Source organism: Leptosomus discolor, chromosome Z (genome assembly GCF_034619465.1).
Source record: "Leptosomus discolor isolate bLepDis1 chromosome Z, bLepDis1.hap2, whole genome shotgun sequence".
NCBI lineage: Eukaryota > Metazoa > Chordata > Aves > Leptosomiformes > Leptosomidae > Leptosomus > Leptosomus discolor.
The window spans coordinates 51,623,000-51,695,088 of NC_141419.1; the positions used below are offsets into that span (position 1 = coordinate 51,623,000).

Below are 72,089 nucleotides of genomic sequence, written 5' to 3' on the forward strand. Positions count from 1 at the left end.
GTTTTCTGGAAGAGTTTAGTTGTCAGGAGAAGCTCTGATCGCAATTATGATAGCTCACAGTCAAGTCCTGAGCTTCCCAGGCTTATGAAACACTTACACTGGTGATTGCAAGTCCTTCATTGCTCAGCAAACCGGAGGACTGTCAGGAGTGACTATGGAGAGAGCCACAAACTGTAGAAAGAGAGATAAATATTTACCCCATCTTTGCCTCTCCAGAGAATGTCAAGTGTCCCTCAGGCTTTCTGAGCAGCCATTCCCTGTCCCATCATGTGCCACACCACTATTAGTGTGTGTTTGTGCCTTTTCTCACATCTTTTGTTTTATTTTAGTCTTAAAATCTAGGTACTCACTTTGGATAGAACTAAGCCAGGGATTTACAAGCCAGGACAGATAAGGTTTAAGATACCTTTTACAGTCATCAGTGGAGAAGTGTGGTTTAGCACAGTAACTCACTTTCTCAGTGCAATGCCCTCTCTCTCTTTTCTGGTCTCTTGACCAGACAATAGTGTTCTGGCACAGGAGATCTGATGGGAAGCAGGTCCTTACCAGCAGGCCTGTGCTTTTTCTCTGGCAGCAGCTGGTACCATATCTGAGACTCTGGATGTAGCCCAGCCTGCTTCCATGGGGAATCTGGTCTTAACTGGAGACTTCCAGTCACCTGACTGAGAGTGACTACTACCAGCCATGGGAATATGGGACTTCACCATCACTCACAGTGAACTGTGCATTTCTACAGCCCTAAGTATTGCTTTCTATGCTGACTACAACCTCTTCTGAGCTCTCACTCAGAGCTACTAGTGGGAGAGAGGCAGTAAGAGGACATGAAAAATGTTTCTTTTCATTAATTTCTTTTATTACTTATTAATATGTAAAGTCTTAAGAAGTTTTATTCTTTTTCTGTTTTTTTTTTAACAAGCCAAGAATTTGTCTTCATTGCTTTCGCTGAAGGATCCCTGGTCTGGGAAGCCTATGATAATCACAAGTGAGTAAAATACTAGGGTAACTACTGTTAGTTAGAGAACTTCCTGACTAGAAAGAAGAAAAGCTTATGGTGAGATGCTTGATGTTCCGCTTTTGCTAAGGGTTAATTTAACACCCATGTAACATGCACTGAATGCCTCAAGTGAGGCAGGACTGTCTTGTCTCAGAATTTAAGAAAACAAATGAGGGCAGAAAGGAATTTTTTTAGTGGAAAAAACTTGCAGTCTCTGAGAAACAAAAAATAACATTAAGTGAATAACAGCCACTCTATGGTCATCTTTAAGGAAGCTTAGATCAGTTCACGCAGCAAATAAAATAAATCAACAGCAGATAAGTTTTATCCTCGATGAACATTTAATTGTAGTGAACTGACCATGTCTTTCCGATTTGCTAAGCTGCCTATGAAGCACAGTTAGCTGTGTAAGAGGGCAGTCCATGTGCTCCACTTATGTAAGTATAGAGCAGACTTTACAGCAGGTGAACAAATTTCCGTCTGAAAAATAAATGCATTTAAATATTTGACTATCACCTAGGCTGCTCTAACTAATTTTAGTTGGTGTTGTAGCCTACAGAAACATTTGGTAAATCACATCTTTTTCATTTGTTTTGTCTCATCTTTCCCAAGAGTCTTTCTGACATACATTCCTTGGATATTGTAGACATCTGAGTTTCAAGAGTCCTCAGAGAAGGCTGCTTATGTAAAGGACAGTGCATCTCACTGGGACATATCCTTACCCTCACTTCACCAGGTGGGAAAACGAGCTCTGTAGCTCTAGCTTCTTCTCAGGTGAGTGGACTAGTCTCCAATAACTGGGCAGTGTACTCCCTTGTGCTTTGCACGGGGTTGGCTCTCCACAACTTGTTTCTTGTGCACGACTGTAGTGTTCCCATTGAGCTATCTTCATAATCTCATTGAATACGAGAACCTGTGTAGACTGCCTAGGAAATTTCCACTAGAATGTTCTATTTTCATTTTTGTCCTCCTGAATGTAGTGCAGAGCTGTGTTGAGCTGACCTAAAAAGCCCATGAGCAATTGCCATCTGCCAGCCCATGATTTTAACTGTGTAGTGGACATTTTGTTTTTCCTCTCTTTATCATAGCCTATTAAGCTAGTCTGGCTCATCTCCACACAAAAAGTGGCTGCAATCCCTCAGAGGATGAAGAATCTTTTTTTTTTTTTTGCTAAAACCAAAAGATCATTAGGAGCTTCCTAATGCTACACTGTAACACGACACGAAAACCTCCAAATGTCTTGTGTCTCATCCCTATTTAGTATTGTGAAACCAAATTCTTTCTTTAATAGTCTAAATAAGAAGAGCTTTTGTGGGAGGACATTTATGAAATAAGGGACATGTGAACAATCCAGCCTTTCCAGAGAATCTGAGCTGGGATGTACCGGAACTGCTGAAAGCATAAACAACTTCCGGTGCAGGGGGCATGAACATCTTACAGGTGCAGGAGAAGAGACAGCCGCCATTAACGACGCAGTTTTAATTCTTGAAGAAGATGGGTGTGAACATCTGTGAACGTGACTTGAACATGACTCGCAATGTGGCCAATCAGGTTGGACTATGGGCTGTTATTTGCGATGAAGCCAATCAGTATTTATTGGGTGTGGTCGAGGGTTATAAATTGCACTGGAAACACGGAAATAAAGATTCACTTGTTAGATCACATTGATCGTGTCAGTGTCCTCACGCAGCTCCCGCAGGCTTTCAATCTGTAACCTGGTTGTCTGCTAACAGTTGGAAATAGATGTGCTGGCATTTCTTCAAATATAACTTAGAAATAAATAATAGTTGTGGGGTTTGTCCCCAAGTCTCCCAGATGAGTTTCAGTACCAAGATATTTTTTTCAGAGAGTCCATCTCTATTAATCTATTTATTTGTAAAAGCATTCACCTTAAAATATTTATATTGGGTCTGAGATTCGCCATGCTTAGTTTTCACAAAAAGGACAATTCTTTTTGTGGCTGAAGGGTGAATATCTGATGAGCATTTGTTCAGCTGTTGATAAGATAGGGAAACTTGGAAAGGTGTCTCATTTTCAAATGTTTAAAAGCCAGCTGCTAGGTATTGGGTTCATGTATGCACAAAATTCACAGCATATCAGGCTATGAAACTGGAATAGTGAAAAGTCCCATCTCAACCATGCGTGGGCTTCAGGATGATGGCTTACATAACCAAATGTGAAGTACACATAATTTGGTTATTTTCAGCACCAATGAAGTGAAAACTGAAACAGAATATAAAGTCTTAATACCTTAATTCCGTTGCAGTATACATTCTCCTTTCTCATGCAAACTTGCCTTTGCTTGCGTTTGCCGTCTTTGACCAGTAGATAACGAATAGGAAAGACGATGCTCTATTTTGTGTAAATTTTAAAATATTTTTTTATTAAGAATGAAATAGAACTGAACTACATTTTCAGTCAGGCAGTTGTTGCTTGCTATGGTATAAACCTCCCATAGCCCAGCTGAAATTTTTACCATGTAAGTTTTAAAGAAGTCCTTTTCTGACTCAGAAATCAGCTGCTGCCAAACACACTGCTACATCTGAACCACTAGTGTAAAAAATAGGCTTTGGGAAGAAAGCAAATCTCAGATGAAAACATTGTTTCCATCCCACAGCACTAGCAGAATTCTGCTTCCCTCTAAATACTGAAGGCTCAAGAAAGGATGGATGTTTGACATCACATTCTCCAGCCATTTGTCTTTCTCAGTTGTGCTTTCAACATGTATCTCAAATAATTTGTAAAATTACCAGAGACAGGCTGTGGAAGAGCTATCTTCAACAAGAAACATCCCAATGCAGCTGTAACCTTGTTTTTCCTGAAGAGAGGATGGACAGTTGGAAAGGGAGAATTAAAAATCTTGGTTGAGACTTTTTAACTAGGGCTATTGATGCTTGCCACAAACCTCCTGGGATGCCCATACACTGGACAGCATTGTGCTAGCATTGTCCAGTAGCCTTCATTCAAGTCCCATTTTCAAAGAGAGCTTTAAGAGGCCTAGATTGTCCATGGTACTTCAGGAAGAAAATGAAACGCAGCCATTAAAATGGACTTACTCAGGACAACCAATGGTGAGTATCATTGCACCCAGTTTTTCATGTAGAAGTTTAATACTGGCCCCGAGCATGTAGTCTGTGCCTCCATGCTGTCAGTGAAGATTGAGATCTTGCATCAGGGCTAATCATTGCATCCCAGGACCAGTGTCCAAGAATTAGATCACTAATGCATGTCTGTAACTGGAGTGATTTTTTACCAGAACCACTTACCGCTTATAATGTGCCTGCTGATTTCTTTTTGTCTTGTTCTCCTCTGGAGAATGTTTTACCTGACAAAGTGTACTTTTAAAATGGGAAAATGTAGACTGCACAAGCTTAACCAGTGGAATTATCCTTCTTTATCTTTTTAATAAAAAGGCAGAAGTTGGTTCCAAAGAATAATTTACCTCTATTGCAAAATGATGCCTGTCAAAATCACCTCCTTTCCTTCCTTAGTATCTGAATCCTCTCCCTTGACCACACTGATCTGATATGATTATTCTGGTTCCCTTGCGCTGTCTGTTTCTTAGGTGAACCAGTGAAAAATGTTTTCCTGTTACCTTCCTCAAATACCTTGCCTGGGACTCAGAGTAAATGAAGAGCCTGTCTTTGAACTCACAGGCTGCATTAGCATTAGCATATGTTGGTCTTAGCAGTGACAGGCTCAAAGTCTAAGTAGGTGTTATGGGATGTAAATAATATGGGATGATTCTCTGTGACAGTTCTGTGGTTGCTTCTGTTAGTAAAAAAAACCCAACACATTGCCATGCAATGGTCCTAAGGAAGCGCCTTCTTTTTTTCATAAGATGTCAGCATTTCCTATGAGATTGTATGGTTATGACTTTCTTTTTCTAACATAATGCAATGCTTTTATGCTGAACATAACAACTACTGATTTGTCTATGAGCAAGTAAAACAAAGCTTAGCTGTGTGCAACTTGCCGCCCAAAGAGTTTTGTATATGTGACAAATTTTGGTTCTAGAGATATATTTGATGACATTGCAAATCAGCTTTTCACCTTTTTTTTTTAAGATACAAACGTATTCTCACTAAACAATAGTTAGATGCTTGTGTTTCTTTCAAAGGAAAGTTGTTCTCCTCTTCCTAAGAAAAATTAATTCCCAATAGCAAAACTTATTTAAAATTTGATTAATCACATGGCGATGTCATACCTTATTAGTGTTTTTGACAAATGAAAAAATGAACATATCCATTCAAATAATATCTACATTTCTCCTCGATTCTGTTACCATTCTATTTGTATATCAGGATCCATACTTCGATTTCCAAGTGTAGCCTCGTAGGAATTCCACAGGAGAGCATTGCAAAAAAAATGCATGAAATCACTGAGCTTTTTTTATTGTCTGTGATTCCATTTTAAAAGAATACCATATTGTTTACCTGCATCATGCAGGAAAAAGTAGCAGGCAAATAACAAATGAAATTCACATTCACAAAGTATCTACTTTAAATCATCTTCTAGTTGCTTGGAGAGTCCTGCATGCATCTGAAAGAAAGCTGGGGAGCATTTCTACTAGAAAATGCATGGCTAAGTTGAATTTGTGTGTGAAAGAGAATGAGAAAACAAGCAATTTTTTAATGACAGTACTGAAACATTTTACTAACTCAGTGCATGAAGAAACAGTTATCTTGATAACATATATTCAGAACATATACAGACAACTTTCAAATATGTAAGATATTACGTTGAGGTCACAACAGCTAAATTCTAACCATGTTTATTCTAGCACAGTAAGCTTGCCAAAAAGATGTATTCAGCAGCATCCATATATTTTTTCCTGATGAAGGAGAGGGGCTGGGAGAGTCTTAAGCCAACATATGGCACTAGAAACATAGACACAGGAACTCCAATGTGATTTATCATGTGACCTTATATTTTCTTTTATTTCTTTTAAACACAAGAGTAGCATTCATAATTAATATTGCAGTCTGATTTCATATGGCTTTCTCTAAATATAAATGTGAGCTCACAAGGTCAACGGCAAACTAAACCATTTACCCTCCAAATGTGGAGGCCCTTTGACATTTTTTTATTAACCAATAAGGTCTTGGAACTGTGAAGGAAAATGGCTGCAGTGTCTAGCCACCAACTCTTCTGTGTAAATAAAATCTAGTATAAAACCCAAAAAAACTCATTTACCTGAGATTGCACAGATCAGTGGTGCAAATAAAACAACGTCATGGAAAGATAAAGAGATATTCAGAATCCAAGCAATGAACCATGCTTCTCTTTGGTCTTATTTAAGTGCTTCAACACCTGCTTCAATGATGAGGGGGAAAGTGTCTGAGGCAATGCTTCTCACATCCATACATGAGCCAAAGGTGTCTATGTCCCATGTTGCCAGTTCAGAGTGGGAAGGAAAATGGATGGCCAGAAAGGAGGGGAGAGTGCCTGCTCTCAAGTCTGTTCAGCATGGCTTAGGAACTTCAGGGACAGTGGAATGACTTAAGGAGAGGTCCAGAACTCATACAAGGTGCGAAAAGTTATGTGAGGCAAAACCAACCAAAACCCGTTCAGTACCTGTGGTAGATCTTCTGTCATGTTTCTTTATTGGAAGAAAAGGAAAGTTAAAATGTGAACTATGAGCTCACACCTGGCTGAACTCTCTGATGTCCATGGAGGAAGGGCTGTTGCAAGTGTGGAGAGCTGAGGTACAGAAGGGACATGGCTTGGCTGGGAAGCTCCCACAATGAAATAGACTTTACAAATGTTATTTAATAAACAACCTTCCCCTTTCCTCCTGCTCAATGAGCAGGCCTAACAAATTCAGCACAGATTTCTTATGGGCCTCTTCAGGGTTTAGATCCAGATGTCCACACAGCTTACTTACAGGAACTTAGCTCACAAAAGTAGTATTTTTAATGCTTTGAACCCAGGGATAGCACTACCAGCTTACAAAATTTAAGCACAGGCCATATAAGATCCTAACTTAGACCAACCATTCAATAGCACAGCTGCTGAGGCACAGTTAGAAAAAATAATACCAAACACCTTCCCTTCTCTCTCTTCTCCCTTTCTTCTCCTTTTTCCTTATCTTCCATACATATGTGCACACACATGCACATCAAGCTGCCACAGAGACTGTGAAAACAAACAATTGGCAGTACCATTCTGCAGGCAGATCACGAGGCAGAAAATTCTGATTCTATGTCAGGAACAGGATTTGGCTGGATGAGGAAGTGAGTCCATGATGGGGGCTAGGGAAAGGTCAACAAGTAAGTGGTAGAGAAAGGCCAGAGCAAAGCGGAATTAACTCATCTTTTTTATTTGCTTGTTTGTTTGCAGAGTTCTCCAGCACAAGGCCAGGGGAAAATATGAATGGATGTGTTCCTTTCAGCAAGGGCACATTTCTGCTAGTTCTACTTAGGTATTAGAGGACGAAGGCCACAGAGATTAGTCAGAGCATTTCAGAAGTATTGATGTTAGTGTGTCAGTGTGGTCTAGGCTAGAAGATTTTACTACCAATGAGTGGCTGAAACAAAAAGCCACTCTCTGCCTTCTAGGTTTCAGGGGTGTTGGATTTAGTTACCTCTGTGGTAGAGCATCAAAACCAGCTGCTGCCTTTGTGATAGGAGAGTTTTCAGTTCTTTGAGGCTGATTTAAATGGGCTCAAATTACTAGTTGCTGAATTTGCTTGGGGTGAGTAGGGCATTCTCCCTAGAAAACAGTAAATTGCTCAACACTGCTATGCTATACCCAAGTATCGATTCAGAGATAAAGAGTGCTCTGGGTCATTAAAATCTCAGAGGGGAGACACTCATTTTGCTTTAAATGACAGTTAGGGCAAAAAAAACACTGACTTTATCCAAAAGAGCAAAACCTGCCTTCTCTTTCCTCTACGGAAGCCCTTGGCAGCTTATACTTGAATGAACATGTCTTGTTTGTAGATCCAGCCTGAAATAAGTTGCATCTTTATCAGCTGGTTCTGACTTGCAGCTCAGTCAAATTTCCTTAGCCTCTACCCTGGATTCGGTAGAAACTTGTGGTTGAAGTTATTTGTGAAGAAGCAAGGACCTGAACAAGAATTAGGTGAGGAGGGCAAAATAAATATATTTCTTCCCTTTCATAATATTTTTTCCTTATGAGAGACGCTGCCAAAAGGCACAGAGTCTCCAAGTTCATTGCCTTAATCATGGTGCAGACTTCTTCTGCTTACCTGAAAAGATGATGAATATCTTTTAAAGTTTCTTATTCAGGTAAGTACTGAGATGTTTGCCTAAACTCAGTTCCACTGAACTACTGCATCAAAGAAATTCCATTGAAGTAAAATGCTTAATTTAGGTACATAATGAAATGTCTGAGATTGCTTTCCTTTTTGTTGTCAGTAGAAAGTGTGTATTTGCTTCCAATTCTCTTCTGTATACTTAGGAAACATTTGGTGTTCTCATGACAGGGACAAGCAATGCTAATTCTGCTAGAAAAACCCTGATTCTCTTACACGATTATGAGACTGAGATGGCATGATGCTCTCACAGCAGCAACTACAGAGACCTAGCCAAATGTAAAAATTCTAGCATCAGCTCCTCAGATGACAAGCCATATACCTGATCATGAGAGTCTTGTGTTCAAAGTAAGCCTGAGTATGTATGTGAGTCTGTATGTGTACTAGCACGTGAATATCTCCAGTAGAATCTGGCTTATCTTATGCAGTTACTCAATACCTACAGTGCTGTATTGAGAAGCCCTCTGTATCTGTGTCTGGGAAAGGCAACAAAGATAATGGTGAGAAAGAGATTTCCTCACACCCTACTAGCATCAAGGGTTGCCACACGCTATTACAATATTAATCAGCTCCAGCACTGGAGAAGCATCCTCCCTTTTACTGAAACCTACATTTTACAGCTGGAGAAGCTGAGCGAGGCAGAAAAGCAAGCAACCTCCCCAGGGAGTAATTTAGCACAATGCATAGCAGGCATACTCAAGATTTCTGGATCTCCAGGGCCACGGCTAACATTCAGGCCACCACACTCTCCCCCACACTGCAGGAAGGGGTAGGCACGACACAGCTGCAATATATACTGGAAACCAAATGCCTATCCTGCAAGCACTGCTGTGAATGGGACAGTTGAATATGGCATTGGGCAGGAGAAAGGTTAGTTAATCAGAGCAGCCTATGTGCTTGGTCATTGCCTTCAAAGGGGTTGGGGAGGTCCTTTACCAGAGCATCATGTACTCTCCTGTGGTTTCAGCTCTCTGTATGGTAACTGTCTGATCAAATCTGCTCTTTCAAGTTGTGTACAGCTAATTCCCAAAGTAACATGACTCTTGCTTAGATTCTGAGGCATTTAACTTCTTTCTACCAGCATATGAGGGCAGATGACTCACTACTTCCACAGTTCAGAGTGATGTCAGCTGTGTAATTTACACATGATTTACCTTCCAAATGATCTCATAGCTATGCTCATTATGGAATTAAAACAGAAAAGCTCTGCTTCCATGGGAGAACTGAGATATCCCTTCAAAGGGCAGACATGCTCAACAACAAATGGCTAGTATGAGCCAATCAACAAGAACATTAATAATAATGACTAATAATTATTATCAATAACAATAAAAAAGAGAATTAAAGAAAAGTAAAGAGGCCACTATTCACACTTAGTGAACACTTCTTCCTGCTTTGGATGGAAATGCACATGAGGTTGTTCCTTTTCTATGCTTAATGTACAGTTGCCTTATTCAACATACATAGTACTATGGCTTATAATAAAAGTTGTGTAGTCTGCAGCTTTTTAATCTTTACATCCATTAAGAGGCATCTACTGTGACTATGTACAAAAAAGGAATGGATAAGTCTTGGGAGGGAAGGGAAAGAGGCAGTCAGAAGAGAATGGGAAGCAAAGGGACTCCTAGCGAGCAGTACAGGGCAGAAGGGGGGGGGGGGGGGGGGGGGTGTGCAGGCTGTGTCATGGATGGAAAGATTGTAAATCCCCATTGGGCAGAAGAGAAATCCTTTGCAGTACTGTTTATGTCCGTCTAACAGTCTGCATCTATTACTTCTTGAACATGTCCTGCAGGGGCCCTGGTAGGTATTTGATGACTGTGTCTAGAATGCTCTCTTCTTCCTCCTCCTCCTCATCCTCACAGCCAGGAGGGATTGCCTTCTTTGGGCGTGTCAGACTCCCTTCAGCGATAGCTTCCAGTGCGGCCTGTGCCTCTGCTTCCTTTTCTTCCTTCTTCTTTATCCCATACTGCAGGGAAGAAATAATACATTGTCAGTCACCCACTGAACAGGATGAATGATGAAGCCAGCCATCACTCATGGTGCCTTATATTCTGCAGTATGAACAACACTGTTAATATTCTGCTTTTGCTCTTTTACGCAGACATTCAAATTATCCATCCTAACAACTCCTCCCCAAGTACAGCTCAGTGGATGGACAGCTCTCACAAGAGAAGATGGTCAGATGCTCAGACCACTCAGAACCAAGCACGGGACAGAATTTGGGACTATACAGATGTGGGCCTAGTAAAGATAATACAAGGTCTGTGTTAGTAAATTTTTGGGGTGGTATTCTACTGGTGTTGATCCTCCTCTTTTCTGTTGACAAGCCTGATGCTCAAGTCCATCATCCACAATGATTTTGAAATTCTATCACCTGCAGCATTTTATATTAAAGGTTTATAGATGTGGCAAAGCATCAGGAAAAATATAATTATCAACAAAAGAAAGCAAACAGGACAAGACAGACAGACAGACTGCAGTGAAAATGACAGTTTTAGACGTGCTCATGTAGGAGATACCCTACACAACCTCATCACTGTTCTCTTGGTATAAGTGGGACTGGAAGACCTCTTAGCGAAAATAAACCTTCATGAGAAACTACGAGTGTATTTGCACAATGAACTCTGCACTTCTGGGGGTAAAGATGACTCATACTGTCTGAAGAGAAATATCCTTAAGCCTTCAAGTAGAATGCATACCTGAAATTTGCTACTCCCATTAAGAATTAAAGGCACACCACTAAGACTTTATATGAGTAACCAGAATCTCATTTTATGATTTCATATTCAAATTGCTAGAGCTAGTAGGCGAATAAAGATATGCATGAGTGAATCAGACTAGGGAGAGAAGTGCTGTAGTATCTCAGCTCCCACAATGACTAGGACTCTCTTTGCAACTGTTAGTTTGAACGCATGTCCAAGGAAAACAATCTCTGCACCACTAACTCTCATCACTCCTCAGCCTTCATACATTTCAGTAATTCTCAGGTTTTCCATAGTGTTTCCACAGACATTTTGGAGATTATGATGATACATGATAAAAAAAAAAAATCAACTCAAACGGTCACATGCAAATCTACAGCAACAAGTACACCTGCAAGCTACCCTTTCTATTAGAGAATCATAGAGTCATAGAACAGTTTGTGTTGGAAGGGACCTTTAATGTTCTTCTAGTCTAACTGCCCTGCAATGAGCAAGGACACCTTTGACTAGATCAGATTGCTCAGAGACCTGCTGTTTATTTGGACCAATTTAAATTTCCCAGATTGTTTCCATTTTATTTGACATAAATGGAGGTTAAACTTTCTTGGTTTTGTGATCATCAATACAATCTCAGGAGGTGTCCCATTTCTTGCTGCCCAGCTGTGTTTCAAAGAGGCCAGCCACAGGTTTCAAGGATGCTTCTGGTCCTCAGGCTCACAGCTCCCAGGCTGGCAGGAACATTCTTTTGCTCAGTCATTTCACCTTCTAACTATCTGCCTTTACGGCTGCTCACACCAGCCTGCTCCTGCCCTATCAGCTCCTCTGCCACCAGTGACCTCTTATAATTATTTCACTGTAGCTACATTAAGGAGGCATTTGACCTTTGTGAAGAAGACGAAAGGCACATCAGAACCACAATGTAGCTAACTTAAACCCATGCAAAGGTCAGCAAAACATTTTGCATGAATAAGCTTGAAAAGAACCATGAAAGGAAAATCAGATGTGATTTCAAAGACATCAAAGAATTATGTTGGTACAAAGTCCTCAGTATTTTATAGTATCAATAGTATGGTACTGCTGAATGGACATGAAGTAGATGCTCTTTTCATGATTTTCTCTCTCCATCTTTTCCATTAAGAATAGACCAAACTGTAAAGCAAAAATGCATTGCTGCTGTCACGACTTTCTGATTTCAAAGAGCTCTTTGAAATCCTAAACATTTCTGAGCAAAGGCAGTATTTTTGTTTCCCTTCTCCATCATCATTAAGATTTAGATTGACAGCCTGCAAGGTTGAAACCAGTAACTTCAAACCCCCTTAGTTCTCTAAATCGATTCTTTCAAGCCAAAATGTTGATTAAGACCCTTTGTCTTACGACTTTTACACCTAGTGGATGCCAGTCACTCCAGATTTCATGGGAGAGATGTTCAAGACAAATGATGTTTCCATTCACATCTGAGCCAAATGAAGCATTTGATCAACTTGTAGTTACAGGGCTGAACACCACAAAAAAGATCCAACACAGGACCAGCAACCATTGCAGGGGAAATGACATACACTGCTAGGCTGTGGACCATCTGTATGGCTGGCTGATACTCACTGTCCCTCTCAAGTCACAGCTAGATGTCTCTAGCTGATTCCCAGTGTAATTTATCTACAGACTTTACCTTCCTTTGCTAGCTAGAGGAGAAGAGCAGTAGTGGAGACAACACAAATCATACTAACACACAGGTCGTCGGCATGCTTTCAAATCCTCCATCTCAAAACAAGTATCAGCTCATGGTGGGTTGATCCTTTAGCTCATGAACTTGTTGAACAAACATCCAGGCCCTAGGAAACTGTGAATCAAAACCAACCACTCAAGCACTACTGTGTGCTAGGACAGAGGGAGTCTCAAAGGTTACGTGAAGGAATTAGCACTGTACTTGTCAGTCTGTTCTGACACGTTTCCATAGGAAGCCTCTACTTATTGCCCTTAGAGAATTGCACAGTGCTAGACAGACCTTAGCTCTTGAAAGATATGGCCAGTCTTATGGGGCAGCTGCAGAATGGGGCTTGGAAAGATTTTTCCCTATAGAAGGGCACTAAGGAAAAAACAGATTCTATTGTTCCAGCTTACTGGCACAAATGCCAAGTCAGAAATTAATTTTTCTTGGTTCCCACCCATAGTGATGCTACAACATGTAGATACAAGCCATTTCCCTATTACATATGTAACATTCAAATACTAATTATTTTGGACAAAAGTATTCTTCTTCCGGAGAAAGATGACATTGTATCAAAAGCAATTTTTATAAGAATCAGTTTTGAGAATTCAGTATTATAATTTAAACTAGTGGTATTTTGTAATGCTTTACATTAATCAAAATGTAATGCTGTTGTGATTCATAGGTGAATAAAATGGCATTTTTCAGGTTTGAAATTGTGCTAGAGGAAATCAAATTATAGAAAGAAAAGTCTTAATATAAGCAAAATTTTAAAAAAGCATCTTAGTGTCTTCACAAGAAACCTTTTAGGTAAAGACAACAAATAATTTTTAAAAATATAATAAAAATCATTCTGGTGCTCTGGCTTTCCTGAGGATAGGAAATACTGTATTATCTTCAAAAAATTCAAAAAATAAGAACAACTTATTTTTTTCAAGATCCAACCCAACAAAATTTAGTACCAGAGCCTGTATTTGTATCATTACCAGCTTGGCCTTCACTCATGCCACATATAGTTAATAATGTAGAATTATGGACCTAACCCAGCAAGATATTGAGACATTTTAAGTATGTGAACCATCTTGCTGCTCCTAAAGTCATTCCTATGCTGTGGCATGAGGATTGTTTTCACTGGGTCATATGTTAGTGAAATACTGGCAGGCTGGAGTCCTCAGTTATCAGGTGGAAAGAATAGGGAAAAAATACCATGGCACTTGGTTTACCCCATACTCGCTGACTGCATGTCAGGAAAAGACCAGACTAACAACTGCCATCTACTTCCTCCCCATTTCTTTCCTTCCCTATTCCTTATGCTTTCCACAGGAAGCCAAAGTAAGTGCATGAACTAGAAACATGCTGGAAATTCGATCTCACTCTAATGGCAGTAAGGGTGTCAAGCAAGGAACAAGGGGACTGTTGAGCCAAGGTGGACCTACAGCTAAAATGTCAACCCACCACAAATAATAGTTACCATTTCTTATGACAAGCTAACCATTGCTTATGAAAAATGAACACATCTATCCAGCAAATATCTGGGCCACAGAATGAATAAAGCAGTAACATCACAGTTAAGACACTTGCAGAAGTAACTGCTTATCTCTGGGTCAGTTGTGGAACTGACTCTCCAGGAAGACCGCTGCAATGAAGGTGCAATTGAGTGGTTATCTTTGGATCAGTTTTAGAACTGATTCCCTAGAAGCAACACCTCATTTATCTGGAGAAGCTAAGGAAATACAGAAGGAGATTTGTGGGGGATACAAAGACAACTCAAAGACTGCATGGTGGGACCAGCAGAAGATTATCAGTGCAGAGGATCCTGGAGTCTGAGAATAAACTGCTGCTGAGATGAACATCTTTCCCATTGAAATGCCAGGCAGGTTGCCCCTGGGACTCACATACTCTGCATGGGGATTTGAAAGACAAACAGAATCGTCTTGCTGACATTAGCGGGTTGGGTTAACCATAACAGAATAACCATAACATTATTATTTCTAATATTTACCATGACTGTATGCTGCTAAGACTATTCTAGTTAACTCGCCAAGTTTATAGTTTTTCACATGATTGTATCTGCTATTGCCATGGTTGAACTATCATATTTTACAGTCTCTGTAAATCATTAAATATCATTATATATATACTTTGTATAGTCACAGCTTCTGTCATCACTGGATACTTTCACAGAATCACAGAATGTTAGGGGTTGGAAGGGACCTTGAAAGATCATCTAGTCCAACCCCCCTGCCAGAGCAGGACCACCTAGAGTACATCACACAGGAATGCGTCCAGGCAGGTTTTGAACATCTCCAGAGAAGGAGACTCCACAACCTCTCAGGGCAGCCTGTTCCAGTGCTCTGTCACCTTCACAGTGAGAAAGTTTTTCCTTGTGTTCACATGGAACCCCCTATGCTCCAGCTTGCACCCGCTGCCCCTTGTCCTGTCACTGGACATCACCGAGAAAAGCCCAGCTCCATCTTCCTGAAACTCACCCTTTACGTATTTATAAACATTAATGAAGTCACCCCTCAGTCTCCTCTTCTCCAAGCTAAAGAGACCCAGCTCCAATAATATCTATAAAATATATTACAATATAAAATAATGCAATATTTCCTATCCTCAGGAAAGCCAGAGCACCAGAATGATTTTTATTATATTTTTTAAATTATTTGTTGTCTTCATCCAAAAGATTTCATGCCAAGACACTAAGATGCTTTTTTAAAATTTTGCTTATATTAAGACTTTCCTTTCACTCCACACTTTTCTTCCCTCCTAATACCTGGATAAATAGGGAATGAGGACTGCTGCTTTTGGTACTACACACCTGTCAGGCAGCCCAGAGTTGCAGTGTCAGCTTCTGGGAATGTAAAGAAGATAAACAAAGTTATGTTTCAGTCCTTGGAGCAGAGAAAGGACTTGGCTAGCTTGACATGTTCACAAGTTTGACTAACACAAGGTTCAGCTGACTTAGGGTGCGTGTGCAAAGCTTACAGCACGCAGTGGGATGCAAGTAAATGTTGTAATGCTTTGCTAAGACAAACATTCTGGATAGCAGGAATTTTGTAATTGAACAGCATGTCTTAGGTGGCCCTGTCTGGCCAGCACTTTTCCTGGCTAGTGGCAGCTGTCAACTAAGTCTCTTCCACTATGGCTGCATCTGGGTGATTGAAATCTGGAGGTATGCATACAAGAACCCCGCAACACAGCAGTGCACCATCCATGGTGCTAGGAATTGTTCATGGCTGGTTGTATTCACTGTGGAAAACTCTGGAATTACTATTTTATTTACCAGCTGAGCTTTTAAAAGCTGCTGAGAGATTTCAATGCTTGTTCCTTAGCTTTCTTCATATACAAACTAAAGAAGACCTTGTGTTTTCTTACACAGCCCTGTCTATTAAATTTCATTCACATTACAACCCACAACACAATAAAAAAAGAACAAAATTATCAGCCAGACTTGAAAGTATATGGTTAGAAAAGACACTAAGAGGGTAACTTGCTCACTCTTCCACCTTAAGGGTTAACTTGACCTGAACCAGTCTTTTTCTTAGAGACTTGGCTTGGATTTGTGTCTGGCTTTGGTAGTGGGGTAGGGGGCTACAGAGGTGACTCCTGTAAGAGGCTTATAGAAGCTCCTCTGGCTCAAATTCAGACCTGCCTCTGGCCAAGGCCAAGCCAATCAGCACCTCTGTGAATAACCCTATTTAAGAGGGGAAAACATGTTAGACAAACATCTTTGTGAGGTTTTATTTGTGAGTTTTTGTGAGTGGAGGAGAGGAGGGGGATGTGAGAGAAACAACCGTATGGACACACAGGTCAGTGAGGAAGGAGAGGGGGAGGTGTGCCGGAGCAGAGATTCTTCTGCGGCCCGTGGTGAAATGGTGGGCTGATCCCCTGCAGAGCATGGAGATCAACGTGGCCCAGATGTTTGCCTGCAGCCCGTGGAGGACCCCATGCTAGAGCAGGTGACTGCGCCTGAAGAAGGCTGAGACTCTGAGAAAGCCCACTGCTGGAGCAGTCCATCACTGGGAGGACTGTAGCTCGTGGGAGGGATGCATGCTGGAGCAGGGGAGGACTGTGAGGGCCCCCTTCCCTGAGAAGAAAGGAGCAGCAGAGAAAACTTGTGATGAACTGACTGAAACCCCCGTTTCCTGCCCCCCTGCGCTGCAGCAGGGGAGGAGGTAGCAAAGCTGAGCCCAGGAAGAAGGGAGGAGGGGGGGGAGGTGTTTTTTAAGACCTGGTTGTATTTCTTATTATCCTTGGTGCTGGTAGTGTTTAAATTAAATTGATGTTGTTTTCCCCAAGTGGAGTCTGTCTTTTGCCCATGACTATAACTGATGAGTGAGCCCTCCCTGTCCTTTGTCTCGACCCTCGAGCCTTTTGGTAGTATTTTCTCCTCCCCATCCCACCAAGGAGGGGTTAGGGGTGAGTGAGCGGCTGCATGGTGCTTTGTTGCTGGCTGGGTGGGCTCAAACCATGAAGAACTCTCACCTGCTCTGGAACTCAACTACTCTTTACAATTAAAATACTCAAAATGTCCCCTTCCCCCCAAAAATGGCATATGTAGAATATGCTCTTTTGAAGTCAGAGAAGGAAGTATTGAAAACATCATTGACCTTTGAAATAGAAACCTGAGAGAAATTTGGAACATTGGTAGATACCCTCACGACTGAAAAACAAAACCTAAAAACAGAAAACAGGAAACTTAAAATGCTACTGGCCTCATCCCAGAAGTGAAAGAAACAACTGAAGGTAAAATTAGATATCTTATTAAGCCAGATGGCATCCTTGGTCTCAGCTAAACAAATTCTCAAATTAATACACTGTGCTGATCCCGAGATAGGGGATGGGGACATCTGGTATGATGATGACAATGATGAACCAGTGGAAGATTCTGATTGTGATCTTACCCTTAGCAGTGAAGCTGAAATTCAGATATTGGGCCCAATAGCCTGAGCCCTCCGACTGGGTTGTACTTGTTGTAACTATACCACCCCAATCAATGGCACTTAGTCTTATTTGACCAACAATGGCACGCGGTCTAACTTAAGTTGTTCAGAAGTCAGCATACCCTGCTTAAGACATAGTGTGTGGGTTAGCAGTGATGGAACCTGGTCTACTGACTTACCAGTGGGAAGTCATGATGCCAACTCGCTCTGGGACTATTGACACTTTGCCCCCTCTGAAAGAAACAACCTCTTGTACCAACCTTATCAGGATGTATCAAAAGGGACTTGGAAGACTCAGGCCAACACCTGACTATGGGAACTGTGGTAGGATGGGCTCTAGAATCAATTTTTACACCCCAGCTGACAGCATTCCAAAATCGAAAAATGCTGTATAACCTCACTGGACAGATTGAAGCATTGGCTAACGCAACTCATTTTGGACTGAAGGAGTTAAATGTACAATTACAGGCAACCTTGAAGATGGCCTTACAGAATGGGCTGATGTTGGACTTACTATTGCGAAAACAGTGTGTATGGATATTTGAGTCTGACAAATGATACTTGTTGTATCCACATACCAAATGTAACTAGAGATCTTAATGAACAATTGAACCGTATGAAGCGTGTAGCAAAAGCAACTTGAGATCTTAGTTGCAGTATGGAGAATGGATGGCTGAACAAAATTTGCATGGTTTAGGGTTTTCATTAACAGGATGGCTACAAAGTCTATTACAACTTATACTGATAGTAATCACTGTGATCACTATGTTTTGTGTTGGAAACATTGTTGTCTTGTATTAGATCCATGTTATCCCAGATACTGATTCATCTGGCATCTGGTTGGACAGAGTTGGAAGCGTATCTGTGCAATGAGGCAAAGGGCTACATATAAGGGATACTCCCAAGACTGACTCTTTACAAGCATGATTCGTGTTGAGTGACTACAGTCACGGGTTGGATAATGTGCAGAAATGCTAGGCTTGTAAGGTTTGACGCAATCAAAGTAAAGAAACATGTTTATCATGCCCTGGATAGAGCAAAGATGAGAACTGAGCAACTTGCTCATCTGGTAAAAAACAGCAAAAGGATAAGAATGCTGGTATCTGGTTCTCCCTTCTACAAACTTTGCAAGGTGAGACAACAGCCAAGACCTTTGTGAGCCTTGCAGCAGCAAGACAGCTCTGTTTTGGCTAAGCAGAAAAACTGTTTCAGCACAAAACTCTGAAGGCTATGATGCCCAGAGTGAAATCTTTGCTTAATTACCTAGAAAATGAATATTACAGTTAACACCTCTGCTTATGTTAATTAGAATTATAAAGATTATGCTATACACATATGACTATGTTACTCAACTCTCCACCTAAATCATGCTATAGGTAACCCATGGGAGGGGAAACAAAGAATTGGAGAATAAAAAGGTAGGAGAATAAGCAGTAAAAACTGGGAGAAAGGGACTGAAGATCTAGAAGAGATGGTCGACGGGCTGTGCTCCTCTTCCTCCACCCAAGATAGGGACGCCTTCTTGATAAGAATTGCACCTTCGCCCCTGGTGAAGAATACCCGAGAAAACTTGGCCAGCATTACAGTATATTAGTGCTATTGCAGTAAGTGTATTTATCAACAGCAATTCTGTACTTGTTATATCTGTCACCTTAATAAATTACATATATTTGCAACTTTGAGAAACTGTTTCAGTGAAAGTCCTGGAAAGGACTCTGACAGGTCACATCCTTACTCTTAATGCATCATCATGTATAACTTGATTCCTTCTGAAATGCCTTTTTAAAAGAAAAAAATCTGGAAAACTGGAAGGACACAGCTACTGCAAAAAGATTTATCTTTCATTTCTCCTTTTGGGACATTTGTCCATTTGGGACTTCATTTATTATTTGTGTTATGCATTTTTTATGTGTGCTAAGGTATTTTTTTCTCTTCCATTACCAGAGGGAACACCAGCCCAATTAAGATCTTTCCATCATTACTTCATAGAACCTTCTGTCAGGACCGAAACAAGTTGAGAAAAATAGGTAGGGTTTAGCTCTGACCTTTAGCTCCACACCTGTGAGAGTCTGGAGTACAGAAAAAGTCTCCTTGCATATTTCATTTATACAAGCCTGAAGGCTTTTCCCACGATTCATTTGGTCTTTCTCTGAGTGGACAGGCTGCCAAACATATCTTTGGCTTTAAGTTTCAGGTGAAATGAGGCAGTTTTCAGTCAGAGGCTTAGGAAATTATCTGCCATTGTGACAGACTGTGGTCTGGTTTTGTCTTTTTACTGATGCTACATTATTGCTTACAGATCCTCCTGTGGTGAAAGTGCTGCTGTATGTTTACATGGCAATGGAAACAGCGTATTTTTCTTCCCCTATGCCTATTCCCTCCAAACCCCCAAGCTGCAGATGTTGCAGAGTGAGAGAAGGGTTTTCCTACAGGAAATGACAGTGTTGTCTGAAACCCAGAGCCCTGAGTACTCTTCTCAGCACACACAGTCTGCTTTGATGTGGATCTGGCCCAGCTATGTGAACTGGCTCTTCTTCCACCTCAACATTAGAGACCTCTTGATTTCATTTGTATGTGAACTTCGGCTCTTTGTTGTTTGTTTGTTTGCTTTTGTTGGTCTACTTCTCTTTCTGATCAGTTCAATTATCCCTGGCTTGATGTCCAAGTAGTTGCTGTGGAGAAGGGGAGAGGAATAGGCCCCAGAAAACTTCTGAGGAAGCCTTTTAACACATTTAAAAGGAGGATGCTATCTTTGTCCTTCAATTTATTCATTTAAGCTCTGGGTAGAATTACCCAGACTGCCTCAGACAGCTCAGCCATGCTGACCCTGGATAATCTCTGTGCTTTGTGAGGAGTAACAAACAAAGAATCACAGCTTGCTGCATGGGGAACAATGCAACTTTCCCACTGCAGTAGAAAATGAAAGGTAAGAGAGGGAATGCTGGGTGTCTCAGTCCCTGACACTCCTTGGGGAAGTGTGTGTGTGTGTGTGTGTGTGTGTGTGTGTCTGAGTGTTCTTGTCACCACATGCTGCTGCATAGCTCTGCTGACCAGGACCCTGTCACTGTGTTAGTAGGAGAGGGCTGATTAATAAGGGAAAAGAACACCACAAAGTCTGAAAACGGCAGTTCTAAACTACATTGTTCAATTGTGTGTGAGCCAAACAGGAGCACAACTCAGGAGAGAGGTGGCAGACAGAGAGGAAGGAGTAGAATAAAACTACAGAAAGGCAGAGCCATGGATATATGAGCAGTTTCTGCTTCATGTCTCATCTCTTCTTGAACAGACCTGCCCATGTCATCTCCTTGGGGGCCATCAGAGTTTTCAGTTAGCTTTCCTGCAGAGGTTATTTGTAAACATGGCTTCTGTCCTTTGAGTCCTTTATGTCATCCTAGGCTCCATCTCCCCACAAGTTCCCTGTGGCTGCACATGCCTTGCTGCTCTCTGCTAGCTCAGGCTTTCAGCTCTGTCAAAATCTCAGCAGCTCTTCATTCACCACCTGTCTTAGTCCAGGTCTTTCAGTATGCATTTCAGTCTCACCCCCTGTTTCTCTCGGGGGGTTCCCACAGCAGGTATACAGTGGCCTGCAGTTTTCCGCTTGCACCACAAGGACAAATCAGAAGCAGATAGGGATTTCAAAGGTCTCATCTGATCTTCATCTGCCTCCTATCAGCATCTTCTTCTGGTGACACTGGTAGAATCTGACAGTCACTTCCTTCTACCCCATGGCAACATTGCTGCTTGAGGACCACACACCTGTTTCCCATTCTGATTAGCTGCAGGAATGTAACACATTCCTATAAGAACACACATTGCCACCAGCTGGGTACTCAACAAGCCTTGCTACTTTACCTTGATTGGAAGCAACATCACATCTGTCTAATGCTTGCTGTTTCTGTAAGTGAAAAACAGAGCTGCATCTGTTTCCTGGTCGCAGAAGACACTGAGAATTTGCTGCAAGCTCAGATTAAGGGGAATCTTTTCATTGGTCTCAGTGGAGGTGGGACCAGACACACATGGTTAAAAGAGAGAAATGGGAAACATGTTTTGGCTTGATCTGCTATAGATGCTGAATCTATGCTGAAGCAAACTGGTCATTCTGCTCACTGCTCAACACCCTGGACTATGTTACGTTGTTCCAGTCAAAATGCTTCTTTCTTATTACTACATTCAGGTGCTGTGAACTACAATTTGTGAACAAATTTACTCCTCTTTGGGAAGCAAGACTCCATGTGAAAGATCAGGTATAGGTATCACGTATCATGATTTTTTCAGAATACTCAGCAGAAAACGTTTTATTTTTCTCTGTGTTTGCAAACATGTTAATTTGCTTCCTCTTGTGTCTGCAGCATCCACGTTAAAACAATGCTTTTACTGCATAATGGTCAGCCTTAGTGAGATGGAATGAGATTTAGAAAGTTTCAGGAGTGAAGGTAATTAAAATTACTGCGCAATAGCAAAGATGGCTTGTAATCAGAGAAGAAATCTCCAGAGTAAGCAGAGAATATCTGACTCATAAAGAAGAGCATAGGATCAGAGGTTCCAAAATACTGATTTTAGGTACCTGAAGGTTTGACTGAAATCACCATACTGACTCTTAACCACAGGATCCAGGATAAGTACTGCTACACACTGTACTCTTAAGCCTGTTAGGTCCTTTGGAAAATCTCTCCCCCAGACCCTGCCTTGTGGCTTCAGTTAAGAAAATTTGGATCAATACTCTTCATCAAAGCAGCCGAGACAGGATAAGAAAATTTACATATTCAACTAACAATTACAGTTTAATTGCTTAAATGTTACAGTGAAAATTTAGTTTTGCTCCATGATCACTAGGAAGGTGCACATGAGAACACAGGCATTTTCCAATGATGCAGAGCAGGTGTTCTCCTAGCCAAAGTAGGATATGATTTCTTGTGTTTCCAATGTCTGCGTTTACTTTTTTACAAGAAAAGCTTTCCAAAAGCCAATGGCAGGCACCCTGGTAATGCACAAATGCAGTCACTTGTATAAGTTTAGAAGAATTTATGTCACGGCTATGTATCTGACAGCATAAATAAATCTATAGGATATATCTGTGTTTACGTGTGCACTTTGCAAGATCAGAACACGGAGTATAAGTTGCTCCTCCCTCTTCCTGCCTCCTGCAATTTTTTGCTTTGCCAGATGCAAGTCTTCCTTTTAATACAAGGCTGGTAAAATTAATTCTCCAGGATACTGCAGTAATGTAGATTAGAAATAACTATTAATTTTCCATAGCCTCTGTTTACCAGATTTGAAAAGCTCTTTTTTCACCCTTTTTTTTTTTTTTTTTTTTCCCCAATCTTTATTTTTGCATTATTTAATCTCATTTTGAAAGCTCTAGTCCAGTCAGTGTAGGTCTGGGCTTGTGCTTCTACAAGAACCTAATAAAAGTGTTCCAATGATGAGGAGTGGTTCATTGCAGGATGAGTCGTCAGCTATGTCTTATGGTGCAAAGCATGGTGAAGATGCAGATAACTGCTAAAAGAAATATTGTTTGTCCTCTCCAGGTGGACAGAGAACTCACTGACTGTTCATGAAGCTTAGAAATTATTGTCATCTTGCACTGGTAGGTTTGGGCTTGCTAGGGTTCATCATTTCATTGCCTTATTGATCACAAGCACTTTGGCAGACTGGAGGTTGAAGTCAACTGAAATTCAGAGGCTGAACCCTAAATGGCTGATTCATTTAAAGTTCAAATCTTAGTAGATAAACTCTGTGAGCGCTCTGCATCTAAGCTCTTTGCAAATCTCTGAGAGGTCACTAAAAGTAGATTTAAAAAACCCCAATTTCTGAGTGTCAGTTTTGTTTCTGGCACGTTGCATTCATTTCTCTGTGCATGTGTCAGCTCTTGCTCTTATGAACTTTAGGTTGTCCTTGGCATTTTGTGGCACACTAAAAAGTGCTCTTAAATATGCAGGAGTGTGTCACCAGCAAAGAAAGGTGTCAGGTAACAAAGCTCACCAAGGCAGATCAAGACAGAATTTAGATGACTGGAAGTTTTACACGATTGAAAGCTATGCTCCAGATAAATTTATGTTCCCTACTGTACTTCAGCACTGTGAGGGACAGTTGCATTCAACTGTGCTCTTCTATTAGATAGCAAATTTGAGGGAAATGAAAAAGATGAAATTCTTTCTAAACAAAGACAACAGATCATAAACATAGCTTAATTGTTACACAAGCAAAAAAAAAAAAAAAAAAAAATTTCAAAATGTTAGAAGAGAGCTAACTAACAGTCCCAGATATAAAAGGGGCACTCATATCACCACTGCTGAGAATCCTGGGGACTAACATGGAAGTAAAATAGTTCCCTAGAGTGACATTTAGGTATGTCTCTGCATTTTTTTCCCCAGCTTTCTGTGTGACCTGTACAGGAGAGGATGCATTTCTTCCTGGTGGACAGAGAACTTAAGTAAGATTTACCCTTCCAAAGGGGCTGCAGTGACAAAGCCTGCTCTGAAACACAGTCATTGCTTGTAATGATGCCACACTGAAATATAACAAGCTGTTTCCATGCCATCCTCATAAGGTTATTCTGTTCTCGGTAACTCCTCTGGATTGATAGGATGCTTTGACAGAACATTAAGCTCCCTCAAACTTTTCACTAAGATTTTTTTTCCTTCAGTAACTACACCAATGTTTTCAAGGCTGACTTTGCTGACAGCACAAGACAATGTAATTCTGCAATAGTAAGAGCTTAGGAAAGATTATTTAGGTGATTATCTTTAGTCCTTGCTGTGAAACAATTTATTTTTTGTCATCAACCCCTTGGGGATTCTTCTGTGTGGAATAAATCCTGCCATACCCCATTGTGGCTAGGATCTAATCAGCACACTCACTCTGACAGTATATCTGTGGAAATCAAGGCAGTGCCACAAGCTCAGAGGCTAAACTCAGTAAAATCAAAGGTATTTCATCAATTAGTTTCAAACCTTTGACATACATTTCCCTCTGAAGCACAAAAAGTACTTCTCAATCCTGTTTGACAGCAACAGAGAGAAGTCTGACATCAAAATGCTTTAAAAATGGGAACAACACTTCTGACACCCAAAAAGAGCAAGTAAGAAAAGTATTAGTATTTATTCACATGCTGTAGCCCTTCACAGGGACATTACAAAAGGAAGGGCAAGTCACTCATCTTTCTCAAGCCCTTTTTGATCTCAAACATCAGCCTCTCCCATTTCTAATTCAGGGTAGTTTTCTTGCTCCCCAAGAGTCTGTGGAAGTCATATTTGCAGTGAATGAAAGTTGGTAAGGGAGAATATCTGGTGCATCTTAACAATCCAACTGAATAGTATTAATGGTGTTACAGTGCTAGAGGGACCCGCACAGGTCTATAGTGCTGCAAAGTCAGCTATTACAAATTTGGAGAACTGCTGTCTCCTGTGAACAGCCACTGCATAATAAAGCTCCCATCACTGCAACAGTCTGCAAAGGGAAGGCAGTGGATGTGGTCTACCTTGACCTTAGTAAGGCCTTTGACACTGTCTCCCATCACATCCTCATAGGTAAGCTTAGGAGGTGTGGGTTAGATGAGTGGACAGTGAGGTGGGTTGAGAACTGGCTGAAGGAGAGAGCTCAGAGGGTTATGATCAGGGGTGCTGACTCCAGCTGGAGGCTTGTAGCCAGCAGTGTTCCCCAGGGGTCAGTATTAGGGCCTTTCCTATTCAATATATTCATCAATGACCTAGATGAAGGGGTAGAGTGTAACCTCAGCAAATTTGCTGATGATACGATGCTGGGAGGAGTGGCAGGTACAGTGGAAGGCTGGAGAGTTGGGCAGAGAGGAACCTAATGAGGTTCAATAAGTGCAAGTGTAGCATTCTGCAGTTAGGGAAGAATAACCCTGTGCACCAGTACAGGTTGGGGGTTGACCTGCTGGAGAGCAGCTCTGCAGAGAGAGACCTGAGAGTTTTCGTGGATAACGGGATGATTATGAGCCAGCAACGTGCCCCTGTGGCCAAGAAGGCCAATGGCATCCTGGGGTGCATTAAGAAGAGTGTGGCCAGCAGGTCAAGGGGGGTGAGCCTCCCACTCTGCCCTGGTAAGGCCACACCTAGAGTATTGTGCCCAGTTTTGGTCCCCCCAGTTCAAGAGAGACAGGGAGCTACTGGAGAGAGTCCAGTGGAGGGCTATGAAGATGATTAGGGGGCTGGAGCATCTCTCATATGAAGAAAGGCTGAGACCTGGGGCTCTTTAGCCTGCAGAAGAGAAGACTGAGAGGGGGACCTTATCAACACTTATAAATATCTAAAGGACGGGTGTCAAGAGGATGGGGTCAGGCTCTTTTCAGTCAGGCCCGGTGACAGGACAAGGGGCAACGGGCAGAAGCTTGAGCACAGGAAGTTCCGCTTGAACATGAGGAGGAAATTCTTTACTCTGAGGGTTGCAGAGCACTGGAACAGGCTGCCCAGAGACATTGTGGCATCTCCTTCTCTGGAGACATTCAAAACCCATCTGGATGCGTTCCTGTATGACCTCCTCTAGGCTAACCTGCTTTGGTGGGGGAGTTGGACTAGATGATCTCCAGAGGTCCCTTCCAACTCCTACCATTCTGTGATTCTGTAATCGTGGGCTGATAGCTCAAAATCCACACTAGAGCTGAGGTGCATGTTTCACATTTCTTCCAGCTGGAATCAGCTGTCGACCTTTTCTCATCCTTTCTACTGACTGGCCATGGTCAGAGAACAGATGTTTAGCATTGCCTGTGACATGTGAGCAGGGGCATCCATGAAGCTCACAACCACCTCAAGCTAAGAGCTGTACAGCTAAAGGGAGAGACAAACCTTGTATAGAAGAGCTTGCTGACTCTACTACACATTTCCCATAGGCATGCCTTTGTTTTATGGCTACAAGACAAAGGAGTTTCACCTCATTCCTACCAGCTTCTATTTACTAAGATAAGGAAAGAAGCTTTTTCAAGGGAGAACAGTCACTATAATCCTTTTCAAAGGTTCTTGAGCTCTTGGTTGTGACCTTCAGGTTTTTTTGCCCTTTCAGTATATGCAGAACCTCACAGCAATTCAGATGGGAGTGAATGGAACAGCTCAAATGTCAACCGCTTGCTGGGTGGAGGCATTCATCCTCCAGGTAGCGAGTCAGGACAAGCCCATTTTCTTTCACTCTCTTGATCTGATTGGGTACTTTTTTCTGACGCAGAAATGAATGAGATCTTTTGCAGTGGCATGTTGGTTTTTTGTTGCGTCTATTTCAAAGAACAGCATCTCTAAGTACTCACTTATGGGATAAGTGATACCCAGCCACGCTCATGTTATCCTCCTCAAGCTAGGCAAATGAAGGCTGGCTCTCTTTTTTTATATTGTCTGAGCACTTTGACACCATTAATGAGACTTCCAGTACTTGGGGTGGGGGTGGGGTGGGGTGGAGTGGAGGTAAGAGAGAGACCTTACAATCACACTGAAACAGAGCCTTAGATGACGTGAAAAAACAATAGTAATTGAGCCTGCACATGCATGTGACCGCACACATCAAAAACAGGCTCACCTGATCATGCTTTTCTGTGGCCCAAACCACTATTTAGTACCTTCCCATAATTCTTCCTTCATGAAACATCTGTGCATGTCTAACAGAGCCACGAACCAGTGGAAATGCAATCATTTCAGAGATTTCCATCTCCTCAGGTTATTAATCAAAGTTATTCTTCAAATGTAAAATGAATGATTAAGAAGAACAACGAAGAATAACTTCACCAAAACACACACGAGCTTTTGGGTCAGCCAGGTCATGGGGTTTTTTTGGCCAAAGCCTCAGCACTTCAGTAAAGGCCTTAGTTATGCAAATTGCTAAAACCTAGTATTTTTTCAGGTAATAGCTTTTGCTAAGAAGCAAGGAGAAAACCCCTTTCAGATCTCAGTGTTTGCTGCCACAAAGGACAGTGTGAGTAGAAGTGTTGCTTTTAATAATAGTAGACTACTTCAAAAATGACTATCATGCGAGTACACATAGAAGAACCTAGCACAAACGCAGTGAGCAGAAAAGAAACTGATACTGGCAGAAGGAATATTGTTGCCTCTGAGAAGGACTAGAAAGAAAGGGCGCTTTATGTGTAAAACAGTGAAGCCAGGAACCAATTCAGCCCAATGTAGAACCAGGGCAGGACAAGCAAGTGATTATCTTTCAGATCTTGCTGATCAGATGCTGAGGTATATGTTCTGAGTTCTGGCACTAGTTGCTCTTGACCTGATGCGTTTTGAAGGTGGGAATTCCCCATCTTTCTGCCAAAGGGGCTTGTAGAGTGTGGGAGGATAGGAAGTTTGCATGTTGACAAAAGACTTGTGTGCAGATTTTTAAGCTGAGCACAAGCCTCTAATTCTTGAGTTCTTTCAAGGAGAGTGGGAAACATGGTGTGCATTTTCTTGCTGATACGAAATTTCCCTCTTATTTATATATTCATACATTCTGAGCATCCTTGCTGGTAGCAGCATGCCTGTCACTTTCCCAGTGTGGCAGGTTCCTCAGCCGCAGCTCCTGCTCTTGTTTGACTCGGTCATCTCCCCAGAAAGAAATCAGCCCCTCCTACAGCTGTGTCAGAAGAAAAAAGAGGGAGCCTTAGAGATACACAGTCTCTGATTGTCTGAAGACAGAACAACTCAATGACAACATGATTGTAGCCAGCTCTAAAAGCACCTGCTTGCTCTCTAGATTACCAATCAATATTCCATCACACACTTGCTTCCCAGTGCAGCACAGCAAGCCAGAGAACACTGTGTTATTATTCAGTAATGCTGTGTGGAAATGTTACTTGCCTGGCTGTTCAGGCTTGTGTTTGGAAAATGACTTTTTTGGGGTGCTAACTTGTCCCACCTTTATCAGAGTAGGTGTGGGGCTCCCAAGAGAAGGTTCCGGCTTGTGCCGGAGGAGGGACAGCAGTGTTGCATACAATGAAGAATGTAGGAAGCAGGAAGCTGCTTTGTTTCAGTGACATGATATCCCAGCAGGAAAAGCCACAGGGCAAAGTGGGATATCATCTGGAAAGTATATTCAAAACAAAAAGCAAAAACTCCAGAGCAATTCCCCTCTGCACCATGCTTTAAAAATGCAGGACACTTCTACAGCACAAACGACAAAGCCTGGGAAGCCACACTGTATTGGCTTTACATGTCCAGGTGCTGGCAGCAGGAGTCTACAGGGGTGGCCTTTGTGAGGTCAGGGGCTGCCCTATGCTGGACACAGCCAGTTCCATCTCCAGAGAGAGACATGGACTGCAAACTGGTAGTTAGTTTATGGCCATGATTAAGAGGAACTAAGCCAATTATTTAGCAAGATATTCTCCCATTTCGGGCACTCCCACCCACAAAAGCTTGGCACTGAATCTGGTAAAAGAAGCAGAGGCTCCCGATAAGCACCTTGCTCAATTTGATAGCTACAAGTTAAGCATCTGTTCTGAGCTCTTCTAGTCAGTCAACAGCAATACATCGTGTCCTAAGGCAGCCACCTAGGACATCATCCTCTGAGGTATGCATTTCTCCTTATTGAGTACTGAGGAAGAATTGACTACCAGCTCTGGCGGAGACAATGAACAGTTTCATAGATAAAGTTTTATAAGGCAAATCCACTTCATGAACATGATTATCCTTAAAATGACAGCAAATATTCCCAGGGCTCCCTCCTCAGCTGAATTAATTTCCCTCTCACTCTGAAATCTGTGGATGCCCATTGTGAAGTTCTTTAATTTTTTTTTCAATAGATAACTAATTACCTGCTCTTATTCTGACTTATTCACTAAAATCAGAAAGCAGCAAAGTTCCTCTTCCTTTTTCTTCCTCTTTCTCTCTCTCAACCTCCCTTCCCTTAGGCGTAATCAATTCCTTCTCCAGCAATAGAAACAGACTGGGAATACACTTGTGTTTTCCTAACGAAAGCTGGCAATAGCTGTGTGATCCACCGCAGCATGTTCCAACTAGTTGCAATGTATATTATGTCACACACTATCATTTCACAGTTAACAGCTAGCACAGAGAAAAAGCGGCTTTTAAAATGAAGGCCAAAATACCTTAAGCTAGTGCTGACTGAATATACTTCTTGGCTTACTCACACATGGATTCAATTTAGATATAGTTCCAGGATAGTCTTCCTGCAATTCTCATTTTCTTACAACAAGACTTTTTGTTGCATGCCAGATCTTAGCTCTTTTTCAATGTGGGGCCTATCCCTTTGAGGAACCAAAGATCAGATTCACTAGGTCTTGTTCTTCCTCTCTTTGGGAAAAGGAAGATATGTCTCCCCTGACTAATATGAAAGACCTTCCACAGAGTTAATGGCTTCCCAGTCAGGATGATAATACTCACTACCTGCTCCTCAGTTGAGAGATCATGCACAAAATTATCATTTCAGCTGCGGAATGTGCAGCAGGAATAGATGAGTTCTTGAGATGTCAAGCCTGATGCCCCAGCTCACTAACTATCCCTGTTTCCTCAGAGACCTGTGGACCTTTTTCAGTGATGCTGCTAAGCTGGAGAGGCCCTGCAGGGAAAAGATCAGGGAACAAGCTTTGGCTGTTTTATTCTGCACATCCTGAGCCACAGTGCAGTAGGGTCATCTCCCAGCAGCTCTTTTCTTCGGATGCTGGTCTGCCATTGCTACTCTTCTATAATCTGAGGTCCTCCAAGACTGACTCTTTGAAGGGAGCTAGTGTGTCTTAAGCTTTGAATGGTTGCAGGGTATTTAAATCTCATTGTCCAGCCAGAGTTCTGGTGAACATTTTCAGGTTCTGGGGAGAATTAAGATTTTGCTACAAGAATGAGGTTTCATCAGGCATCATTTTATGACAGTCTGAAGAAAAGATGCCAGTAGTTGTGTGTTGGAACCATCTCTGAAATTGAACACTGTATGTTTCTTGCAGCAGAGATGGGGAAACAGCAGGTAGGGGGTCAACAGTGGATGAGAAAGGAGCCTTGGGCAGAGTGTGTGGAGGCCCACAGCTGGCAGAGTCAAGTGCAGAAGGATAGAGAACAATGCTGTGTAAGTATCTCATCCCTATAGTATTTTTCTGGTATGTAGTATCTAGAAAGTTACAGTGACTTTGTCCTCCAGCCAGTATCTTCTAGTTTCCACAGCACTATCTCAGTGTCCCAAGTTCTCCCCAGCCCTGGCACTCCTCTAGCAACACCTTTCTTCACTGAGGATTAAAATCATAACATAGTAACCTGCTGAGCTTTGAGCAGAATAGTTTATGGTTTGAACAATGGATGCTATTCAGGCTCTTTCCTTTCTGCCTTCCAGTACAACACAAGGCCCAGACATATCACCTAGAGTCAGGATGAATCAGGACGAATTTTGAAGTAGAAAATGAGGGTTTGTGTCAGAGTAATTTCTGTGCCTACCAAAAGTGGAACTGCTTTTGTCTTTGAGTTGCTCCTAAACAGACTCAAAGAGATTTTGGGCAAAAGTTCCAATCAGGATGATGAAAAATTCTAGGAGTCCACACACCATACTAAAAATGTGGCATGCTCAGTACGAGCTAGGACTAAGGAGGGGAGGGGAGGGGAGGGGAGGGGAGGGGAGGGGAGGGGAGGGGAGGGGAGGGGAGGGGAGGGGAGGGGAGGGGAGGGGAGGGGAAGGGAGGGGAGGGGAGGGGAGGGGAGGGGAGGGGAGGGGAGGGGAGGGGAGGGGAGGGGAGGGGAGGGGAGGACTACAGTGGTCTTTATGATTGAGTCAAACTTTGTTGTCTTAATGAGACTTCACTGAGCTTAGTCACACCGGTCTGAAGATACAGGTCAGGGCTGACTTTCTCATCTTCCATTCTGTGAATGTACCACATGTACTTCTTTCTAATTGTTATGCTTGCCACTTTCTGGGTTAACCACATCCACGCCCGTACCAGTTTACATTTTACAAAACTTAAAGGCACTGGGGCCATATTTTATTTACTACTTTGTGTCCTCTGATCATAATACAAGCTTACATTCTTAATATAATATTGCATTTTCAACTGTGATTTCAAGCTAACAATGCTCCTGAAAAGATCAGTCCATTCCAATTAACAGTAATGAAAGTTTCTCAATGATTTCTCTAAGCAGGGGATCAGGCTTGGGACTCTCATTTCTCTCCTCATCTCTAATAAGCTGAATAAATTTAAAAATATTACTCTGCTAATCTCTTCAAGGCATTTGCACAAAGGAGTCTGTTTTGGCTAGTCTGCCAGTTTCTAAAGTACATACGTGCTTTGCTTTTCTCCACACCACATGAATAGTATCTCAATCAGATTAATTTTCTTCTTCCAGTATTGGAACTCAGTGGGATTACCTTCTCATGCTGAAAAGCCATACAGTTAAACAGATACAGGAATTCAAGGAACATGGAATTTTTTCAGCTTTGCCACTAAATTGCTGTGTGATCCTGATAATGTCACTTAAGCCATTTTGCCTCCTTGTTCTACATCTTTTCTCTGCTATCCTGAGCTCTTTATGACTAGCTGTTTAGACCTTATCTTGCACCACAAAAGTCAATGATAGTTTTGCTGTTAGCTTTAACAAAAACCCAAAGGGCATGATAGTTCTGTTGTTTTGGAAGAAACTCTCCATGTTTGGTTTTTTGCTCCATCACTGAAATTGTTCTTTATTAAGAAAAAAAAAAAAAAAAAAAAAAAAAAAAGCCATACTATACGAAAACGTGTTCCAAACCAAGGCTAAATTGATCTGTTTTCCTAAAATTAAGACATTCTACTTACACTGGTATTTTCATTTGCTCTCAAAAACAATTCCTCGTTTTAAGAGCTATTTCAATATTAAAGAAAAATATTTCACAGAATCACAGAATGGTAGGGGTTGGAAGGGACCTCTGGAGATCATCTAGTCCAACCCACCTTCTAAAGCAGGTTCACCTAGAGCAGGTTACACAGGACTGCATCCAGGCAGGTTTTGAATATCTCCAGGGAAGGAGACTCCACAACCTCTCCGGGCAGCCTGTGCCAGTGCTCTGTCACCCTTAATGTAAAGAAGTTTTTCCTCATGTGGAAGCGGAACTTTCTGTGCTCCAGTTTGTGCCAATTGCCCCTTTTCCTGTTGCTGGGCATGACTGAAAAGAGCCTGGCCCCATCCTCTTGACACTCACCCTTTAGATATTTATAAGTGTTGATAAGGCCCCATCTCAGTCTTCTCTTCTGCAGGCTAAAGAGCCCCAGGTCTCTCAGCCTTCTGTTGTAGGAGAGATGTTCCAGTCCTCTAATCATCCTAGTAGCCCTCTGCTGGACTCTCTCCAGTAGCTACCTGTCTCTCTTGAACTGGGGGATCCAGAATTGAACATAGTACTCCAGAGTAGAAGGGGAGATTAACCTCCCTCGACCTGCTGGCCTCATTCTTACTGTACTTCAGGATGCTGTTGGCCTTCTTGGCCACAAGGGCACATTGTTGGCTCATGGTCAACTTGTTGTCTACCAGAACTCCCAGATCCTTCTCCGCAGAGCTGCTTTCCAGCAGGTTGACCCTCAGTCGGTACTGGTGCACAGAGTTATTCCTCCCCAAGTATAGAATGCTACACTTGCCCTTACTGAACCTCTCTGTCCAGCTCTCCAGCCTGTCCAGGTCTTGCTGAATGGTGGCACAGACTTCTGGCATGTCAGCCACTTCTCCCAGTATCATCAGCAAGCTTGCTGAGGATGCATTCTGCCCCTTCACCCAAGTCATTGATGAATATGATGGGTAAGATTGGACCAAGTACTGACCCGTGGGGAACATCACTAGTTCCAGGCCTTCAACTAGACTTAGCACCACTGATCATAACTCTCTGAGCTCTGTCCTTCAGCCAGTTGTCAACCCACCTCACTGTCTGCTCGTCTATCCCACACTGATCTGTTTCCTGAGATAGGGCTGTTTAATCAGGCCAGAAACATTCAGTTTTGTTACTAGATGAAATCTCTTTCAAATTGATGTATTTTCTTCAAAGGTCTTCAACATCAGTTTTTCGGCAACATTTTCTTCTCTGACAATCGATTAATAGGACTTTTAGAGTTACCCACAGAACACATTCTTCTCACTTAACAGTGATGTTGCTTCAGGTCTACAATGCTCCATTGACGGAAACAGAGACACACTCCAAGCAGTCAGCATAAATTTGTCTAAAATTCATCCTGCAGCTCTCTGTTCCTCTGGGTTAAGGTAAGAATTTGGTCAGTAAGGTTGCAAGCTTTTAGTCCCCTCCCTCTCCTCATTCCTTCCAGGAAAGGTGAAAGAAAGCAACCTTCTGATTTCAGATAACTTGGTGATTCAATTGTGGCTGCATCAATGGCTTAGGGGTAGCTAAGTGAAGTGGAGTCACTAGCCAGCTGAGCTGTGCTCCTACCCAAACATCATCCAAAGCACAATTAAGTATTTCATTCTTGCCTTTAATTGTCTGAGAGAATGTAAAATAATTTCCAACTGTAGGAAACACATTTTTATAATGAAATGACTTTTTGCCCCTTTTCTTTCTTTTTAAAAATAATTTACTATTTTAATAATGTTCAACAATGATTCTGAGTAAAGCTGCAATTTTTGAAAGAATTGGATCTGCCTTTATTTCCATCACCGAACTACAGGCTTGATGGCTGAAATGAACTCTGCTCACAGCATTGTTATTGTCACATGATGATTCATGTCAGTTTTTCAGGGGATGTTATTTCTTGCTTTTAATCTGGCCTGCAGAAAAGGAAATAGATTTTCTGTTCTTTCTATATACAACTGGTTTTATTTCCTTAATAACATTCACTAGGTCTAGGGCTGAGGACTAATCATTCACAATACTTAGAAGCTACCTATTTGACAAGGATTCTGTTTGCAAAACCTTTATCCATTTAATATGTATTTAAGGCTAACAATTTAGAAGTGAGATTGTCCCAAGCCTAAGAATGTCCTGTTACATTACAAACCAAACTTCTAACTGCACACCAGAATCAATTGTGTCTTTCAACCTTAGATTGTCAAATGCAGGCTCACTGGTATTATCTTAATCTGTATTTCTTTTTCTGGTATATCTACCTAACTGGTCTGATCTCTACTATCTACAGTGTAAGTCATCTAAGTTTGCTCTTTTCATGTCAGAGCTGTTACCTAGTATCACCTTTGGCTGTGAATGACTTATTAAAATTTTCATGTCATATGTACTCTTTGTGCCTCCTGTACCCAGAAAAAAAATTTCAGCACTAGTAACAGTTGTGCAGAATTTATTTAAAAGCAGATCAATATTATTGGAAGTATTATTTCTCGGTGCAATTTTAAAAAGAATAATAATTTTATTGACTTTAATTCTGCCAGTTCTGAAGTTTAGCTTCTGTTCTTTTTCTTCCTTTATAAATTCAGGTACCTGTTACCATGTTAATTGTATTATTCTTCCACAATTTCTTCATTCCAGTGTGTTTTCTACATCTAATGCTGACTTCCGTTCCCTCCAAGACTACCAGGATTTTTTCTATAATGTGAGTATGCACCTGATAAAATTTCTTCAACAGTTTCAAATCATTAATTATGTTTTCCTGGTTAAATATGATCTTCTAGCTCATTTAGACCATTACTGTTTTGAACTTTCCAATTCAGAATTACCAAATAGTTGTTATCTGCTTACTTAAACTTAGCTTTGCAAACATATTCAGGCCACGATCAGTTGCATCTGAGAATAATTCACTCTTAAGTATGGAAATTGATTCCTACTTATCTGTCAAGATGAGGTCTAATACAGAATACCTCTATGAAAGCAACACTTCTTGAGCTAGGAAAAGTATTTCCAAGGATGCTTTTAGTACTGGTAGTAGCACCTATGCAGCATACTTCATTTCAGTTGAAGTCTCCCATGATAAAGAAAATTTTTTTCCTACACTTTCTAGGTAAGTATTTTAGATCCTTGAACAGCTGGCTGTGTAATTCTGTGTTGCAACATAGTTAGCCACAGCTGACCTTGTACGTGAAGCTTGAGAGTATCAGTTCAGAACTATTTGGGATCATTTGCTTCAGAGGAGCTGTCTCTGAAAGCCCAGACAACTCACCGTGTCAGAGGAAGGGTGGGGGATTCAGGACATAGTGTCAGGAAAAGGCTGACCAGGGTTTAACGTTACAGGGTCTCCACCCTGTTCCTAGACAGTGTAGACCACAGGCACAGCAAGTTGGTGGCATGTTGTCCAAGCTGCTTCCTTTCACCAGAGCAGTGTGGACACCTGTACGTACAGAGCCTCGGACAGGGGCCAAGCAGGGTGGAAATACTCTGGTTAATCAGGGACAAAGCTGTTTGGCAGAGCACCGTTTTTACATGAGTTTATAAGCACTATTACTGTTTCTATGCAGAGCACAAAGGAGAGCCAGAACTTCTTGCTAGGAGCCAGGAGACTGCAGAGACATGGAAGCAGCTCCTGACTTTATATGGAGTAAAGGATGCCATGATCTGATGTACAATTGTAGGATAATTTATGTTTCAGGATGGTAAGGCTGAGACATACCAACAGAGCCTCTATTGTGTTTAAGCTCTGCCAACAGCCTCCATTCCCGCACCTGACAGAATCCAGCAGCTCATGTCAGACTCAAGCCTGCTGTCCAGAAAGGTGCTGAGGACTAGGAGTGACCAGCAGCTGCACAACTGGCCTTGGTAACAGGTGGCAGAGATCTATCACCATTTGGACACACATTTAAGTTCCTTTTTTTATGGAGAGAATGCCTTTAAATCTTGACTTAGCTTTCGCATTTTGGTCCTTTAACTCGCATAAGTTAAGCAAAATTTAAGTTAGGACTTAAAGAATCAAAGGACAGAAAAGGTATTTTCAACTCCACTTCATACATGGTGAATGTTTCTAATCATGTAAGAAGATATTACAGACAATATCAGGTTCTAACATTTTCTTATCAGTTGACATTTAGTGATACTGTTTCAAGAAAGAAAAACCACCTACAGGCTGTGTGAAAAGCGGTCATTGAACAGAAAGGCTGGCACCTTGGGTCAGGTAAACCATAAACAACCATCCCATGCACACATGCAGAAACAAAACAAGTTTAACTATCCACACAGAAAGCATTGCAAAGGTTCCTCCTTCACGATGCACAATATCCAGAGCAAATCCCTGCATTTTTCCTCAAGAATACTTTTGTTGGTTCAGAACAAAGAATCAGAGCAGATGAGCTCTTACAGAAGCAAAAGAAAGGGAAAATCACCCTTTAGTAAAAAGATGAAAAATGTTGTGATTAGCATAATACCATTGTTCCTGTACTAATCTGTAAATTTGCATTTAAACAAGTTAAATACTGTAGGACATTTCATTACAGTTTAAGAGTTCTAAATAAAATTGTCACTTTCCTAAATTTCTAGCTAATATTTTGGGTGGGTTTTTAAGTGGAAAAAAAGAATCTATGCATGTATTATCTTGTTTAAGCTTATAATCAGCAACCTACTGTGACTTTGAATTAATTTGACTTTTTTTTTTTCTCTGTGGGTGGGTGGCAGAGGGTGGTGTAGAATCCAAATTCAGTAAGGGACATAGACTCAACAGAAGTTTGTACCTGTTCTTGCTATGCTCTGTGATAATCTTCACAGTGGGATGGCTCCCTAAATGAACAGTGTAGCAAAAGTGATAGGAAGCATGAAAAATTTAAGTTCTGCTGTCATTATTAGGATAGTGATCTATAGCAGAATCATTAACAACACTTCTCTACCACAGGGTATTTTTCTCTTAGCTGTGGTATCATCTTAAATGTTCTGCCTCCCAGCTAAAGGCAACTGGCTACGTAAAGGAGCCAAACAAGGACCTGTAGTATCATAAACAAGTTTTTCAAGCAGGATGAAGGAAACAACCCACCAATCTGTGATCCAGGCCCTGTCATCTACCTCGCCCACACCCTCTCTCTGCTTATGCTCTCCTTTCACTTTGGCACATCTGTCTAGCAGTGTCTTCAGGACAGGGATAACCCTGACACTGAGTGCATGCTGCCCTTCCTGTGCAGGACTGTGGAGAACAAACGAACGATCTTATAGCCCTAACTCAGAGAAATACCAGGCTGCTTCTTGAGACTGAGATCCTCTTCTCCAGGCTGCACTGGAGGTGAATTTATCCCTGTTCTTATGTGTTACTTCACCTTTCACCCTGTCACAAAAGCACTGCCATAACTTCCGTTTTAGAAAGCATGAGGCTGCTTACTGGGGTGGTACTTACTGTATTTTGCAGACTGTAAAGCCATTGCAAGTCTTGAATTTTCCTAAGGACCACCCTGTGGTGGTTCGACCCTGGCTGGATGCCAGGTGCCCACCAAAGCCATTCTATCACTGCCCCTCCTCAGCTGGACAGCGGAGAGAAAAACAACAACAGGCTTGTGGGGTCGAGACAAGGACAGGGAGATCGCTCAGCATTTACTGTCACGGGCAAAACAGACTTGACTTGGGGAAAAAATGTAATTTATTACCAATCAACTCAGAGAGGAGTAATGAGAAATAAAACTAAATCTTAAAATAACTTGTCTCCACCCCTCCCTTCTTTCCCAGGCTTAACTTTATTCCCGATTTCTCTACCACCTCCACCCAAGTGGCATAGGGAGACAAGGAATGAGGGTTGGGGTCAGTTCATCACACTGTTGTTTCTGACACTCCTTCCTCCTCAGGGGGAGGACTCCTCACACATTTCCTCTGCTCCAATGTGGGGTCCCTCTCACAGGAGACAGTCCTCCATGACTTCTCCAACGTGAGTCCTTCCCACAGGCTACAGTTCTTCATGAACTGCTCTGCTGTGCATCTCCCTCTGGGGTGCAGTCCTTCAGCAACAGACTACTCCAGCGTGGGCTCACCCATGGGGTCACTAGCAGCAAACCTGCTCAAGCATGAGCTTCTCTCTCTCCACAGGCCACAGGTCCTGCCAGAAGCCTGCTCCGGTGCAGGCTTCCCACGGGGTCACAGACTCCTTCAGGCAACCACCTACCCCAGCGCGGGGTCCTCCATGGGGTGTAGGCAGTCATCTGCTCCACTTTCCATGGGCTGCAGGGCGACAGCCTGCCTCACCATGGTCTTCACCACAGGTTGAAGGGGAATCGCTGCTCCAGTGCCTGGAGCACCTCCTCTCCCTCCTTCTTCACTGACCTTGGTGTCTGCAGAAATGTTTCTCTCACGTATTCTTACTCCTCTCTCTCACTGCAATTACTGCTGCACAACGATTTTTTCCCTTTCTTAAACACGTTATCACAGAGGCGCTACCACTGTCACCAATTGGCTCGGCCTTGACCAGCGGCGAGTCTGTCTTAGAGCTGGCTGGCATTGGCTGTATCAGACATAGAGGAAACTTCCAGCAGCTTCTCACAGAAGCCACCCCTGTCAAGCCACCACTACCAAAACTTTGCCACGCAAACCTATTACATATCCATAACTATAAATGAGGTTCTTGCCTTTGAGTTCTACTTTTGTAAGCCAGGAGCCATCAGAAGTTTTAGCTACTGTGATCAGGACTATATTGCATGCAAGACTAGAGGTTTTTACAGAAGGGCAGCTGCATTTAATAGTATGATCTTTAGAAAGTGCATGGATTACCTGACTTAATCAGATTTGTGAAGACAGTGTTGTGTTTTATTAATCAAAATAATGATAAATCAATCCAGTATAGCTTTTTGTTAGCTCTGCACCAACTTATAAATTAGTCTGTTTCCACAGGCATCCCATTGTGCAGCTTCCAGTTCAATTTTTCATTCATATTGTGAAGTTGTTCAGTGTGCCCTTGAGTACAGTAAAGCCAGAGAGACCTTTCATCTTCTAGCAAGAGCCGTGTGCTTTAATAACTATTACTTCACTTAGCCAACACTTCAGAGCTTTCAGGTTTGATTTTAATTAGAGCTGTGACATTTTTTTGTATCTTTTAAGCAACTGCCTTACTTCACAATCATGGTGCTCTGATTACAAAAGACTGGGGGAACAGGAACTGTGCAATGCTGTTGCAAGATAGCTGTACTAGGAATCACAGAATCACAGAATGTTAGGTGTTGGAAGAGCCATAGTGTTGTCCTGTGGGGTTCTTAGAAAACTCCTTCAAGGCTGCACTTACCTAGTGTTAAAGCTTTGAACTTTTTATTTCAGGCTTCTTTGTCAGAAGAAACCTGTATGTGTACAAACTTATATACGCACAACAGTGCACGTTTTTTCTGAGACATCACTGAGCAAATGTCAAGAAATTATCCTAAAAAACCAGAGTTATATTTTTTGTCAAAAGCTTGCAGGGTGTATATGTGAGATACGGGAATGGATTTCATGCTGTTTGGTGCTATCAGGACAGACAAAGCACCTTTAGTGGTCTCTCTGCATCTGAATTACCCCCACCCTTAATAGCTGGTTCCTCAACTCCATTTTGCATCAGACTTCAGAGAAATGGATGAATTTTTACATCTAGTTTTTGAACCAAAAATTGAAATTCCTTTCTAAACTACTTCAGTCCACTAGAGGAAGAGAGTCCATGTCAGTCAAATAAATCATTTCACTAAGCTTGAAGCATACTTTTTTCATTTCTGAGCATTTTACTAAAAGCAGATGACAAATCACAGACAATCTTTCATAGAGCTACTGTAATTATGTCTGTGCTCTTATTCACACTGCTCTGTGGTTAAGACACTTGCCAAGATATATGTTGTAGAAATAGGCAGGGAAGAGCTTAGATCTACCACCTCCTGTCAGAATTTTAAATACTGTCTCTGCTTGCATCAATAATATAAACAAACGATTCGGAAAAGACACAAGGGGCACCCAAATCACTGTGACTGGAACCAAAGATGTCTCAAGACTGTCCAGACTTCTTAAAAAATATGCCACTGAGCCTAAAACCTTTCACTGAAGAAGTTTCATCAAAGGTATGGTTTCATAATCGTGTTAAGCAGCTTTGAATTATTTTAATGGGTTCAACCTCTATGTTACTGTCAGATAGTTACTCTTGTTACCTGTCATGTGGTACCTCTAACATTCATATGTTGATGTGTATCATTAAATTGAAAAGAAGAGACAGAAAGATTTTAGGCAGGTCAGTTCCCAGTTCTGACACAGTGTAGAAGTGCTGAATCTAAGGTAAAACACCATGACTTCCTTCTTTTGCCTGATGCCTCTCTAAGTCCTCTCAGTATTCAAAAATCCCAGGTTTATTCTTGAGAAGTAGCTTTATTTTGCAAGGGAAAGCTGCCTTTTAGAAACTCAGGACCAGGCAGTGTAAGGAAAAGAGCACAGTCTTGTTTGTTTGTTTTAAAAGCTGATCTTGCATTTGTGAGCCAAGCAGAGATAAAAAGCAGTTCTGGGAACATGAATGGACCATTTATATGAACAGCACAAGTCAACAGCCAGAAGGTGGAAGACAAAAATCAATACCAATGTCGGTGTATTGAGTTCTTTCATAATCTGTGATTGCTTTTATCCTATCACTGTGATTGCTTTGAGTGAACGAAATTCACTGAAGAGATTCTTGCCAAAAATGTCGGTGAGCAGACCTGTGACTTCAGTTTCTGGAAGGGCCTGGAGGGTGCAGAGTGCCTTTTGCACAGGCATGTGACATGTCAGAGTGAGAGGTAGATTATGGCTAGCTTCAGTGACAGGCCTTTCTCCTTGACACTCAGCCTGTCAAACAAGGTTGAATGCTAAATCTCTGAGAAAATGGAAGCTTAAACAAGGGACCACACACACCTGTTAAGGGAAGGAACCTCCAGAGCAGTTCTGAGTCAGTTTGATTACTGCTCCTTCCCTCAGTGTCAGATGCCCGGCAAGAGCAGGGATATCCCTATCTCTGGGCATAGCTTGGCAGTTTCTCATTTGAGATTCTCCCACTACCTGCTGAAAGTGAAGCCCTGAAGCACCTTCTACCTCCTTTGACCTGCAAATTCACACCCCAAAGCATTTGGCAGCATAGAATCAGCTTAAATCCCTTACCAAACACCCAGTCTGAATGAAAGAAGAGTGGCCATTCATTCAAAAGCAGACCAGTGCTTTTCCATTTGTTTCTATTTGCAGATCACCCTTCCCTAGCAAATCTCTAGGAAAGGACTCCTCCACCATGTATTGAAATTTAACAACAGCACATTATTTTCCTTTGCAACAACCTGTAAGAAATAGAACATATACCCTCACCCTACGCCTACACTGAAAAGGGTTGGGTTTGTGATGGGATGATCACTCTTTGAATGCCTGTAAAGAGATGTCCACAGCCCTCTCACTGCCCAATTCAGACTTCCCCAGCAAGAATTCAACATAAAGCCTCCCTTGCAGCTCTCACCTTGGTTTGTGGTCCTCAGTTCCTCCTCTGGAATCTGCCTCCTTTCTCAAGACATGGGAGAAACACAAATGAAGACTGAAAGCACACATCAAGACTGAGACACTGTTTCAAGAGCGCTTACAGGGTATTGCCTCTTTTATTGAAGGAGACGGCATAGTTAGGAGTGAGAGCTGGCTCTCAAAATTAATAAGGATAGATTTGCAAAGTCTGGAAGACCAGCACATGGATTGAAGGCAATGGTCTTGTACTTCCTGACTTATAAAGCACTGTCAAACTTCTAGGAGTTAACAAAAGTAAGCCTGCTTCTGTTAAACAGCATCAGACTGACAGGGCCCTGTGTGAAGTCAGGGAACTGTCGTCTCTGATTTCCAGAAGGCTCTGCATTATGTCTAAGGCTTTGTGGAGATCTGAGCATGCCTCTCTCTCTGTTTCTGCTTTAAATCTTCCAATTCATCTCTCCTATCAGAGCTGGCCAGGAGCAAAAATGCTGTAAAGAAGAGCTGTGACAGTAGCAATGAGGTATGGATGGAGAATGTCCCAGAAGCCTTGCTCTCCTAAAACTCCCAGACTTAATTCCAGATCAAAATTCAGCCAAAGTCAAGCTATGTATTTGAATTCCCATCCTGAGCTAAAAACACATTATAGGAAACTTACTTAAAGTGGACAGAAGTAGAAAAGCCTTCCTTGCCATTCAACTGGAGATCGACTGTAGAAAGTGGAGGTGCTGCCCTTCAGCCCATTTAAGGCAGTTTACTAGCTTCTCTCCTTCTAAATTGCAGTGCATGGAAATCACAGTAAATGTGAAGACAGCAAGTGAGAATTTTCTAGCCAGACATGCAGCTGGACCAAGCACACAGACATGATGAAGCTGATCCTCTGCTGATTTGTAATACTGTTTTGACTCTTTTGCCTTTTCTGGACACATTTATAGTTTAGATTAGTAGGTTCTGCCTATGGCATCTTCAGTGGTACAAGCCACTCATTACAGAGAGGAAAGAAATGCTTTCAGCATCAGACACTAGTCAACAACTACGGATTCTTCAGAAACATCAGAATGTGACAAAACATTCTAAGGATTTTCAAGAGGTACACACAGGGATGTCTCTATCCCCTAAACTCCTTGGCAGCAGCTGGAATAAACTTCCAAGAAGGAAATCAGGCATATGAGTCCTGAACAAAAAACACCTACAAGCCCCATTGTGCTTCCTGCGTCTGAGTGGATGCAAGGGGCAATTTGTCAGCTCCTTTTCTCAAATCAGACCTTTGCTTGGACTTTCTTTCTGTTTTGATCTTTGGCTGAAGAATCCTTCCCCTAATTTAGGGTCAACCTGTTTAAAAAGGAGACAGAATTTACATCTTAGCACGACAGAAATAATCCAGCAGCTGTAAAATGACTAGTGAGATCCTACAGGCCTACATGGTGCCAGTTTTAAAAGCAAGCTCAGCCCTATTACAACCCTAAATTTCTAATGGGCTGCTTAGAGGTCTGGCTGGGACCAAGAGCATAAAAGCACTGTACCTGTTCCACAGTACTTGGTCTAGGCTGATGGTCTTGTGAAGACCATGCCAACAGCTCCACAAAATGCTGGGGAATTTGAATATGGTGCCTGGAGCTGACAGGCTGCATTCTTCCTCCCTTCTTCCTAACTGAGGAAAAGCAATTTCTCCATAAAGTCTCCCTATCAGCAGATAATGAATAACCTGCGTCTGTGCTTCCTGGGAGGAGCAGGCGTACCGTTTGCTGTTTTGGCAAAGGAGGAGGCCTACAGCAGAGACAGGAGACTCAAGGCTGTGCTGAAAGGAAAAGGAAGGAACCCTTGAAAATCACATCCAATGGCAAGGATGAAAGGGCAAATGTTTCCCCAGATACCTTACTTATCCCCCAGCAGCAGCAAGTCTGTCTTCTCCAAACTCTGACATGGTCAAAGGAAGGCCACAGCCCTTCTCTTGCATCAGCACGAGGGCTGCCCTGGCAGGCTGCCCCAGACAGGGCACCTTGCACTGAAGACTGGTAAGATTAAGTCAGACCTATCATGACTGCCTCAAAGCTGGACAGAGAGGAAGGGAAGAGAAAGGAAGAGGACACCTGAGGCCTGTCTCAGACCTTCAGGAAGGCCATATGAATTGGCACTCACTAGAAATCAGGCATGCAAACCCTCTCTTCTTTTCCCAGCTTAGCCATAAGCAACAAGCATTCATGAGGAATGAAGGCACACAGCAGGCAAAGGCTACACAACAAACACAAGCAAAGCATGCCCCAAAATTTATCACACTGTCCCATACATTAACTCAGACCTGGCCTTGTATCAGCCCTTCTTCTTTCAGGCATGTGGGGTGACTTAATTCCTCCTGACAGTCTTAAATCCCAGGCTGGTGAAACTAAAAGCCATGTCAGAACCAATGCAGAGTTTCATGGTGAGGCCAGCACAAAGTCATATCTTACTGTAAAGAATCAGCAGCATTTCAAAGGCTGAGCCTGGCTCTGATGACTTTTAACAGAAAAAAAAGATACATCCATTAGCTGAGCCATGAAGGCATCAGGCTGCATTCTCAAGTGGTCATAACTCCACTAGTCTCATTAAGTCCTAGTGAATTATCTGATTATTCAAGACTCAGATAACAAATTGCCAATGTAAGAGACATGATGTGGCTAATGCCCAATTTTAAACAGTAACAGGAGCTCTTTGGCTACAGCAAAAAGGGAACAGACCTTTAAATCCTGTTTGGTGACCTCCACAGTCCTTGAATTAGCTTGACATAAAAAAGAACCAACAACTGTACAAGCCCTCCCCTTGTATCTCATTTGTAAGCTAGGAAAAAAAAAAAAGAAGTTACGTAAAAAAAATGGTGTAGCTTACTTATTACAGGCAATGGTACCAATCAAATTACACTCATGCCATTGCCTGCATTTTGAGGCTGACACAAGCAGCATGATCCAGGACAGAACTGTCTACCTTTAAATATGAATTGAATCAAAAGATTTGGAGAGGGTGTGTTGGAAATAATTCAGAGCTCCTCCAGCCATTTAGCCAAATTTTTTACCATCCTGACTACAAGATTTTTCCTTTGAAGAAAGAATATTTTATTCCCCAAATCAGCAGAACCATAAATAAGATGTTTCACCTCTCAATGCAATGGAATGCACTCATGCACTTGTAGGGATTTAGCCAAGAAATTATGCCATGTGATCTTAGCTCTACCAGCTAAAGAAAATCCAAGTGGAAGGGGGTAGGCATGGCAGCCACTTCTAGAGAACAGTAGTGATGGAAGCATGGGTCATAGCGGCTCTGGGACGGTCTTCACTTCTGAGTCCTAAACTTCTGTAACAGACTGCTGCCTGTGGAGGTGTCCAGGTTCTCAGTATGAGAAGAAACCCCATTTACACAAGGGTCAGACTACCTCTAGGCCTCCAGCTCAAGAAACTGATTCCCTACTCAACCACTGCATGATTTTGGGTAAGTTTCTCAATTACTCCACCTGTAAAGCACAAGCAGTAATGCTAAGTAAAAAGTAACAATAATTAAATTATTAAAGTACAAAATATTAAAGTATTAAGTTATATAATGAATATATAAACTATATAATATATATAATAAAATAAAATAATAATAATTTAAAAATTAGATTTTTGAGATCACTTGGGAAAAAGCCCTTGCTCTATACAGCTTGGTCTTGCTGGTTGATGTGAATGAAAAACATCATTTAGCCATACTTAAGATCACAAGGAAGCATCAAAAAGGCAGAAACAGAGCTAAGCAATATTTCAGGAGTGAATGCATACTGTCACCTTTATGTTTCTCATAGGGAGTCCAGGCAGAAATACACTGAAAAGACCTACTATTGTTTTCTTCATAAAGGTTCTTAGTTCCATTTGTACAGACTTGGGCAGTTCCTTTTCTGGAGAGAAGCATAAATGACTCCAGCCAAACCTCAGGTAGACAGTGGGCTGTGTCTGCTCTGCTTGGGAAGTAGGCTAAGACAAGTCTGAAGCCTTTACAAAAAGAGAACTCTGGATCCAGCAGGCATGTAGGTAGCTTTCCTTCCTTCTTCATGTAGTGGATTTGACCTGTCAGTGTAGGGATGTTTGTGAATGCTACTACCCAATAAGCTATAACTCAACAGCCTCTTTATACAGGTGTTAACCATTGGTAGTCCCCTTAAGAAGGGCAGGTCCCTCATGGAATTCCTCAAGCTGTGGACTAGACATTGTGAAGAGTGAATGCAGTCTGCCACTGAATGGAATGAAGTAGGGCTTTGTCCACGATGTAGACATTCCCTTTGCACTCATCTTCCTCTATAGGCAAACTAAAAAAATACCTTTCTGGTTAAAGAAAATCTATTAAAATTCTCTCTATATATATTTCTCTATGTGTACACGCACACAAACTTGGTAATATACAATGGCTGTGACTATTCTTTCTCTATAGTAAAGACATTCTGTAGAAATAAAAAAGTGCTTCATAGATCACACATTCTTGCTCTGCAATGTAGTCAGTTTATCCTGCCTCTGAAAAAAAGGAAAGCTCATAAAAGAGCAGTTCAACCATGAAAAAAAAGGTATAAGGGAAAGAGAGGGAGGACGTACTGTGTGATCAGTAATAATCAATAAACTACAAATAGTTACTGCCCTCTCACCTTTCTTGTCCTCTGAGGGGCAACATAAATAAAAAACTGCTAGGGTGATGTATGGCTGTACTGAAGAATTCCTTATTATGGATACAGAACAATTGGTCAATGAAAATTGTTCGGTATTAGTTTCCAAACAGATCTTCTGGTAATGGGGCACTCTGGTATGAGGGCCAGATGTGTAGATTGGACTGTGAGGTGGTTAGAACAGCACCTCCAGCAGACTAGTCATGTCTGGCTGGTACTGGAATTGCAAAAGGCCATTTGTTGTGGTTCGTATTTCTTGACTTTCCAAGTAGATGAGGCAAATGCTTGGGAGTTTCAAGAAGTCACAGACAGGAAGGTTTGAGAAACGATTCAGGTGACCTTCCTAGCTGAATTCCAGCACTGATCACTGTATGTCATCTGCCTGGGTTTATTTTGTACCCAATCCTGAGTGGGTGAACCTGCTCAGTCCCATGCCAGCAACATGAATATGTTTTGCCAGCCAGCTCATTGAGACAAAAGTTGTTCAAGTGAGGGTTTCAGTTGAATGATTCTACAAGACACCTTAATCAGTGCATAACAGTAAAAAAGGCTGCATTTCAAGAGACATTTCACTAACTCCAGAAGCATTATCCAGTGGGATTTCATTAGCAAGTATCCAAAGTGACATCTACTGGTGTAGATTTGGATTAGCATGAAACATAGAAACGAAGTTAGAGCAAGGCAGAGCTGCACAAAGAACCTGACTAACGAGCCCCAAAAGGTATAGTGGGGGAATCAGCAGTTGGAAACTGAACCTGCTGAGTTCTGCTAAATAATTGAGCCTCTAACTATTATGGAAGCAGATGAAAAAGATGTCAGTTTGCTTCCAAGCTCCAGTGGTTTGCGAATGGTGCCTCCCCTTTCTCAATTTTAAAAATGGCCTAAAGCTACAGTGCAGGAAGGAATCCACGCAGCTTTTCTCATCAGGGAAGCTCTGTTAGTTTAATGCCAAGAGATAAGACCTGGCACACACACTTTCATTCAGATCACCTACAGAATTCTATACATGTAAGTGGCCGGACTCACAAAGACCAAGACATGTTGCATATCCTGGGACTTCCAAGGGAATATAAAGATGAAACTACAGGGGTTAGGTAGGACCAGGTTCCCTAAAGTCACTCTGAAAAAGACTATGTTTAATAACGGCCCTGGAGTCCTTAGCAGGTACATCAATCCCTGTTCTGTGCTGACAAGCACATCTGGGAAGGCACTGTTCTCTTCCTCAACTTTCAAGAGAGACTGCTGAACTAGGCATACCCAGGTAACTCTGTTAACCTTTGGCTTTCTAGGTGGGTTTCCTCTTACTGGAGGAAACCAGTTTGTTCAACTTTCCACAAAAGACTGTCACTGCCTTGCAGACGAGGGGACTTGTTTTGAGATATAAAGCAGAAAATTATATCTGACTGCGATTTCCATAGGTTGAAAATGTTAAAGAGAAGTGGGTGATCTAGTAAAACTGCAAAGGGCTGTAGCCTGGAAACAAGTTTGATGCTAAAGATCTATACTGTAAGCTATGCAGAAAACTCATATGGAAACTCAAGAATCTTGCTCAGAGGCAACACAGGCCAGTTAGAACATCCTTGACTACAACTTGTTGAGGGGCAAGTTCTGGCAGGAGGTCAGAAGTCTCGTCCAGGTCAAATCACTTTATCCCCTTGGATGCCTCCAAATACCAACATGAAAATGATCTGTGGGATTATGGTGCTCTTCAATCACCCTGCAAGTGTCCTTTCCTTCTTCTGACTCTGTTTGGGCTTACTTCAGCTTCCACTCTCCTCCATAACCAATGAATCAAATGTATGTAGAACACAGTAAACACCACAGCACATTGCCCTTTCAGCCTTCTTCACCCAGACTAGCCCATGATTTATTGCTTCAAAGACTTGGTTGTCACTGCTACTGGCATTATGACTGGTCCCAACCATCCCAGAGCCCACTTCTTGGAAGGCACAATATAATCATAATCCTTGTCTTGCAAAGCATCACACTGGAGTGTCATAGCCAGGCCTATTGCTTTCTCTTAGCCAGAGGGCCTGTGACCCAGTTGTGAACACTGTTTTGTCTATAGCACGGAGAGTATCTGCACTGAACTAAACTAAAAAAGAAATTTGTTTGTTTGGTTTTTTATCCTGAATTATCAAAAGCCACTATGGAGACAGGAGAAGAGTCAGGTTGATGATACCTCTCCATTTGCACAATACATACACATCTCTGAAAACCTATTTTAAGGCCCATACACTGAACAGTAGCCACAGCTTTATTAGATCACAAGTGCTGGATAAAAATTCACATCATGGGTTTAATATAAATCATTTAAAAGGGAAGAGATCAGACAGTATGTTTCTGTTCATTGAGATATGAATGTTGTATGTTTCTGTTCATTGAGATATGAATGTTATAATTTCAATTTCAGAACATGATTCATTGCTGAGGAAAATATTTTCTTTGTTTGAGACCCTTCACCTTTTGACATGCAAAGAATACAATTTCTGCACTTTTTTCTGTTGTTGATAGTCTTCAATGAAAAATGTACTATATATTTCTTCCTTGCAAGTAAAACTGCACCTTCAAAATTGCATTTTCAGGCAGTAAAATTTCCTTCCTTTGAACAGGAATTTTTAAAGCCCTTGGCAATATCTGCAGCTGAAGTTAGGCAAGAATGAAACATCCAACAGATGTACTAACCAAAGAGTTTAGCTAACATTGTGAAGCTGTTTTATTGCAACCATGTTTTACCAAAGTTAAATTTGCACTCCTGAGCTTCAAGCTTACTTTCAGAGGTCTGACATTGCTGGAGAACAGAGTCAAATCACATTTTGATATTTTTCTTGCTCTAAGACAGCATCTTCACAGCTATGCACCAGTTACATATGGAAATACGCAAATGAAATATGAAAAAGTAAATAATTATATGATGTTGCATGTTGATCATCTCACAGAAAGATCTAGGACCGCAGCTGTAAACTTAGAGTGAATGATTTAGTGTTAATAGCGAGTTCAGCAGTCAGATTTAAAAAAAAAAAAAAAAAAAAAGAAAAAAAAAGGCAGAAATATGAGAACACTTTTCTACCAGAAAGAACAAAGGCCCTAACTTAGGATTTCTCCTAGTGCCAGCATCCCAAATGTTTTCACATTTCTAGAAGTAAATTGCAATACATGGACAATTCCAATACTGCAGAGGATCTTACTGCCTAACCACTGAGAGCATTTAATGGCCCAATAAGAAAAATAGGAAGAATTAATGGCGCATATCCCATGACAGAAGGACTCACACTTAAACAGAACAAGGGCTGCACATTCTCCTGGTGTGTGATACACTGCCTGCAGGAACAAACATCAAATCTCAGACTTCACCATTTCCCTATTGCTAGCAAAAGGACAAGGAAGTCCTGAGCATTTCTTACTATGCCATAGAGGCTCACTGACCCAACAAGACGTTAACATTCTTCTGCCACCAAATCTTTAATCACATAATGACCCTTCTGCTTTTGTACTTTGCAAACAGAAAAAAATCAACAAAACTCTTTGTCCCCCACCCAGATAAATCTCAGAAGAAACCATGCTGGGGATGAACTAACCAACTATATTAGTGAAAGCATAATAATAATGGCAACAAAGACTTAAACCCTCAAATAAGGAAATTAATTATATTGCCATCAGAATTTGGATACTTGTAAATAAGCTTGAGAATACACATTGTAAAGCACGGCAGAAATGAAATACTCAACATCTGCTTAGTAACAAAACAGTTGACCTTGGCTTGACGTTCCTAGAAGCATAAACGTATAGCCATACAATTAAGCACTGTGCCACGATCTTGACACAGCATCCAACAGGGTAAATTACAATTGTAGAGACAACCTTAATTCTTCCAGCATTTGAATTTTCTATTTACCATCTTTCCATACTTCTCATGCAGATATCATGCTCAATTTGGAGGGCAGGAATCCTTATTAATATAACTAAACTTCTGCTTTATTCCCTACAGCACATAAGGCTGGTCCAGAGACAAGCTGGGCCAGAGATGCTTCCCCCTTTCACTCTGAGAACTGAATATACAATAGCTACTGAAGCAGTTCATGCTCTGTCTCAAGCATGGCCTAAATTCAAACATAAATCCTGTCTTGAAGCAAAGCCATTTGGACAGAGGACCATGCTTACATCGTTTTTGGTTGAAATCCACCATTGTGAGGATAGCCTTGAGCTCTTGCTACTTTTCAGCATAGGCTCAGTGATGTCAACACTCTAAAGCATGTGTGAGATTTGCAGGAAGCTAAACTACAGTATTGTCTCACTAGAAGCCAAGATAGGTAGAGAGTTAATTACAGAGCATGTACAAGGGCTTTTGCAGGCCTGGGTTCTACCACAGTAGTGGAAATAATTAATTATGTAAATAATTACATGAAGAAAGTAATTAGCTTTCACTGCTGAGATGTGCAGGTATACAACATAAACAAGGTCATCTGTTTATAGAAGGCAGTATTCCACCCAAGAGCACTCGAGATAAGATGGCTGCTCTAGCACGGCCAGCTGATAGTACATGGTATTAGCAAGGTAACAGGGATATTAACTATCCACAGCCTCGCCACCGGGACACTGGCAACAGACCCTGACCTACCAGGCACAGGGGCACTGAAGGCCTCTCAGCAGTCTTGCCTGTGTTGATCAGGTGTGGCACCTCTCCACAGAGACAGCTGTGGAAGGACCCAGAAGATCTGTGAGGCTGTAGTGTTGAGATCAAGCCCAGATCAGATCAGAAAGCAAGCTGCATACATGCATCTCGGGGTAGAAGGAAGCTGGAGTAAAGCCCAGTTATGTTCTTTACATTCTTTTGATCCATTTTCAGTATCAGATGCTGGACTTTAATATTGGGTAGAAGCTGGCAGACAACTGGTGGCCCAGTTATTTAAAAATGTCATGCCAAAATGTCATCCTTAAAAATTAATTTACAAATGAAAATGCTGCATATTTTTAATTGCTGCATAATTCATTCTACCCTTTCCCTAAGTCATTTCTGTGCTCAGCTGCCATGCTGGGCTGAGGGCATACGTATCTCAATTTAACAAATTGGATTTAAAACCTGAAGTTAGCACATGCTGGAACATATCTGTGGCATCTGTCATCTCTCCTTTCAAGTTCTGACATAGATCCCACATTTCCTGAAGCCCTAAACAAGAGAATGCATTCATCACACTTGTTGAGCCAATGCAAAAAGTCCAAAACAACAAACGTGATGAGCCTACCCTTTCCGTAGCCCTCACCTACAGCCATATTAACTCACTGATGAAGCCATGATTCCCTGGCTTGTTTCCCTGACATCCTGCAGCTGCACTAAGGGAGTAACTTTGTCACTGTGGGTTCATGACCTAGGACACACACTTTCAAACTTGTATTCTGCATAAATAATCTGTTCCTACTCACTCACTCAATTCATGTGCTCATTTCTCACTCCTTTATGTGAGAAATGAGCAAATATAATCTACTACTTAAAACTTAATGATTTTAATTCATACTTGCTAACAACAATTTGTGTACATACCAGACAGAATCTCTGATTCGGTTTTCTCCTTGTCTGTATTTCTGCTTTTACTGGAGTTTGTGAAGAAATGAAGGTAATTTCTAAATAAACAAGTAATGGAGGAAATAATCCAGCTGGTTTTTCCATTCTTTCAGCATTTGTTTCACATTTCCAAGCACCAATTCACAATACTTGGAAACAGAGTCTTGTATGCCATCAAATCCATCTCTTTGTCAGGATAATCTCTCTCTTTCATGGAACTCTCAAACTTTTTTAAGAAAAATACAGCTCCTTTCTACAGCTCTACCCATCTTTTCTGATTCTGCAGAAAATAGCTTCATCTTCCAAATGCATGCTAACTGAGATTACCCCCAGGAGGAAAAAAGCCACAGGAAACTGAGCTCCTGTGTTTTCACAAGCCAGGTGCACTCCCCAAAGCAGGACTTCCTGTTGCTAATCTCAAAGGTAACCCACCATGTCACTAGAAAAGCTGCAATCCAGAGCTCTGACAAAGGTCAAATAACATTTCTCTAAATATCCCTGTTTACTCTCTCTGCAGAGCCAACCCTTTGCCATATCGCTCAGAAGACAATGCATTTTCAAGAGATTTCACCACCCAGTACTCAGCCTAACTCAGCAAAGTCTAGATAGCTGTGTTGGCTGGGTGTTTCATCCAAGCTTAGGCTGTTTGCATCCTACTCATGAACGTGTGAATTCTAGTCTAGATCACCTTGGATTTGTAACAGAGGGCATATCAGATTTCTTAAATGCTTTTACAGCAGTTTGCTCAACATCAAGAAAAATGCAAACCCCATCTACCTCTGGGAACACTTCAACGGCCTAGCAGAAGAGACAGCGACCGGTGAAAACAAGGGCATTAGCCCATCTTTCTGTAACTTAGAACTTCATTACTTCTTTTTGTTCCCCAGATCTATGTCATTGCTTACAAATAGTTCCACCTAAAACACACATTAAACATATACTGCACACATCAATATGTTAATATATGACGTATCCATCTACATATATTCATTAAATACATTATAAACCAAACAAATTTTGACCAGGTAGGAATGTGTCTGTCTGGTAACTAATACCTGCTTTTAAATGATCATATGAATACTTTTCTCTGGCAGTGTCACAGGTAGACAATTCCCTGTAAGTACTTTCTTTTCTTAGAAGCATAATCCCAAATTTCTTTATTTGCAGAACATTTCTCGATACCTCTTTACAAGATGCACTATGCCACCAGAACAAGTCATTCTTACCTATGCTTCCCTCCTGAATCATAAGGATTGGATCAGAAGTTTGGCCCAGTGCAGACATAGTTTTGTTTATGGGCAGCTGCTCTCATGTCTGTGATGAGACTTTGAAGCTTTCTCCCAGACACATTCTTAGGGCACTGTAGCCTGTGCAGAGGTAGGCACTGCACAGGGAACATCTCTTATACTGACCAGGACTTCCTCCTTCTGTCTACCGGTATTTCCTATTGTTCTTAGGCATGGGATATAAGTTAACATGCAGGTCTTTATCATCAGAAAGCCCTCCTCCAACCATTACCCACATTTGTTTCCAAGTTATCAAAGCTCCAGGACCTCTTCCTATAAAACTAAGTTATTCTAAAAAGACAATTTTGACCTGGTCCTGAAGGTGAGGCACCAAAACTGCTTTCTCCTTCCACACATCAGTCTCTAAATGCTAATGTAAGGTAACAATGGATTTAGCTACTTCAAATTAAGCTCATTCCTCTAGTAAAGGTTTGTTTTGTACATTTCATTTCAATCTCATTCTGAAACCTCACAATTATTTGTCTCCTTGTCAGGCCAAATCATATCTCTACAAGTACCAACTTAAGTAGAAGGGAGTGCTTCCCCGTGGCTGAGTCCCTCAGATAAATGAAACTCATTTTCTTTCAGGTGAATCCCCTGTGAGGAGTGGAAGCCTAAATATGAAAAGTAGAGTAATTTGTCCCATTTCACCCATCAACACAAAGAAAGCCTTGGCAGCAATACAGAAGATACTTGCACTGTATCTCTCAGAAACACTAATTATGACCCTTCTCACAAACCACAAATGCAAGCTTCAAAAACCCACATTTAAAACAATGTGAGCATTTAACAGATGATGAGAAAAATAAACGTTTTTCTCCCCTCATCTTCATCCTCTACTTCAAATTTGCAAGGTTTTTCTATGTGGGAGGTGTGTTTAAATAGGGACAGAGCTCAAGGGACAGTGCACAAGATTAGAAAGTTCAATGTGGCAAAGTAATTACCTGGCTCTATCCAGGTGCTCATAGAACTGGTCACAAATCAGCTGAAAACAGTAGTTCTCAACTGAGCCTTATGAGTTGCCCAGTGTGTGCTGAAAGCTGGATCCCTACCTTGTCTCGAATCCCTTGTCTCATAATTTCTCTTTCAGCCTCCATCTTGGCATATTTGGCTTTCCTCTCTTCCTCTTCTTGCCTGAGGGCTTCCTGTCGTTCCTCTTCTTTCTTGGCAGCATCTGGGTCTTTCTCCTCATCCCCACCCAGCATCTTCCCCATGTCTTTGGTAGCCCCTAGAGAAAGCACAAGAGAAAGTCAGCCCCGTAAGAATGTGGGAAAACCACTACGATGCCAGCTCTCTCCTTCCCCCTACTCAGGACCTCCTTCCACTTCCTCTGCACCTGGAAACGTTTCTCCTTCCACTGAGGAGGAGGCACACTCCCCATGGAGGCAGGAGGTGGGCAAAGCACCCAGCCTGACCAGGTGGGTTACTCAGCACTAGTGGGAAAAGCACAGCAGCAAGAAGAAACTGCATCTGTATACTTGCATGATGGCAACAGAATTGGTTTGCAGTCCTGGAGCGGGCAAACCCATCCACACAATGTTTTCACTCCATCAGCTCAGGGTCTTTAATGTAACAGGCAGGTGAGACATCCAGAAAGAAATTACACCAGGGCTAGAAAAAAAATTTGAAATCTTGATTGCAGGGATGAGGAATCGCAGTCTTAACTGTTGCCAGAAACTACACATCCCATGACAGGTAGGAACATACACCATTAGCAAACATTGGAGTTGCTGATGATTTCTAGGCTTCTACCATGGATTAGAAAGAAGCAACATTTTTGCATATCTCTTACATACCCTTGGACACCACTGCCTCTAATGCTTAGTACGTAGGAGGGATAGTGCCTCTGCCTGTATTCTTTGTACACTGGGGTCCCAAATCTCCCTGTGTGCTCCTAAGCCAACCACACAAACGGGGAGGCTCCTTGCATGCCCCTTTGTCCCCACAGGACTGCATAAAGCCATTTACCCTGTATTTCAGAGGCACTTTTGTTTGCAAATTACTGGCAAACATTCAGCTGGGGAGGAAAGCGGGTGCTGGGGAACTGGGGAGAGCATTTGTTGTGATATGTCATCATCAGGGCACTGGAAGGCTGCAGCAGGATCAAGCCTTACATGGATGAAGTGAAGACACATATCCTTTGGGAGTTGTGTTGGACTTTGCCCAGAGCAGGAAAACACCCTTCATCATTTACTAGAAAAGCTACCTTCACCCTGAAAGATCACTGTAGGTGTCTGGTTACTGTCCTTAGTTCCTGGGTTGGGACAGCTCCAGATTGGCTCCTTGCTGGCTGAGACTTAACTGACTTAATCTGATACAGCCTTGTTGTAACATATACTCACATGCACATACATGTATACATTTTTAACAACTCTTGTCTTGCACAAGGCAAAACGATCTGGCCTTTTCAAATGCTTCGACTGGAAGAAGACAGTGTCAAACAATTGTTTGTTGGCATTATTAGAGGTTAAGTGAAGGGAAGAGGTTTGCACAAGCCCTTATCCCTCCCTTATAAATTACCTCTTCAGCATGCCAACAGTGCTGGAGGACTGTGTTCCACATCAGTTCTTAGCATGGTGATGGTGGAACCTTGGTTCTTACAGGGAGAAACATCTGCAACCTATCAGGATGATTCCTCCTGAATTGCCCCAGAGATGGCTCCAACAAGCACCAAGTAATTTGTTGAGAGATGAGCAGATCCTGTGGCTTTTCCCCTCCACATTTCTTTTCCAGGTCATGTTTTCCCAGAGCCCTAAAATGAAAGCAGCCCTGAATCAAAAGCAACACACCAATCCCCCAAAAAGTGACAGAGAAATGGCCCCTTTACATCTCCCATAGAAAAACATGGGGAAACCGATCATTTTAAGCCTGACAAGACCTGGTTGTTACAGACATTTTTTTTGCTAAGTGGGAAATAATATCAGTAACCATGACTGTCTCCATTCAGCTAGCTAACCACAAGCCTATTGACACTTCTGTCTTGTGGGGAAACCTGTGGATAAAAAGAGGAAGACACCCAGGGACACCAAAGAAACCCCAGCTGGAATATTCATGGTCCCTAGCTACTGTCAACCTTCTTCTACTGTCATTTTGCATCATCCTTTGCAGGGCCAGAGTAACACAGGAACTCTTGCATTTTGAGGGCAAATTTACTCAGACTGGTGATTTCTTTCTTGGGATGCAAGGAAGGATAACTGAAATTGCAAGCAGGCTAGAATTTCATAACAAGTGGAAAGGCAATGCAGACTACTCAGGTCACACACTGCTACTGCAGGGACCTCCCTAAGCAGCCTTCCTGTGCATAAATCATTGATGACCAACGCCAGTAACATTTTAATTTCTGGATTTCTCTCAACAAATATTTCCATTGATGATCAAACTGATTTGGGTTCAATAATCTATCAAGTTTATCTCTTTTTAGCTTCTCTCCACTTAGAACTACCCAGACATTGTAATACACACTACTTAGGAAGCAGAATTCAGCAGCAGAAAGAGATTTTTTTTTTCCCTCGAAGCACTACTTCTGGGCTATCATTAAGTTATGTCAGCTCAGCTCATCATATAAGGAATGAAAGTGCATAGATCTTCTTTCGCCTCTTTGACAAGACCAAGATTTTGAATACACTAGCCATTTGATTTTGCAGCTATTCAGCACACAGGGCCTCTACAAGAACAAGAATTTAGTTCCAGGATCCTCACAGGCTCTCTTAATTCACCTCTGATTTCAAAGTCAGCTTCTAAACATGAGCAATGCTGCACAGTGGTATCACTGTTAACTAATTAGAAGGAAATGTATTATGAGAAGCAAAATATTACACTACATTTTAACTCTGATCTCTTGTGTTACTTTTGCCATAGAAAAGCTTTTCTTCTGTCTTATTTGTTCTTCATCCTAAACATCAGGCTTTGTTGTTAACATTCCCTGGATAACAGCTTCTGGTTTTAGCAGCTCAGCAGTGGAGGCTCCAGAGAATTTGTTTGCATGCAACTGTGATGCTGCAGTTATAGGCACAAGAAGAAGGAAAGAGCAGAAGTTCTGTCCTCCGGCCTACTTTTGAAGCTTCCAAGGAAACAGAGGGGAAGGACACATTTACTGAATCTGTTCATATATTAAGCCTGAGTCTTTTTTCACATTCCAACCATAACATCTACCTTGAAATAAAGAGAATACGGACAATGCCAAAGTAATCACTAATCAGTAAGGAGCTTCAATCAATATTATTTCCAACATCTCTAGACAAGGTCACAGGCAGAACACAGAAATGGCTAAAGCTCCAGGACAACACTTGCAAACTGTCACCCTTCTGGCTATAACAAACAGCCCTGCCCCCAAAGGATAAAAAACTTGCATGAGGGAAAGCATCTCAGAGGTGGTTTGTTTACAAAACAAGTGGCAAGGCAGGCATTCCAAACAAATTGTCATTTCCTTGATCCATAAGGGCTAAAGAACTAGGCAATCAGGTGTTAAGCCAAATACTATGAGAACACTCAGATACATTTTCATGCAACTTTTGCTGGTTTAAGTTGTCATTAGCCATCTAAAACCAGTAATTCAGTTGTTCAGGAACATGTAGGAGACATTCTCCAGTAAAATACCTGGAAAGAAGGTCACCTGTCTGGAAAGTTGTCTGGCAGTAAAGGCCTTGGGGTCCTGGTGGACAACCTGACCATAAGCCAGCAATGTGTTCTTGCAGCAAAGAAGGTGAACAGCCCCCCTGGGCTGCATTAAGAGAAGTGTTGCCAGCAAGTTGAGGGATCCTTCCCTTCTACCCAGTGCTAGTGAGACCAAACTTGGGAGTGATGTGCCCAGTTCTGAGTTTCCAGATACAAGAGAGATATGGTGCTACTGGAGTGAGCCAGCAAAGGGCCATGAAGATGATTAGGAGACTCAAGGTTCTCTTATATGAGGAGAGGCTGAGAAAGCTGGGCCTGTTTAGCCTGCAGAAAAGAAGGTTCAGGGGGGTCTCAGTAGTGTGTGTAAATACCTTGATGAATAAGGGGGAACACCAGGCTCTTCTCACCGGTGCCCAGTGGCAGGAGAAGATATACACATCTTAGTTCGAGACAGAATAAAAACCCAAAACTACAGCCTACAAGAGCAGAAAGGTGGCAGGGGAGGAGGGCAGTGCAAGGGGCAGGGAGGTGAGTGTAATTTCTCCTTAGCATAAAATACAGACAAGAAACAGCAGGCTCCCAAACACGTTATGTTTGAGCAGCAATCTCATTTTAATTAACTTCCTTTGAGCCTTAAAGAAGAAAGAGTTGTTTCCAGTATATCACCAACCTCCCCTGCAGCTAAGACAAAGCAATAGATTAATGATCACTAAACAGTATTTTAGGAAGAATCTCATTCAGACTCAAATAAAAAGGAAAATAAGGAGTATGTATTCTGCCAGACCTAACTCGCTGATCTCTAGAAGCTGTTTGGATTTTTTCGGTGCTACTGCAACGTGCTTCCTTGCCTTGCAAAATCACTGAATCATCCATGATTTTTCTGACTCCTAAAAATGAAACAGCCCCAAACTTACTACAAACTTACTACTCATAGCTCATTATCTTGTACACAAATAACTCCTGCAACTTTGTTTAAACCCAGCAGAAATGTAATCTTTCCTTCTTAGCACTGTGTGAAAACAAAATAATGGCCTGGAGACTTTTAGCAACTAGATGGGCCAAACAGAAAGGAATAAAAAACAGTCGATAACGGATGGGCTGCACAGTCTCATTTTTGTCTTTCACTCTGACAGTTCCTGACAGTACAAGATGGTTTTGATGACTTGTATGTTCCCATAGTTTTCTGTCTCCCTCTTCTTTTAAAATGAGACTGGGAAAGAATGAGTGAAATGAGCTTTTCAGGATCTCTGCCCGGTAAGATCTCCTGTGGTCCCTTCTGGGTGCTCTTCCAAGACTTACAGTCTGTGTATTGTGAGCTTTTCAGACATGCCCTGTTGCATCTCTTTTCTTTAGTCTCTCCATGTGTAAAGCATCAATGAATCTACATGCCAATCTTGCTCCAAGACTTTGTGTCCTGCAGAGGTGCACAATATAAGGCAGCTCCTGATTTCTTACTTTTTTTGAGCCAGCTTCACCAGGCAATGCCTGTTTCAATGCACGGTTTGGTACAACCCAGTGGGAAGTTATTGGAGTTGACATGAACAAAAAGGGTTACAAAGTATGTAATCCAAAATTACTGTATTCAGACTATGGCCCGTTCAGAACCCTTAGTTGCATGGGCAGATTTTTTCCTGTCAAGGATGCTATCAAGATAACTCATCCACAAAGAACAGGACATACTGTCAGCTGGTCAGAATAAAGCCTTTGACTTTCCCACATCACTGTCTGACTGGTCTTTCTGTCCCACTGACAAAAAGTGGAAAGGCAGAGAGGGGCACATAGAGATCTAGGCCATCACACCTGTTTTGGAAGCAGAAATCTTCCTCAGTACAGTAGGAGAAGAGCCAGGAAAGAGCTTTTTCCCTGTGTCCACAGTAACTTGCTGCTCTTTGAAAGTACAAAAAGTAGTCCTAGTTCTGCTTTTCATCCACTTAGGAGTAGAAAAAAACAATGCTTTTAGGAATGTTATGGAAACAAGAGTACAGCTCCATACTTGCTGTAGAAAGCTGTTTTCCTGCAAATGTTTGCACATTTCTTCAGTGATAAGAACAAAGATGCCTCTATTATCTGCCTCCTACTCCTTCAACTGGGAGATAAAGGTGCAGGGTCTTTTTCTTCTGCTGTTTTATTAGTCACTAGATTACTATTTTCCATCAAAAAAGTAAATGCCACACCAATGCTTTCAGCTGAACACCCCCCCCCCAGTTGCTCCTGTTAAAGTTTCAATAAAAATCTAACAGCCCTTCAGGAGCGTATCACATGCTATTACAAAGTGGTACTTGCATGAACATAATACTGTGTTTATACATTAGTACTGAATAGTTCCAAAGGAACCACCACAATTTATTAATTAACTATAACTAATACACCTACTGAAATGCATTGGTGATTTCTCTTTCATAAACAAAGAGCTGATGCCAAGTTCACTTGAGGAGCTCACTTGGGAAATCATAATATCTCTGAAAATGCAATTTTCTGGTCTTTTTGGTACAACGGGGATCTCTAATAAGGACCATTAACATTGTATAAAATGAAGAAATTATTAATGAAATTCAAAGTTCAAAGCAAACATGGAACTCTTTCTCTGTTTACTTTTCCAGCACAAGTGTCTTAAACAACTGAGAAGGGGTGTGTTTATATGCATTTCTGCTCCCTTGGCCAATCTAAGGTTTTAGGCTTATTTCCAGGTCAGTGAGATGCCTATCTGTTTCAGCGTGAAGTTTTCTGAGACATCTCAGAAAAATAATTGTGGACGTATCCCAGTGAGGTCCATCTGAACATATCAAGTGGTGAGCCATGGATCATGGGTACTTGTGCAAGTTATGTAGTGGCAGAACATAGAAGGCAAAACAGTGTCAGTCTGGTCTACCTCTTGCCCCAAGGATGAGCCTTATGCTATTCCTGCCAGCTTTTTGTCTGCCTGCTATCAAAGGACTGTAGAGTTGAAGGCAAAACAGTGAAGAAGGCTGTGGTCACCAGTTAGTTGGCCACTGCAGTGCTCATCACACTGCAATACAGACTTGGTCTGCTTCAGTCTTTTCATTTTTCCTTCACCTCCATTTTCCAGGTTGTTAGTCAGCTTGTTATTTTCTCAGCATCTGTAGTAATTGCCATTCCTCAATTAAGTGGAATTCACTGACTCAGCCCTTTCTATTCTCTGCGTACTCATGCTGGGATCTAAAATATTCCCTATCACCAGCTAACCCAGAAAGACATGGTCTGAGAATACCCAGCACCTACAACAAAGGCTTCACTGACATCTGTCCCATGTAACAGGTACCAATACAGATAGAGGTAATAATGAAAAGTTACACACAGAATCAGCACTGTGACAAGACACTAGACGATCATTTTGGTGACCAAGACGTTAGGATGATCACCAGCACCATGTCTATTGTCCAGCTTTCCTTCTTCCAGATCCTGGGATTTTTTACCACATCTTGGTCAGTGTTCATGGTGTACTGTCAAAAAAATCTCAAGCGTTGCCATTCCCTGCGCCTTCTTCAGAAAAGTGTCCTGAACAAGCAGGCATTTACTCTTACTGTCCATGTTGAGACACAGAAGCCTTTATTTTACTGTCTTTCGGAACCTTTGCTTCAGCCATTCCCCCTTTCCAGACTCAGCTTTCTGTCTCTAGTGTTTTAATTCAGTCTTTCTCTCTCTCCCTCTGCATTCAGCCAGATAAACTGCATTGCTCAGAAATCTTGTTAGGAAACAAACTGTTAAGTTGAGCAAACTCTGTGTAAAGATATCTGAAATTCCAGCTATTTGGAGACAAATGCCTCTTCTTACCACTATGGTAATGTTTCATTTCCCTTACACACCCCAAGGCAGACTTCAAAGGCTGATGGAGCCTTTTTCAAACTTGGTACAAATCCATATGGAAGCACATAGGACTTTCCATGAATTATTTTTCTCACATTTTTCTGAAATAGCAGTAGGTTCTAACATGTGCAAGAGCAATGCTTCACTCTGCAAATGGGTATTGAAGCCCAAAACTGAATGAAGTAGACAGCCATGTCAACAGAATATAATGAATTTCCTATTTTACAAGGTGCTGCAGAGTATCCTTTGGCAGACAAAAGAAAGTATTCTTTTTAGAGCAAGACCCTACCAGCATCATCATTTCTTTGGCTAAAATCATAGCATCTAGCTTTTTAATTCTGCAAAGTCTCCAGCTATGCACAGTGACAGTTTAACTCTGGTTTTACAGAGCAGTAGAGTACTTGCACGCAAACCAACATCTAATCTTAATGGTACTTGCACATTTGTGCAACAAATGGGATGTTGTAAGTCCTTCTTCTATTTTCTTTCCAACTTAGAACTATCAATTGATGTTTTTAAGTGAATTCTTCAGTTAGTATATGATTTACTCCTTTGCACTGATGCTATGTCCTTTCTATACTGCTTTATTTAGAACAATAAAGTTGCCTATGCATTCTCAGGTGCCATTCATCTGATCTGATCTCAGACCCACAGTAACACTATCCTAGACATATGGGGCTCTCTCTTCATCTTTTTCATAGAATTATACAACCATTTAGGTTGGAAAAGACTTTTAAGATCATCAAGTCTAACCGGAAATAATACTGCCAAGTTGACCACTGAACTTCCCACAGGCTACAGTTCTTCATGAACTGCTCTGCTGTGCATCTCCTTCATGGGGCGCAGTCCTTCAGCAACAGACTACTCCAGCGTGGGCTCACCCATGGGGTCACTAGCAGCAAACCTGCTCAAGCATGAGCTTCTCTCTCTCCACAGGCCACAGGTCCTGCCAGGAGCCTGCTCCGGCGCAGGCTTCCCACGGGGTCACAGATTCCTTCAGGCATCCACCTACCCCAGCGCGGGGTCCTCCATGGGGTGTAGGCAGATATCTGCTCCACTTTCCATGGGCTGCAGGGCGACAGCCTGCCTCACCATGGTCTTCACCACAGGTTGAAGGGGAATCGCTGCTCCAGTGCCTGGAGCACCTCCTCTCCCCCTTCTTCACTGACCTTGGTGTCTGCAGAAATGTTTCTCTCACGTATTCTTACTCCTCTCTCTCGCTGCAATTACTGCTGAGCAGTAATTCTTAAACACGTTATCACAGAGGCGCTACTACCATCGCTGATTGTCTCGGCTTTGACCAGCAGCGGGTCTGTCTTAGAGCCGGCTGGCATTGGCTGTATCAGACATAGGGGAAACTTCTAGCAGCTTCTCACAGAAGTCACTCCTGTCAACACCCCCCCACTACCAAAACCTTGCCATGCAAACCTATTACACTAATATCTAACTAAACCTACCCCCTTCCAGTTTGAAACCATTACCTCTTGTCCTATCACTACACTCCCTGACAAATTCCCTCTCCAGGGCCCCAATTATCTTCATGGCCCTCCTCTGGACCTGCTCAAGCAGGTCCATGTCTTTCTTACACTGAGGGCCCTAAATCTAAGTGCAGTACACCAGGTGAGGCCTCACCAGAGCAGAGTAGAGGGGGAGCATCACCTCCCTCAACCTGCTGGCCACGCTTCTTTTGATGAGGCCCAGGATGCAATTGGCCTTCTGGGCTGCAAGTGCACATTGCTGGCTCATATTCAGTATTTCGTCCACCAGTACCACCAAGTCCTTCTCTGCAGGGCTGCTCTCAATCTACTCATCACCCACCTGGGATTGCCCCAACCCACGTGCAGGACCTTGCATTTGGCCTTGTTGCACTTCATGAGGTTTGCGCGGGCTCACCTCTCCAGCCTGTCAAGGTCCCTCTGGATGGCATCTCTTCCATCCAGCGTGTTGACCACACCACACCACTTGGTGTTGTTGGCAAACTTTGTGAGGGTGCACTCAATCCCACTGTCCATTTTGCTGACAAAGATGTTAAACATCACTGGTCCCGATACTAATGCTTGAGGAACGCCACTTGTCACTGGTCTCCGCTTGGACATATTTTAGTGTGACCATCGAGCCAATTCCTTAAGCACTGTATGGTCCATCCATCAAATCCATGTCTCTCCAGTTTAGCGACAAGGATGTTGTGCAGGACAGTATCAAATGCTTTGCACAAGTCCAGGTAGATGAAGTTGGTTGCTACTCCCTTATTGACTGATTCTGTAATCCCATCATAGTAGGCCACCAAATTTGCCAGGCACGATTTGCCCTTAGTAAAGCCATGTTGGCTGTCAGCAGTCACCTCCTTATTTTGCATGTGCCTTACCATAGTTTTGAGGAGGATATGCTCCATGATCTTTCTGGGCACAGATGTGAGACTGACTGGCCTGTAATTTCCCCGAGTCCTCCTTTTTTCCCTTTTTAAATGGGGGCTATGTTTCCTCTTTTTGTCAGTGGGTACTTCGCTGGACTGCCACGATTTCTCAAATATGACAGATAGTAGCCTAGCAACTTCATCCACCAGCTCCCTCAGGACCTGCTGCTGCATCTCCTCAGGTCCTATGGACTTGTGCACCTGCAGGTTACTTAGATGGTCTTGAATCAGATCCTCTCCTACGGTGGGTGGTTCTTAATTCTGCCAGCCCCTGCCTTTGCCTTCTGCAACTCGGGCAGTGTGGCTGCAGCACTTGCCGGTGAAGGCCAAGGCAAAAAAGCCGTTGAATACCTCAGCCTTCTCCATATGCCAGGTAACTAGGTCTCCTGTTTCCTTCTGGAGAGAGCCCACATTATCCTTAGTCTTCCTTTTGTCACCAATGTACCCACAGAAGTTTTCCTTGTTGTCCTTAATGTCCCTGGCCAGGTTTAATTCCACCAGGGCCTTAGCTTTCCTGACTAGATCCCCGGCTGCCCAGGCACTTTCTCTGCATTCCTCCCACGCTATCTGTCCTTGCTTCCAGCCCCTGTAGACTTCCTTTTTTCATTTGAGTTTGTCCAGGAGCCTCTTGTTCATCCACACAGGCCTCCTGGCATTTTTGCCTGACTTCCTCTTCATTGGGATGCATCGCTCCTGAGCTTGGAGGAGGTGATCCTTGAATATTGACCAGCTATCTTGGGGTCTTGTTCCCTCCAGGGCTTTATCTCATGGTACTCTGCCAAGCGGTTCCTTGAAGAGGCCAAAGTTTGCTCTCTTGAAGTCCAGGCTAGCAAGCTTGCTGTGCACCCTCGTTGTTGCCCTAAGGATCTTGAACTCCACCATCTCAGTCACCGCATTCAAGGCTGCTCTTTAGCTTCACCATCCCCTCCTTGTTGGTGAGAAGAAGGTCCAGTATAGCACCTCTCCTCATGGGCTCCTCTACCACTTGGAGAAGGAAGTTATCATCAATGCATTCCAGGAATCTAGGCACCCTGTTCACATGAGCTCACCTGCATTGCATCATCCTGGCATTAGTCATTTGCAGCTTGTAGTTCCAACAGAAAAAAGAACTGGAAAGCAGGTCTGCTTGCCACAATATTTATTTCCCTGGAATTTACAATTGTTTCAGTTCTATTTTCCTGCTTCGCAGAAACTACTCAATTTGGCACATAAAGAACAGCTGAATCAAAAAAAAATATTGCTAAGTGTGCAAATCTCTGCTGCTCTAATAGATTTCCTAAATTCATGCTGGTGACAGATTCCAGACCTTCTCTGTTGCCTTGGAAAATGACAGTCTCCCCCGTGGTTTCTGATTGATGAGGCTGATGAGCCTATCCAGGAAGCCCAGACAACATCAGCCTGTCAGACAATCCTGCTGACTGGAATCTCACTGTTGTTTTAAAGAAAAGCTAACAGAGACTGGAGCAACATCACACAACAGTAACTTTGGTGACATTTTTAATACATATACATATATATATATATACATATATATATACACACACACACAGTGCTTCACAATTGGCAGCATGGCAGATCCATCTAAAGAGAGCCGTGAGACCAAAGAAGTCAGAACTGCATGACTTAGTCCTCTGGTGGGAGGCAAGTCACCTATCTACGCTGCCATGGAGGGGCATTAAATGCTGCTCCCTGTGTGGACTTCTGTATTCTAAGGCACTCAGATTATACCAGCTAGCTTCAAAAGATTATCCTAGCACCAAAGTCAGGCAAATTTGTTTAATAGTATTAAGAGCAAGAAAATAAAACAAAGATTTTTTTATTTAAAAAACAAAACAAAACCAAACCAGAAGACCAAATATTTTAGCAAGATGTGATGGCTGCCTCAGCTGGTACCTCAGTGGCTGGGTGGGAGATTGCAAACTGTTCCCCCCGCCCCAGCAGTTTTCTGAGGAAGGCATGTCTCCTTGAAGGAGATCCCTAAGTGCCTATTGGCACGAAGAAATTATACTGCATAAGGGTACTGGGACTAGTCATGAGCTAAACCATCATGGAAACACATCCTCCCGCAGCAAAATTTTAAAGGGACTGCAGTCAAATCTTCAGCAATCATTATGAGCCTTTCCCATGCAGCTGAGTTATTCTGATGAGATATCACTGTGAACCTCTTCATAGCAGCAAGAGATTTTTTAAAACAGCTGTAATACACTCTTAACTGGTGAAATTACTTACCTACCAGAAAAGTAAGAACTCCTTAGAAATAATTAATGCATGTTCACATATTTTCTTAATATACTTCAAGAAATGTGGATGCTAACAGCAGCATAGCACAGCAACTGGTGCTGTGGTGCTTCTTGGCAGCTACAGTGGTATCAGTAGGGTGGTACTAAACCAGAGAGAAAAATGTTCTTTGGAATGGGCTGTTGTAAAGTGTTGAGGCACTTGTAAACCTCATTTTGATTGCATACAATCAAGTTCTGTTTGAAGAAATGTTAACGTATTTTCCGTCAGTGATTTGTCATGTTCTCTCAAGCCTGAGGGTCAGTAGGTAGACTGTGAGTAGAGCAGACAGAATTTTCATGAGAAGCTGTGGAAGTTACATAGTCAAGAAATAACGGTGATTGCAGACACACCATGCCCAGAAAGAAACTCTTTAAATTTGGTTTGCTCTCAGCAGTTTTTTCATACACCCACAGACAGAAACAAAACACACACACGGCGTGCACACAAACATTGTTAACTGCTTGCCAGACTAACTTTCTCTTCTCTCTGCAGCTTGGGCTATTTCAGTTCTGTGTGGGAGTTTCATCTAGGATGCAGCACTGATGAGACATAAATGAAACACCAAACAGATAATTCTATCTGAAAGGAAAAATTCAGACAGTAAAAGGCAAAGTGTGCCTCCAGAAGCTATCAAAAGCCATTACCTTCCCTCAATTTAAAAAAAAAATAAAAAAAAAATAAAAAAATTAAAAATTACTTCAGAGATGTGATGACTTCTGAAATCATCCATGTCATAACCCCAACAGGCTTGTTAACAGATTTTACATCATTTGAAGTGACGGGATTCTTTGTAAATGCCTGAAAAGTTTCCTTAACAAAGGGAGTTGCACAGCACCTTTCACAATCCCTATTCTTGCAGAGCACTGCCAAAGCTGGCCCAGAGTCAGCAAAGGGGTACACACACATATCCTGGCAGAACAAGAAAAGTATCATTTGCAATGTCTTTTGCATGGAGGTGCAAACGAGGAGTCCCAGGATGCAAGGGCTTCCTTGGTGAAACAGAGGCAGAGGAGTGTATTTTTGGCTTCACATGAGAGGTGCTTCAACACATGAGAGGTGCTTCAAAGCCCTGTACCTGCCCTGAGTGACTTCTCACTCAGGAGTCTCTGTGTCACCTGCTGCAGAGCCTTAGGCCATTCCCGCCTCTGGGGTCACTTAACACGGCAGTCCTGCCTGCATCACTCCAGCAGCTGTGCCCACTCTGACCCTTCCCTGCCACTCATCACTGTGGCTTGAAGGAGCTACCTCCATAGTACCATTAGACTGTGCTGTCCTGACAAAGAAGCCCTGGCAGATGCTCCCAGCCCATTCTCACCTCCTGCTTCCCACTGTCTTTTATTCACACAGAAGTCACACAGCATGAACGGTCTCCTCTCTCCGCCCACATACACACACACACCTTGTAGCCTTTCCACTGGGGCAACAGTGAAACTTTAGGACAAGGTTTTCCTGAAATGAGTTGACAATGCGTTTCTATCTGCAAGCAGGCTTAGAATGCAGCACTGAGTATCCCAATCTGCTGAACAGAATGCAACGGATAAACTTGCTTTTCTAGCCACCTGTCTCCATAATTTAGAGCCATTAGCAACTGCTGAGAGAATCAGTTCATGAAAGAGCTAGCACATTCTGCCCAATGTTTTCTAAACACTGTTGGCTGTCCAGTGGCCTTGGGTCTGGTTGCTACTATGGAACTTAGCAAAATTGTTGCCCGGCCTTTTCAAAGATTCCATACAGGTCACTAAATGGACTATTTTCAGAAAGCTGCAAAAACGAAAAAGATCCCCCAAAGGTGGAGTGTTTGACCTTGCTGAGTTCAAAGCTTTCAAGAGATCTGAGATGCCAAAATTCTGTCATGAGAAACAAGTCTCTTTCAGCCTGAGACATATGGATTTATTCGTAAAAAAGTAATAAAAAAACCTCACAACGGCAAGGCAGTCATTAACATATTACATTGTTTCATATTCTAAAAGACTGGAAGTGCAAATGGAAGGCTGAAAATACATTTCAAAAAACTAGAGAATGAAAAAAGTAAACAATGTCTAACTTAAAGGAAAAGTTTGCTGAACTGTTGCTCATGCTTCAAGTCCGATAATTAGTTAAGATGTGTGAGGTTTTTTTCAAAACTGTCATTGTTGGGTTATTCTGTGATGATTGTATCTTACTAGAAACCTTAAAATCTTTGTCTGGTCAAGAAGCAGATTCAGTATGAAATGTTTGATCTTCGAGTCCTTTGAAGTCTGTACCCATAGAAAGAGACCTGAAGAAGTTGCCTTCACAAGTATGTATCTAGAGGTTGTCAGAATCTAGATCCCTATGCCTCCTTAGTCGGTAAACACAGCTCTGGATGTGGCCTGGCTGTTGTCTCTTTTCCGAAGCATCACACTCTGGTTTAGCCTTTAGTGTTGATTAACACAACTCTGAACTCCACATCACTATCTACCCTTCTATCAAGGTGATTGTACACTTTTGTCACTGTCTGCAACTGCTTTTCAACAATCTCATCACACAGTCTGCAACTGAGACCTTTGAATAACAAAAAAGCTTTGCCATTTTTTCCTAATAGACTGTGAGCAGTAAATCTACTCTGACACCCAGAACACCATCTCTCAGGACCAAGGACAGTAAGGACACCTCTCAGCTAAGTCCAGTTCTTTCAAATATCTGGAAAGAACAAGACATGTCTTCTACTCCCAAAGCAACGCATTTCTGTAGCATTTCTGTTGCACACGTTCCTACCCTGGAGGTAGGTCTTCTCTTTAACCCCAACATTTGTGATTCTGGGTCCTGCAGACCCCAATGGGTAACACCCTCAAAACAAAGGCTGCTCTTTCTTTTTACATTGACAGAAAGAGATTTGTGAGACAGTTCCTGAAGTAGGTTTTATCATTTGCTGACAAATCTAAGGACACTACAGCTATCTGATGCTACTGAAGTTTGTAACATAGGCTGTTCTGAGGATGCCAAGGTGAAGACGTCTCCCTTTTTCAAAGCAAAAGTCAAGAACGTAGCTTGAGTGAGAAAGACCCATATGGCCAGCTGAAGCACCACCCAGAGCTTGGCCACACACTAACCCAATACCAAAGACAGTCCTTTCCTGTACAAGCAGCACAAGAAAGGTAAGGGAAATACAGTACCACTACTACTACACTCAAAAGAACTTCCACTTATAATTTAAGCTAAACATTTACCACATCTGAAAGCCAGAACAAGGCACAATTTCCCTCTTGTGAGGCAGAACATCGAAGAACTCACTGAACTATCCCAGGGCAAGCCATCAAGATGGGAAGTCACAATGGCTGCCCAGCCTGCCATCAAGTTCTGTGGGCCTCCCATCAAGACCAGGCTACATAACCCTGAATCATATAAAATCATGATTCAGCAGCACTCTTCATGCATCACTCAGAAGAGAACCCACCCACATGGAGAACAGATAAGAAGATTCTAAATAGCTTTGTTCTTGATGCCTCTTGGTGCCATGGTGTCTTTTTCAATCTACATCATAGTGAGACCTGCACAATCCTTTTAGAACATGCAGATCTCAACACAAATTTTCTTAAAAGAAGGAAGGTAAAGTTTCTTTTAGAATTTTATTATATAATTTACTTCAGGAGACAAAAGCCCCACAGTGCTATTAAACACCAAGGGAGCAAAGACCTCTTGCAAGTCACTTTACAGCCTCGATTGTACAAGATGTGCTTGTTCTATTCTCAGTCTTCCCTCAGTAGCTCTTTCTCTCACTCTTTTTAATATATAGGCCATGCCTGCTACTGATCCATGCATTTTTCAGCATAGTATGGGGTTACTTCAGTCTATAGAATTACTCAGAAAAGCTCAAGGGATCAGGAGATAATTGGGCAAGAAAAATAATTGATGTCTTTCTGTACTTTCTTTTTACTGAAGGAGAGTCAAAAAAAAATTGAAGGGCATGGAACACTTTTGAACAAGAAGAAAATGTTTTTGGAAACTTTTCTATAGAAGATTTTTAAACATTGCCCAATTTGAGATTTCACATCCTCATTTAGGGATGAAAGATGAGGAAAGCAAGATTTTAATGGCTTACAGCTCTAGAGAAACCTCAACTTACAGAAATACTATATAACCGAAACAGTCAACAATGCAGTCCTAAAACAAAATATATTTTTATAAATGCCTGTCTAGTGAAAAAGACAAGGAAACATTTGTGCAAGACTATTGCTCTGACTCCTTGAATTCAACTGGATTTACATGGGAAGGGATTACTGTCTAAGCCACACAGCTTCATTTGCCCTGCATTCATTACTTACATGAATGTTACTTTCTGTTGCGCTCCAGCACAAGTATTGCAAATGGTGGTCAAGATTGCTCAATCACCAAATATACTTCATGGAAACTTAATTTTTCCTTTGGGAACCGCTGTCTATTGTTGTAGGTCTACTAAGCCTGTTCTCCACAGACACTCTGTCCCTCTTGCTGTCCTGAAGAATTGAGAGTACAGCAGGAGGGTAGAAAGCAGCCCTCCATAAGTCTTTCTTTAAGAGCTATAGCCACATCTGTTGCCTTATCTGAGCAACAGAAAAGTCGGGGTTTGAAAGAGACTCTGAGGCGACAGCCATGCTCAAAAATTTGATCACTACACTATGGTATGGGATTGCCCTGGGCAAGGACTATAGTACAAGGTTCTAAATACCCTAGCAAGCAAATCCAGAACAATTAACTGAGACTGCATCCTACTGTTCTATAAACATTTCAAGGTGGGGTGAACATTACCCCTCACAGCCATGAAGAAAGGACCATATTAACTTGGTATATAAAATGACTACTTCATAATTTGAGATTCGAATATCATGCTAAAATGCTGCATTTTCTTCTTGTGGTAAACAGCTATTCTACACAGGCACAGTCTTTTCTGGACCCTTGTATTCACAGATCTGCATCTGAATTATCACCAAACTGATTGTTTCACACTAGAAGTGTACAATATTCAATGGTTTGTCAAGTAGCTTAATTCTGTCATGGAAGCATCACAATGAGGTCTCTTACCTAGAGGAAAGATTATTGTTAAATTCTCTTATTGCATTTTTTTTTTCCCCAGTTCATCCCCTATGGGCTATGCTGAATGCAAATATGACTCAGCATGTCATTACTGTCAAAACAGAACCAGAAATAGCGTGATGCAGACTTAAGAATGGAGTAATTAGAAGATAACATGAGACTTTGCAAATAGCTGACTTTGAATGGAAAATTCTGCAGCTCTGAGTTTGGTCCTCATGTTCCTGCCTTCTCTCCTCTAGACTCAAGGAGAATCCACACACAGCTTATTAGCTACACTGACCTCTCTTTGCTGTGAACCTGAGCACTGCAGTATTTGCAGTAGGTAAGAGGAGAGAATACTGTTATCAGATGTCAGCCCAGTATTTTTGATGGCAGCAGAGCTGCTGTACCTGCCTAGATGTGTGCTCACAATAGTAGCTAATGCACTTGGATGAATCCAGCTGGGAGATATCCAAGGTAGCTCCTCCACCACACTCCTTTCCAAGCTCTTGGTAATGTTAGCAGCGCTGCTGAACCCAGGCAGTTCCCAGCCAGTTGCGAGCCCTCTGGCCACCCAAGCCATCTAAGAGAGAGAAGGGGAATTCCTAAGACCA

The 72,089-nt window shown here is 42.0% G+C and overlaps 1 protein-coding gene across 1 annotated transcript; it reads right to left on the minus strand.

Moving 5' to 3' along the window:
• Positions 1 to 10,041: 10,041 nt before the first annotated feature.
• CPLX1 (complexin 1) lies at positions 10,042 to 54,714 on the minus strand. Its single transcript, XM_086480102.1, has 3 exons — positions 54,642 to 54,714; positions 54,386 to 54,561; positions 10,042 to 10,239 (listed from the first exon to the last, which is right to left on the minus strand). The coding sequence occupies exons 1-3, from the start codon at positions 54,712 to 54,714 to the stop codon at positions 10,042 to 10,044; spliced, it is 447 nt and encodes a 148-aa protein (XP_086336228.1).
• Between the last annotated feature and the right edge of the window lie 17,375 nt (positions 54,715 to 72,089).

Bases quoted from the DNA above. Each gene is read 5' to 3' on its own strand.
- CPLX1 (XM_086480102.1), bottom strand. From the start codon at position 54,714: ATGGGGAGTGTGCCTCCTCCTCAGTGGAAGGAGAAACGTTTCCAGGTG. The intron at 54,562-54,641 runs GTAGGGGGAAGG...TGCTTTCTCTAG, and splicing joins GAAGTGGAAGGAGGTCCTGA to GGGCTACCAAAGACATGGGG. The intron at 10,240-54,385 runs GTAGGGATCCAG...TCTTCCCTGCAG, and splicing joins GACAAGGGATTCGAGACAAG to TATGGGATAAAGAAGAAGGA.